The sequence below is a fragment of the Salvelinus fontinalis genome, chromosome 16 (assembly GCF_029448725.1).
Source record: "Salvelinus fontinalis isolate EN_2023a chromosome 16, ASM2944872v1, whole genome shotgun sequence".
Lineage (NCBI taxonomy): Eukaryota > Metazoa > Chordata > Actinopteri > Salmoniformes > Salmonidae > Salvelinus > Salvelinus fontinalis.
Window position 1 is genome coordinate 20,382,557 of NC_074680.1, and position 72,089 is coordinate 20,454,645.

The 72,089-nt window shown below is 42.0% G+C and overlaps 2 protein-coding genes and 1 long non-coding RNA gene across 3 annotated transcripts; 1 reads left to right on the forward strand and 2 right to left on the reverse strand.

Annotated features, from left to right (window-relative positions):
• Positions 1 to 4,455: 4,455 nt before the first annotated feature.
• LOC129812796 (somatostatin receptor type 1-like) lies at positions 4,456 to 6,819 on the reverse strand. The gene has a single exon (XM_055864672.1). It carries the CDS (start codon positions 6,730 to 6,732, stop codon positions 5,497 to 5,499), a length of 1,236 nt encoding a protein of 411 aa, XP_055720647.1. The 5' UTR covers positions 6,733 to 6,819; the 3' UTR covers positions 4,456 to 5,496.
• Positions 6,820 to 11,314: 4,495 nt separating this feature from the next.
• LOC129812797 (uncharacterized) lies at positions 11,315 to 13,392 on the reverse strand. Its single transcript, XR_008753076.1, has 3 exons — positions 13,045 to 13,392; positions 11,990 to 12,728; positions 11,315 to 11,457 (listed from the first exon to the last, which is right to left on the reverse strand). It is a non-coding gene; the product is annotated as an uncharacterized LOC129812797 (long non-coding RNA).
• An 11,075-nt stretch (positions 13,393 to 24,467) lies between these two features.
• Positions 24,468 to 27,574, forward strand: LOC129812798 (hepatocyte nuclear factor 3-alpha-like). Its single transcript, XM_055864674.1, has 2 exons — positions 24,468 to 24,818; positions 25,678 to 27,574. Exons 1-2 carry the CDS (start codon positions 24,747 to 24,749, stop codon positions 26,905 to 26,907), a joined length of 1,302 nt encoding a protein of 433 aa, XP_055720649.1. The 5' UTR covers positions 24,468 to 24,746; the 3' UTR covers positions 26,908 to 27,574.
• The last annotated feature ends 44,515 nt before the right edge of the window (positions 27,575 to 72,089 follow it).

Below are 72,089 nucleotides of genomic sequence, written 5' to 3' on the forward strand. Positions count from 1 at the left end.
AAATCTGGAATAAATTAATCATAGGCAGCAGGGTTCAACACTTTTTTTGTATGTGCTCACGCCAGAGGTGGGACCAAGTCACTATTATTCAAGTCACAAGCAAGTCTCAAGTCACAAGGTCCAAGTTTCAAATAGAATGGGTCAAGTCTTGAATCAAGTCCAAGTCATACATTTTAAGAGCAAGTCACAAGTTCAAGTCAAGTGGAAAAAATCGATACATGCAACTACAAATCGAGACCGTGGGACTAAACGTTCTATCTGATATTTTTGTCAAAAATGAGTTAGTCAGATATAATACATCTTTAAATGGTTCTTCATATGTCTGTGAAATTAGAAGTACATTTTAAGTGAAAGAAATGAAAAACTAGATAGTTCTATCGGCATTAACCCATTAGAACTTGACACTATAAAGTTATATCTGCAATACAATCACAAGCCTGAACAAATCTAGACGAACCAATCACAAGACGTCTTTGCCATCTCACTCTAAGTATGGTCTAGGCCAGTGGTTCCCAACCTTTTTCACTTACTGTACCGCCAACTAAATTTTGCTCTGCCGGAGTACCCCAGAAGTACCCCCTCATGTGTCTTTTACCAGTTGGCCTACTGTAGGGGTACTTGAGTCTTCTCAAGTACCCCCTGTGGATAGACCAAGTACATACAGAGGTCCTAGTACCCCTGGTTCGGAACCACTGGTCTAGGCTAATCTAGCCAGCAATAATGGCACACAAGGAACAAAAAAACACTGTCATAAATCTTAAAGTAATGATGTTGTCACCATCATCAACTAAGTAAAATACACATGCCTAAAGCCAACAAATAAAAACAGTTGAAAGTATCCTGATAAATGCCAGTTCGTTCAATCACATTAATCTCTCTTCTCCGCCTATCTGCCTGCCTTTCTATCTGTCTTGACTTGAGCTATTGCTAGTGAAGTTCAACATCTTATTAAATCTTCACAGGGTCTGCCCCAAAGCTGTCCCTAACGAACTTGTCACATTGTATCAACTAGCCCAGTGATTGCTTACCAGGGATATAGGAGAGACTAAACCCTCTTGCTTCGCCTCTTCCTCTCTGCTGAAACTACACTGCTCAAAAAAATAAAGGGAACACTTAAACAACACAATGTAACTCAAAGTCAATCACACTTCTGTGAAATCAAACTGTCCACTTAGGAAGCAACACTGATTGACAATAAATTTCACATGCTGTTGTGCAAATGGAATAGACAAAAGGTGGAAATTATAGGCAATTAGCAAGACACCCCCCAAAACAGGAGTGATTCTGCAGGTGGTGACCACAGACCACTTCTCAGTTCCTATGCTTCCTGGCTGATGTTTTGGTCACTTTTGAATGCTGGCGGTGCTCTCACTCTAGTGGTAGCATGAGACGGAGTCTACAACCCACACAAGTGGCTCAGGTAGTGCAGTTCATCCAGGATGGCACATCAATGCGAGCTGTAGCAAAAAGGTTTGCTGTGTCTGTCAGCGTAGTGTCCAGAGCATGCAGGCGCTACCAGGAGACAGGCCAGTACATCAGGAGACGTGGAGGAGGCCGTAGGAGGGCAACAACCCAGCAGCAGGACCGCTACCTCCGCCTTTGTGCAAGGAGGTGCACTGCCAGAGCCCTGCAAAATGACCTCCAGCAGGCCACAAATGTGCATGTGTCAGCATATGGTCTCACAAGGGGTCTGAGGATCTCATCTCGGTACCTAATGGCAGTCAGGCTACCTCTGGCGAGCACATGGAGGGCTGTGCGGCCCCACAAAGAAATGCCACCCCACACCATGACTGACCCATCGCCAAACCGGTCATGCTGGAGGATGTTGCAGGCAGCAGAACGTTCTCCACGGCGTCTCCAGACTCTGTCACGTCTGTCACGTGTTCATGTGCTCAGTGTGAACCTGCTTTCATCTGTGAAGAGCACAGGGCGCCAGTGGCGAATTTGCCAATCTTGGTGTTCTCTGGCAAATGCGAAACGTCCTGCACGGTGTTGGGCTGTAAGCACAACCCCCACCCGTGGACGTCGGGCCCTCATACCACCCTCATGGAGTCTGTTTCTGACCGTTTGAGCAGACACATGCACATTTGTGGCCTGCTGGAGGTCATTTTGCAGGGCTCTGGCAGTGCACCTCCTTGCACAAAGGCGGAGGTAGCGGTCCTGCTGCTGGGTTGTTGCCCTCTTATGGCCTCCTCCACGTCTCCTGATGTACTGGCCTGTCTCCTGGTAGCACCTCCATGCTCTGGACACTACGCTGACAGACACAGCAAACCTTTTTGCTACAGCTCGCATTGATGTGCCATCCTGGATGAACTGCACTACCTGAGCCACTTGTGTGGGTTGTAGACTCCGTCTCATGCTACCACTAGAGTGAGAGCACCGCCAGCATTCAAAAGTGACCAAAACATCAGCCAGGAAGCATAGGAACTGAGAAGTGGTCTGTGGTCACCACCTGCAGAATCACTCCTGTTTTGGGGGGTGTCTTGCTAATTGCCTATAATTTCCACCTTTTGTCTATTCCATTTGCACAACAGCATGTGAAATTTATTGTCAATCAGTGTTGCTTCCTAAGTGGACAGTTTGATTTCACAGAAGTGTGATTGACTTGGAGTTACATTGTGTTGTTTAAGTGTTCCCTTTATTTTTTTGAGCAGTGTATATCACTGGAGAAAGCATTCGAGCGAACGAAACAGAGCCCCTCTATGCTTGCCCATGTAACTGATGCTGCCAGTACAGAAATAGTATGACATGCTATCAGTGGCGATTTTAGCATGTAAATGTTGGTGGGGCAAACAAAAATATTTTTTTTAGATGCATGCCAGCAAAGCCACTACACAATACTAAACAATATTTCCACTATAATGGTTACAAATGGTGCCTACAAACTAATAGGGCTTACATAAAGCTGTCCTTACCACTGCTACACCTGGCTATCAGTGGAGCCTTGTCTGGCAGCGAAACAGTTCATTCAGCCTCATTTACTGCCTTTAAAAAAAACATAGCTGATATGCCTGACTTGCTAAACAAATATGGTTTCTACTGACAGCTGAGATGTACAAACTATGGCATAAGGGGAAGAGGAGCGGATAAGAGGCAATCCGTATTTTTGATTAAGACATTAATGAGCGACCTAGGATGGACGTAGTCAATATAACTATTTGTTCAGCACTTTTGAAATGTATGGTGATAGAATTCAGAACATGGGCCGTTCTTACAGTATTCTCCCTGTACACCAAGTCAGAACTGTTACAATATTTGACGATGACATTTCTCTACAACTGGCTATTGGCTACATGTGCCCCACCAAGTTAGAACAGTAGGCGAATTATGAGGAGAAAAGGGACCAAATTATTTAGGTAAGGCACATGGTCTACTAACAGCTTACTACACAACATTCTGTAGCTAAGAAGGTAATACTATCTCCCTAGCATATTACATAATTTATGCAGCAGCATACAAAACATTTTTGGACTTGTCGTGCTGTGCTCACTTGAACAAGAAGGTGGCCCTCTTGTGGGCTCTAGAAAGTTGGATAACAGTTCAAAATTATTTTCCGTATTTTCACAATTGGAGTTTGTTTTTTCAGAGTTTCCAGTTGTCTTGAACTCACTGAAGTCTGAGATTTCCCAGGTCCGAATTTCCAGTTTTGAACTCGGCAGAAGTCATGCCGGATTAATAGCATGGCCAATGTATTCAAACTTTTCTGGCCCATGGTGTTACACACCGAAGTCGACCGACTGCCCCACCACAAGGAGTCGCTAGACCATGATGAGACAAGGACATCCCAGCCGGCCAAACCCTCCCCTAACCCGGATGACGCTGGGACAATTGTGCACCGTGCCATGGGTCTCCCGGGCGCAGCCGGTTATGACGCAGCCTGGGATCGAACCCGGGGCTGCAGTGGCGCCTTAGCACTCATTGTTGAATTTGCGATTTCCAACTTGTTGTGTAATGTTTATGTCAAATGGCTGATGAGCACCGTTACGTTTTATCTATAATTTCTATTCATATGACAAGGATTGAAAGGATTTGCCAGTAGATTGTTGACTTGATGCATGATGATGATTGCTTGTCTAGCCTGCTAGCTAAGATGTTGAAAGTATGACGTTGACATGATAAATCCAATCAAAGCTAAGGTAGATATGACATGATTTGACGTCATTTTATCTGTGGCCAATGACCTTGAGCCATCTTGGATGGGCACTTCTAATGTAAGTCTATGGCAGCACCTAGGGGGCTTGAATTTTCGAGCTCCAGCCGTAGATTTTGTGGTGAGGTAGTGTCCCCATGAATGACAGAATACTGAGCCAATCATGGCACAACTAGAGAACATTACCAACCCCTACTCTCCATATTTTCCGCTGGCTGACCCACTACCACAAAAAGCACTGAGCTAGGCTGAAACACATGCATTTTGGAGCTGCCTTACTCAAGAAAGCAAAAAAAGAGACCATGTTTGTATGCAGCTTTATTAACGCAACATTTTTTTTTACATTGTTTGCAAACGGATATGTCACACCTATTGATGCCAAAATAACATGCAAAATTGAAAATATATATTTTTTCTAAACAGGTGGGGCTCAAAACAGATGGAGCTCTGCCCCACCTGCCATGAATGACGCATCTCCACTGCATAATATTAACTTAGGCAGGCTACTCTATTTTTGCCTAGCAAAACCGGAGAGAATTAAACAAGCGATTTCTGGTCACTAATCTGGATGTGTGAGCCCATCTTTGCGCGCCAATGGTAATGACTGGTCAACAGTCAAGATGCACAACTTTTTGGTTCTGAAGCATAGTTTAGAATGTTTTAGAAACAACCATTTGTTGCAATGCTGTAGGCCTATCATGTTAGTGACCAGATCAAATAAGCAAAGGTATTGTTATAAAATTATAATGGCAGGCTACATGTAGCCTATTAAAACATGTATTAAAAAAATATACATATTTTCCCATTCAGCTTTCGCACTAGCGACCCCCGAAAATATTCTCACTGCGCTAGCTCATCCGACCTGTGTTGATTGACAGTTGGTCCAATCAGAGAGAGTGCCGAGTGTGCGTTTCGAGTCAAGTCTCAAGTTATTTTATTTTCTATCAAGTCGAGTCTCAGGTGATCAAATGTGTGACTCACGTCAGACTTGAGTCCAAGTCTTGTGACTCGAGTCCACACTCTGGCTCACACAGTGGAAATAGTATAACTACACTGCACACCGGCAGCCTCTAGTAGTGCCAGTCTGTTTCTGCTCTGTAGGCTACTTGTCATAATTGGAGGACTTTTACGCACAGTGCCACCTGGATCCATATTGCAATGATTCAAACAATAATAAGACATTCTGATTAGTCAACTTTTTAATTCAGTTCATATAAATAGTTGCAAGTAAACCAAACTAATAAATACCGAAGTAACAGCCTAGTAGGCCTAATGAACAAAACACTCAGTGGTCAAATTTATGATTTTGTTCATATCGTTTCATCACTTTATGTCCATATGCTAGGTTACAGTGTCGTTGTCCTCGAAGTGCAGATTCCATTTCTATAAGTGCTGTCACATTCCATGTTGTCTGGTTGAAATTCATCTGCACTGTAACCACGACTTTTCAGAGCCGTGGCATAGTAATCTATTGGTTCCTCCGTTGCATTGTCCATCCACCGCAGGCACCAAATTCTTTGGAACGAACGTTTGAAATTGTCTGATAAAAATCCATACAGTATAGGGTTAGCGCAGCTGTTTGCGTACCCCAAAATCACTGCGAGTTGCATGAATGTCGCGTTATGGTGCTTCACAAAGACATTAACGAGCTGTACAATGTGAAAGGGCATCCAACAGATGACAAACACGGTCACCACCATCAACACCATCAGAGTGATCTTTCTCTCCGATTTCTTACGCTGCTGCCAGCCTGCCTTCATTGCCACCACTCTCATCTTGGCGATGATGAGGATGTAACACATACAGATAGCAATGACTGGGAACAGAAAGCCCATGAGAAAGGCATAAATCACAAACACAGCCATCCACTGGTTCACTGGCTCTGGCATCTGAATGTTGCAAGCGAGCGAACCGTCCAAGTTTGGAACGGTCGTGGAAAATATAATAATGGGTAAAATTACCAGGATAGAAAACATCCAAACCCCAAAGTTGACTATTTTAGCTATTGTGGGCCTCCGGTACCGGGAGGCTTTGATGGGGTGTACAACCGCAATATATCGGTCTATGCTAAGTACAGTTAGGCAGTAAATACTCGTAAACATATTAATAGCATCAACACTCAGAACAAGTCGGCAGAGAAGGGAGCCGAAAGGCCAGTGATGAAGGAGTGAAGATGTCACCAAGAAGGGGACACTCAGCATAAGTAACTCGTCCGCGATGGCCAAATTCAGAATGTAAATATTTGTTGCCGTTTTCATTTTGGCATATCTAAAAATGACATAGATAACCATAGAGTTCCCGCACAGTCCGACCAAACAGACAACCGAGTAAATGAAGGAGATGAGGATAGCGCTGCCGTGAGACTCGTTGTACGTTCCGTTCCCAGACGAGTTGTTAATGAGGGAAAAAACGTCCTCCAGTGTTAGATTCCTGATAGAGCTGTTGATGAGCATTTTGGCAGTTTTTTCTCCAAAAAAAGTATGTCTTAAATAACCCTTCTCAAACAGTACTGTCCAGAGAACCCATCTCCTCACGGCAGTTGATCGATGGTACAGCGCGCAGACGTTGCGTTTCAGGACCATGGATAGCTACGAATGTTGTAGTCATTTGAGAGACGCAGCTTCAGACGTTGTAAAATGACGTTGCGGTGGGGCCTAGGCTAGGTCCTAATCGATATACACCACTGTAATCTGAAATAGAAATGTCGTTGAACGTCAAAACACACATTCAATTTCAACTGATTGATTGGTAAATTGCTGCAGAGCCGACGCACAATAGTTTTCGTCGTATCAGCAATTTTACAATTTCATTAAAACACACAGTCAACACAATTGGACATTTATGAGACTAATACAACTGCATAAATTGTGTTTTGTCATATTGTGATATTTATCATCTTTAATTTAATAATCTTTCTTGGATTTTCATCTTAAAATGACAATCAAAAAGCATACCTGGCATGTGTAGGCAACAGAGCACAAAGATCGTCTTTATTTTGAAATAAGTGAGCTGTCATACCAACTATAATTATTACAGACGACACAATCACAAATAATATCCACATCAGGTGGGAATGTCACTGAGAATTTCAAATAAGTCCCAGTGTTATTTTTTTATTTATGTTTAATTAGTAAAGTCAATCGTCATATTCAAATCACAGTATGGTACCAAAACATATTAGAGATTCACTCTAGAGCCGGGGTAGGAAACCCTGATCCTGTAGTGCCGCATGCGCTTCATGTTTTTGATTAAAACCGACCTGGAAGACCAGGTGTGTTGAAATTAGTCAATCACTGAGCTGATTAATTATCTCAGTGGGTCGGGTATGGTGCAAAATCGTGCAGTACTTGCGACACTCCCTGCTCTAGAGACTGAAAATCTAAGTAAGTAAATACAGTTTCATGAGGAAAGCCAAATGCAATATCTGTGTTGACAAAGTTGGATAGGCGAGCAGTTTCTGGGTCTTATGTGACAACTTTTAATCTATCAGAACTGGCCAAATGACATTAGATTCTACCCACTGGGCACAAACTGGTATGCTTTTTTTCACCAAACTTTTAATCTAAATCCAATGACATGGTTCAATTGTTGTTGATTTCACGTTGAGTTCAAGTTTAACTCAATCAGAAGTAAATCAAAACGAGGAACTGAGGTCTGTGCCCAGTGGGCAGTAAACAGACTAAATTAAACATAAGTAGTGTTTGGTGAGTAATAACTAAACTAAAACATTTTAGAATTCCTCAGCTCAAGAGAGAAAGGCCTTTGACTTAATTGCATAATTCTAAGGGCTCATGAAGTTGAAGTTGATTGAAGTAAAATAAACATGTTCCATTAGAATGCAACAAACAATGTTGGATTGGAAAACAGAAGAATCGCCTCAATAAGAAACACTGCATTCAGCTGGGTCAGCCATATCATTTTTGCTAGAATTGTTTTGAGAGAATGATTGTCCTTGAAATGCAACAAGCCACACACACACACACACACACACAGTCTCAGTATGTGAGTGGAACAGATGGTTGTGTTCACACTCCTATCTCCCTCCTGGATGCACGCCGGTTCATTTGGCAGGTGTTTTTCATACTCCATAGGTCTCCCACTCATCTCTCTAGCTCCTGTTTTATAAAGACTGACTCAACTGATTTGGATAGGCAAGAAATAAACCAGTTATTTCACTGGGAAGAGCTCCAAAGCCAGAGAAATACAATCTTTGTTTGTTGGGAACTGCAAACTGTTTTCAATGACTCAATGGGGATTCATGAAGGTAGATCTTGAACTTGGCACAAAAATATTTTTTTCAAAACAACCACAGTAAATGCACCAGCATTTAAGATATGATTGCACATCACATGACTCTTGAAACACTCAAATGCAATGTCATGAAAGTTACATTAAACACATGACAAAAAAAAAAGATTCCTATGTATCAATTTTGATTGATAGTATCTTTACTGTCAACCATTATGTCAGGTTCAGACATACTGGTTGAGTGATTTAACAGGCCTAAACACATCAAGTACTTAATACAAACACTTTGATTTGAGTAGCATCATATGAAGACAGACTGTACAGTACCACTACTATGGGGATGGCTCATCTCAGCCCTCAGGTGCCTCTCTGAGTTCAACTTCTGTTCTGTAGTCCTCCACCGCTTGTAGACCAGGGCATCGTTGGGCCGGAGGAGAAGCGACATACACACACAGAGTAAAACCAAGACCAGACAGTTTGAGGCTGTCTATTCATAGCTAACTATAGTTTTTAAAGTCATAACACTTGAATTCTCCACATACACCTTATGAATGGGCTTGGTCTATGCTAAAACAATCAAATTAAATATGATTCAGTTCCATGCAATCCCACTATCAACAATACAATCAAGTCTGAAGAAGCACCTAAACACATTCATTCATTAAATTAGTGGAACTGAATTACAATAAATGTACAAAATATTGGTATCAGACAGAGACTCAACAGCAGTGTATGAAACATAGCAGCCCTGCTGACAGAACAACAGGATGGCTGTCATAGCACCTGGCCTGCCGGGTCACAGATTCATCACCCATGTTTAATTAAAATCCTTGGCCACAATTGGTGAATCTAATCTGGCAGACCAATCACAAGTCATTAGGGAAATAAGGCTCATTGGCTGGAACATGGAGCCTGCAATGGCAGAGTTCTGGGTTTGGAGCATTGAGCCTGCAATGGCAGAGTTCTGGGTTTGGAGCATGGAGCCTGCAATGGCAGAGTTCTGGGTTTGGAGCACGGAGCCTGGAATGGCAGAGTTCTGGGTTTGAAGCACGGAGCCTGGAATGGCAGAGTTCTGGGTTTGAAGCACGGAGCCTGGAATGGCAGAGTTCTGGGTTTGATTCATTACCACATTGCCTACAATGCAACAATACAATGCACTGAACCACATATCCTTAAGACAGATTGATTTAACAGACCTAAACACAAACTACTTATTAAAAAAAGTTTACAATACAACCATCTTACCTTGTAACTTATGACAAATCTCTGTACAATACCTGGTGCACAGTGGACTGAGAAACTACTGAACAGTGAACACATTGAGTAGCAACTCGCAAGCCCCGCCCACCTGAGGAGCTCTCCTTTTCAGCCATTTATTTGGGTGCAAAATCCACTTGTCACTTAAATCTCGCTGGATTGATTGCTTTCATTTTACTCTTGACAGTGTCTCACACTCATGCATGTGCACTTTTTTTTTTTCCTCTAACGTAAACGTTTGTAGTGACACTCCTGCGAGGGGACTGTGGTTCGTGTGTTAGTCACATGTGATATCTCAAACAGTGCTGGCCAGATTGACAACTTCAGTGAATGATGCTTCTTGCCATAGTGATCTGACATTTACAAAATGACACTTATTGGCCCATGGCGGGAGCTAGAGTTAACTGAAATGTTTTAGTCAAACATGATGTCTCAATTGGCTCATAGGGGACGTGATATCTCAATTGGCTCAATGGGGGGCGCTGCATCATTCGTGGGGACAACATGTTTACTGTTGCCTTGTTCATGTATGCAGTAGCCTACACCCAGTGTATACAGGCTTTTTCCATGACAGACTGACCAGTTGAAAGCTATGATCGCTTTTTAAATCCATTTCAATCAGTGTAGATGAAGGTGAGGAGACATTAAAGAATGATTTTAACCTTAAGACATGGATTGTGTATGTGTGCCATTGAGGGTGAATGGGCAAGACAAAATATTTAAGTGCCTTTGAACGGGGTATGGTAATAGGTGCCAGGCAAACTGGGTTGTGTCAAGAACTGCAACGCTGCTGAGTTTTTCATGCTCAAAAGTTTCCTGTGTATATCAAGAATGGCCAACCACCTACTTCCGGTGATGATCAGCAGCTAACTAAAGAGTCTGTGTAGCTCCAACCCCATTTTAACTTATTATTCAACCCCTAGTAACACATTTGAACTAATTGTCCAAGATATCGGTTACATGGAAAATGACTTCCAAATGCACAAAAGCAGACACTTTTGACGAAAACACAAATGTCATCTCTACCTGCACCTGCTGCTAGCAAGGAAAATGGCAGAGAAGAACAGCCTGATGACCCAGTTCTAAAGGAGATTTGCAAAATGAACAAAAATCTTGAAGAGAAAATTGCCAAAGTGGGCGAAGATGTGGCTGAAATAAAACATACAGTGGGCGCACTGAAAACAAAAGTGGATACTCGACAACCAAGTAAACGCAGAAGAGAGGATATGATAGAAAAATCCATTTACATTTTGGTCTTTTAGCAGACGCTTTTATCCAGGCAACTTACAGTTAGTGCATTCATATTAATATAGCTAGGTGGGACAACCACATCTCAGTCATATAGTAAGTACATTTTTTCTTCAATAAAGTAGCTGTCGGCAAAGTCGCCGCTAGTAGAAAAAAAGTTAAGTGTGACTGTTAGATAATGGGGGCCTCCCTGGGTGCACCTTTTTGTTTTTGCCCTAGCACTACACAGCTGACTCAAATAACCAACTCATCATCAAGCTTTGATTATTTGAATCAGTTGTGTAGTGCTAGGGCCAAAACCAAAACGTGCACCCAGGCCCGAGTTTGGGAAACCCTGAGTTAATGGATGAAACATGTCAAGGTATGGTAACCCATAACATAGCAACAACATAGCAACAGCAACCTGCTTGCCTTCATCTGAGTCTTGCCCAGCAGAATGAAGATGGGATGTGAGGGTCGGTTGTTGGTGGCTGCCTCTAGACAGGCAATGGCTTTGGCATCATTCCCCAGGAAAGACTGGACTGCAGCCTGCTGGATAGGAAATGACCCCAGAGCTGGTGGTGGGGAAGGGCCAATATAAATATCACAGTCTGTTTGGTCCGTATAAGACAGTTGTTGAGTCCTAAACGGCCCCCTATTCACTATATACTGTAGTGCATTACTTTTGACTAGAGCCCTATGGGCTCTGATCATAAGTAGTGCACTATGTAGGGATTAGGATATCATTTTGGACACACACAGTGAGTTCTGCCATATAGCGTCTGTCTGAGAGATAGCAATGGCTTGTCAGTCAGGGAGCTCATATTGTGCTTCCTTTATGCATAGAATATTTGTACCTTCGTTCATCTTAGCAGTGTATTTGATACAAAATGTGGTCAGGTCAAACTGTTCCATGTCACACATATACTGTCCTCTGGAACAGAGAGAGCATGTACTCTAAAATAATGTTTGAAGTCACTTCTATAGACTTACAGTAAACTCAAGCCTGGTACAGTATCTTACTTGAGAAATATAACATTTATACAACAAAAAGACACCTGTAAGTCAAGGACAATCGTTTTTATGTATGTGACAAAGGTCCTTTACCTCATGATATAGAAGTGTTGTGCACCTGGTTTCATGTGAGTGACTTGTAAGATTTTCTCTCTTCAGATCATTGACCTGTTTAGATACAAATAAGATGCAGTACATGAACCACAAATGTAAAATAAGTTTATAAATCAAAAAACATGGTGACGTGATCGTGTTTACATTGTGATGGGCTTGGGTCCGGCAGATGTATTTCTTTTTTTAAATTGAACCTTTATTTAACTAGGCAAGCCAGTTAAGAACAAATTCTTATTTACAATGACGGCCTAGAAACAGTGGGTTAACTGCCTTGTTCAGGCGCAGAACGACAGATTTTTACCTTGTCAGCTCGGGGATTTGATCCACCAACCTTTCGTTACTGGCCCAACGCTCTAACCACTAGGCTACTTGTATCCTCTGATGTAGGTGGGGTCCACCCTTAAGGCATTGCTGAACATTCTGATGGCTACATAATTCTGACCCATCTTCAGCAGGGTGGGAAATGAACACAAGCCACTAGCCAAATGCTGGAAGATTTTGGCATTGGCTGGTACATGAATATTTATTTTAGTGTGTTTCAGCTCTAGAAGAAACAATCTGAACGCTACAGAGGTGAAAGCGGGACGGGGTACAGCATAGAAGAAAAAAATGGGCCTGGAAAAAAATTGGAGGGGCTGGTAAAATGTGGGTATCCACCAACCACTGCGGATATTTTCCCACCCTGATCTTCAGCAAGCCAGGTTCACGTGGGCCAGTGCTACAGACATGAGAGAAACAAGAAATCATCATAAAGAGAAAAACATTGAACAAAGTGTAATTTCTCAATCTCCATCTCCAAGGTATTCTACAACATTCTCATTACCAGTCATTACACTTCAAGCAAGATTCTAGTTCTAAACATGAAACATTCTTATACATCGTGGAACTCTTATTCGCTCCAACACCCCCCCCCCCCACCCCCCCTCTCTCTTTCTCTTCCTGTCTCTCTCCCCTCTCTCTTACTCAAAGCCCCGTTGCTCTTTTCAGAAGAAAGGATCCAGACTCTGTCACAGCGAGAGGCCCAGTAGTATTACCTGTCGAGTTTGATCCCGCTTCAAAGTCGGACATGGCTTGTTGCCACTGCTGTTTCTCAGTGTAGAGCAGGCCCCAGGAAGGCACTCAGGTTCCCATGGCTGTCATTGTTGAGCACTGGTGGCACACAATTAAATAGAACACTGTATCTCTGTAGTGCTCACAGTACTGTATAACATAACACTTCAGTTCAGCACACAAAGGAACATATAATAATAGCCTAAAAAGCTCAGATTGTGGGGGTTACTGTAAGATAATATCGCTACTACTTTAAGTCAGCATATATTTTAATTAAAGATATTTATAGTCTGAAATGGGGGGTGAGCGTTGGGAATTACATAACATTTACATTTGGGTAGGGTAGGGGGGGGGGGGGGGTACTGAACACCACATTGACCAATGAGTTGGTTGGCTCCATCTCTGTCAGGTCACAGGCTGATTCCTTCAGGTCCTGCAGATCACCATAGAGCTCCTCACTGGTCATTCCGGATTGCCTAAGTAACAAACACCATAGAAACACAGCAGTAGGATATATAGGGTGAGATCACATTGGTGAGGTATGGTTAACTGGTTAATCTCTTTGCAGTATAGTAAATGAAGGCGTGCCCTGTGTGGATGTGACTGAGTCTGATGTAAAGGACTGTGTGACCCCTCCCTAGGACTCAGCCAGCCTGGCTGACAGGCAAAGAGTCACTGGATATTACGTAGAGAAGCCCAGGGTGATCCTTCATGGACAGGCGGGGGAGGAGAATGTTAATGCAACTAAATTAATACAACTTTTTTCCCAAAACAATTATCCACTAGGTGGCACCAAACACATTTGCAACTCATTAGATTCAGCAGGTTGCTTGAAAGATGCTGCTCTAACGTAAGGCACAATTATACATTCACTGAACACTAACTACTCAACACTGTTGAATCTCTCAATACATTGTTTTGCTTGTTTTAAAGGAGTCGTTTAATTGGTTTAAATTAGTTCCCTCAACTTCCCTGTCCTAAAGTGTGTTTCTCATGTGTTCCAACGAGCTGAAGATATTCTGGCACCCAGTGCCTCCCAAATTCAGCTGCTTTCATGCCTTCATCAAACACAAACTCTTTCCAGGTAGTGTAGTACTGAGCCAAGTTCCAGGTAGTGTAGTACTGAGCCAAGTTCCAGGTAGTGTAGTCCTGAGCCAAGTTTCAGGTAGTGTAGTCCTGAGCCAAGTTCCAGGTAGTGTAGTCCTGAGCCAAGTACCAGGTAGTGTAGTCCTGAGCCAAGTACCAGGTAGTGTAGTCCTGAGCCAAGTACCAGGTAGTGTAGTCCTGAGCCTCTGATGTTTACAGATGGACAGTCTACTTCCCTGCCAGACACAGTCAGTCCACTGGAACAGTTACAGGCAGACTTAACTGCAGAAATCTCCATCTGTTCAGTGTTTTAGTTGAGACGTGATGGGGAACATTGGAGATGCTCTTTGATCATTACATTACATTATGCCTTACTACTCTGACAGTTAGATGACATTTACAAGGACAAATTGATCATGCCATTTTAACCTGGTGAAATAGAATATTTTTGAATATCAAATATCTTTGATATATCTGGAATAGAGCTTTGAGTCCTAAAAATGACAAATTACAATTTAAAGGTATATTTTTTTACATGTTGTAATGATATTCCTGACATGCAAAGTTTGTATATATGAAGTCAAGTGCAGAAGGTAGTGGGAGGGTAGTGGGAGAGAAAGTGGAGAGGATGACCAAATCTTTAAAAATATAAATATACACACACACACACAGTTGAAGTCGGAAGTTTACATACACCTTAACCAAATACATTTAAACTCAGTTTTTCCACAATTCCTGACATTTAATCCTATTAAAAATTCCCTGTCTTTGGTCAGTTAGGATCACCCCTTTCCTTTAAGAATGTGAAATGTCAGAATAATAGTAGAGAATGATTTATTTCAGCTTAAATTTCTTTCATCACATTCCCAGTGGGTCAGAAGTTTACATACACTCAATTAGTATTTGGTAGCATTGCCTTTAAATTGTTTAACTTGGGTCAAACGTTTCAGGTAGCCTTCCACAAGCTGCCCACAATAAGTTGGGTGAATTATGGCCCATTCCTCCTGACAGAGCTGGTGTAACTGAGTTAGGTTTGTAGGCCTCCATGCTCGCACAAGCTTTTTCAGTTCTGCCCACAAATTTCCTATAGGATTGAGGTCAGGGCTTTGTGATGGCCACTCTAATACCTTGACTTTGTCCTTAAGCCATTTTGCCACAACTTTGGAAGTATGCATGGGGTCATTGTCCATTTGGAAGACCCATTTGTGACCGAGCTTTAACTTCCTGACTGATGTCTTGAGATGTTGCTTCAAGATATCCACATAATTTTCCTTCGTCATGATGCCATCTATTTTGTGAAGTGCACCAGTCCCTCCTGCAGCAAAGCACCCCCACAACATGATGTTGCCACCCCTGTGCTTCACGATTGGTATGGTGTCCGGCTTGCAAGCCTCCCCCTTTTTCCTCCAAACATAACGATGGTCATTATGACCAACAGTTCTATTTTGATTCATCGGACCAGAAGACATTTCTCCAAAAAGTACAATCTTTGTCCCCATGTGCAGTTGCAAACCGTAGTCTGGCTTTTTTATGGCGGTTTTGGAGCAGTGGCTTCTTCCTTGCTGAGCGGCCTTTCAGGTTATGTCGATATAGAACTCGTTTTACTGTGGATATAGATACTTTTGTACCTGTTTCCTCCAGCATCTTCACAAGGTCCTTTACTGTTGTTCTGGGATTGATTTGCACTTTTCGCACCAAGGTATGTTCATCTCTAGGAGACAGAACGCGTCTCCTTCCTGACCGGTATGATGGCTGCGTGGTCCAATGGTGTTTATACTTGCGTACTATTGTTTGTACAGATGAACGTGGTAACTTCAGGCGTTTGGAAATTGCGCCCAAGGATGAACCAGACTTGTGGAGGTCGACAATTTTTGTGGAGGTCTTGGCTGATTTATTTTGATTTTCCCATGATGTCAAGCAAAGAGGCACTGAGTTTGAAGGTAGGCCTTGAAATACATCCACAGGTACACCAACTGACGTCAATTAGCCTATCAGAAGCTTCTAAAGTCATGCCATTTTCTGGAATGTTCCAAGCTGTTTAAAGGCACAGTCAACTTAGTGGATGTAAACTTCCGACTTCAACTATATATATATATATATATATCACTTAAATTCCACATTTAGCTATAACATCCAAGTTTTGGACAGAAAACATCCTATGAAGCAGAGCCTGGGAGAAATTTAATTGTACCTGTGTCTGTCAGGCTGGGTAGGAATGTGTTGTAGTGCTACCCTCTGTTGGTGAAACAGTGGTGGTGCAGTGAGTTGACTGGAGGTGTGACAGACCAGGGAAGTCAGCTCCAGAGGCAGGGCCTGGCTGACTGCGGTTGTACAAAGATGGTGAATGGTATTGTATTAATTTGCACTGTGGGAGAGCAATACAACAGTAATGAGTAAAATGTTGTGATATGCTTACTTAGCCAGTCTGTTCGTGTCATCATCCAACTTCTTGTCACTGGCTTGACAATGACAACAATTGAGTTGGCAATAGCATAAATACATCTAGGACCAAGCTAATGCTTACTTGCCTGTATATCTAAATTGAACATCATTTCTGACATCTGTACCTAGTCTGTAATGACACAGGTCATATAACACACCATTTTATCATGTAAGGTAAAGGGATTATGTAAATGTAGCTTTGAACCAAAACCCCACTGGTTTGTTACATTGAATAATGTCAATGATTCAACAACAATCCACATATTTGAAACCTCTACAATCCATACAGTGGTCTTGTGACTTATCCCAACAGATTTGCTCAGATCATCCCTGCCATAACTTCTCATCACTCTTTGAACTTGCGACTCTGTGTGGCCGTTTAGTGCTGGGAGGGAAAGGTCTGGCCTCCATCCACCACTTGACTAGGGCTTCTAACCTGACAGACACTGGACAATTTATTGGAGGATAGCATGTTCACTACGGCCTGCCACTCCTGAGATGAATCATCTCTCTGGAACTCTGGGGTAGGTAGGTATGCCTCAGCTCAGTGAGCGGAGCAAAAAACCTGTAAGGTCAACCAGAGTCATTCGCCTTGTTTTCAATGAAATGAGAATTCTATAACTGTGGATTGGAGCCAACCTGAGCGCTGCCTGTCTTTAGACTTGCTGTCGATCTAACTCTAATCCATCTACCATTGGCAGACAGGCAGGCTGGCAGACTGGCCCCCTTATAAAGCCTCCCATCCATATCCAGCAGAAACCTTTCAGTGAACCAAAGCTCTGAAACCCCTACCTAATTAAATGGCACTTGTTTTGGTTAAAAAAAAAATCATGAATGGGGAAAGGAGGGAGTGGAAAGGGAGTGAGTGGCACAATTCCAACTCTGCGCTTGCAATAGGAGGCAGTAAATCTGGTATCTTTGGGTGAGTAAGCAGTCAGTGATAAGGAAGTGTGTGGGTGCACTAGGCACCAGACAGACTGAGAGCAGTCGTAAGAGAGTGTTAGGCCGGGAGCATAATAATTAATCTCAATCTCAATGGGTCTCTGAGAATGGGGTGGAGGAGTTTTGATGATAGCCTAGTCACTTCGCTTATAGACTCCCTGGAACTGAGTTTACCTCCGTTCAAGACCATCCCCGCCCCAGCCATTAAAGTCAAGGTTGCAGATGGTTACCATGATAGTGAGTTGAAGAGGTCGTTGGGAAACGACTTCCTACAAAACAAGCAGCAGTCACGGCTACCTGTAACTAGCCTATGACAGGGTTACAAGCAACCTGATTTTATTTTTTTACTACAGTTCTGTGTTGGTGGAAGCTAACACAGGCTAGGTCTGTGTTGCATCATTTCATGTTGTATCCCATGTGTTACACACACTTGTAATAGTAGTAGTTTAACCTCAATGATCACACTCAAAATCTGTTTGTAACAACAACTCACAACTCTCATGATCAACCAGACAGACAGGGAATACAAGAGTATTATGGTGCTTTGGGGCCCATGCTGCTACAAGTGAAAGGCCTTGATTGGTTTTATTTTGTAAATACACCCTCGTTGGTCTCTGAGAAGGAGCTATGGCATCTCCTCGAGCTGTCATTACATCTGTATAAGTCACCTTTGACAGAAGAAAATACTAAACTGATAGTACAGTTGAAGTGTTGATCAGGGTAGAACACCTACTGAACTAAAAACAATGACAACCAAATAAATCCAAGTAGTACCTTCTGTGGGAGAGCAGAGGCCATAGAGCAGTTGTTGTCGGTCTGTCACTCTCAGACAGTGAGTCGGCCATCTTGTAGACCCCTGATTCTCTCAGTGAGTCGGCCATCTTGTAGACCCCTGATTCTCTCAGTGAGTCGGCCATCTTGTAGACCCCCGATTCTCTCAGACAGTGAGCCAGCCATCTTGTAGACCCGATGTGACTTTAGGGAACTCAACAGGTCTTGGAGGGGTTGGTGTCTCCCTCTTAACCCACAACATCCGCTGTGGAACCGGGGACATCTGAGGAGTACTCTGGAAAATCAGCATAAGATGTCTGTTAACTATCATACAAACATTATACAACCTTAATAACAGAAAGCTCAACACTTAAAATGTTCTCAAATGCTCTGAGAGGCAATTTTTCAATGTCACAAGCCAAGGCAAGTCAAATGCGATAAATCGAAATACACTGCCTGTAGTCTCTCCATGACCTGTTTGTACAGGGCTAATATTATCTTCTATCTCCTGTTCTGAATCTTCCGATTTTGATTGCGCTGTTTTCGCTTCCTTTAAAAAATTATTGAAAACAAAAACTGATCATTAAATAATAAAGTGCAATTGTTATGAGCATTTTAGACCTTTTTAAAATAACTAATACAATTATTATTATTATGTAACTATCACTGGGCTTATTTAATATCTCTACCAAAAGTATGAAGGTCACCTTTAGTTTTTGTGACAATTCAGCATATTTTCAATTGTTAACCTATTGTTATCCTATTGTCACCTAATTGTCTGCATTGTAGCTGTCTCCCACATAGAAATAGAATTAATTAATTCTATGGTCCCCCAGCACTCTCCCCTTCAGGCCCTTGATCATCTGGTCTGAGGCGGACGACATATCACTGCCTTCTCTCTGTAGGGAAGCAATAATCTCATCCACCATCCTCTCTCTGCCTCTGCCAAGCCCCATAGCCGTGGCCACTGACTCCTCTGGGTCTTCTGCTGGGAGTCTGTGTCCTCCTGGCTCTCTTCCTCAGCCCCTATGATCCCCCGGGCCTCATGAAGCTGCTCTGTTGTGAACTTGACAGTACAGATGCTGTTGTCAGTGGAAGTCCTTGGTGTAGGTGTAGACCTATCTTTCGGTTTCCTAATTTTCTTTTTTTTGATCTTCCGCAGAGGAGCTCCCGTGGGATTGGTCGGAACCCGAGTCCTCACTGTTCCTTCTCTCATCCGTGCTGTCCAAGCTCAGAGCCTGACATCTGCTGAGGAAGTTTGATCTCCGGACGAGCCTCTCAGCCGCATCCTTCTCCAAGATAGACACCTGCTCTGACTCCTTCTTGCTCTTGTATATACACATCCTGGTCCCTGTTGCTGGCCTCTGGTCCTGGGCTTTTAAGGAGACTGTGGCCTCATGGACATGGACACCACTTTGGTAGTGCCTGCTAGCTGAGGTATGGCCGGCTTCGAGGCAGGTTTGTGCTCTGGAGGACACAGTACCAAATGAACTAAATCAATAGCATTGCTGACATCTCTCTCTCCACTGATTCCTTACGTATGTGTTATCCCTTGACTCTTGCTCACCTCTGACTTCCTTTAAGGGATGTCTGGTAGTAGTGCGCTCTGTGGTAAGGTTGCAGGTGGGGATTGTAGCAGATCTGCATGGAACTCCAACGGGCTGTCTGACCCTGCAGACATTGTTGCGGTCTTGTTTTGGGGTGCGTCCGACGTCCCTCTAGCCTCTTCTATCAGTCCTCATAACTCCAGTGTGTGGGGAGAGTCTGCTGGCTGGGCTATTGTGCTGTCGTTGCGTGGGAGTTGAAAAACAGCTGATTCATTTTTAGGAAGTGACACTGGGACTCTTGTGTAGAGCCTCTAACTCTTCCTTCAGCTTCAGCTCCTCTGTGGCTCCGATCTTCTTATTTCTCAGTATGTTGCCCTGTGTCTATCAACATGACCAAGTGTTGGAAAGTGAAACATGTAAAAAAAAAAAAAAGTACAGTACTGAAGATGAAATATTTTTCAATGGGTGATAATGAAACATCAATTAAAATTAGTTTAAAAAAACAGCAATAATAAAATAATCTAAAATGATTGGTAAATCTCTGTCACTAATTATGCTTCTTCTCTATGGGATTACTCAATAATTGATGATCAAGCTGTTGATGTTAAGATTGTTGTTACTATGCTACAAAGTAGGAGCACTGTCAGCCTAACCAACAACAGCTTCATAGTGTATATTTAGTTGGTAATGAAGTTTGAAAGATGTCAAATGCCCAGTTAGCTATAATGTTGCCAGTGAACCACTTTAAAAAGGTAGGAAGCATACGTTTTTACTCACCAAAGTAACAACACAGTGTGGTCAAATACTTTAACTTAGTTGTAGTCACGATCTGGTTAACTATAATTACAAACAGTTATGTTTTAGCGTTTTTACATATTTATTAACTTATTTCCGTATGTCTTCGAGACTACCCACAATGCACTATTTCTCAGTCATATGGAGAACCGGTGTTAACTAGCTAGTTCCAGCTGGCTAACATTAACTACTAGCCATGCTAGCATGTAATTACTTTCTAAACCAAGTGTTGGTGCTGGTGAGCAACTATGTTGAAACCATATAAATGAATGTGAACTGCAACACCTCTTCTGCTGTGTGTTTGGTAGTCGAGCGAGCATTGTAGTAGTTTTACGTTGTTTGTAGCTAGGGCAGTAATACCCACAAGGAAAGGGTTACGACTCATTTGTGTCCCAAAAATGAGATACAAGCTTTGAAGTGGTAGCGGTGTGTCCGGTCGAAGCGAGTGGATTGGAGTATAGGAATCGTGCGCATGTCTACTGTATGCACTGCTCATTTCACCCCAGAGGACTTTGATGACTTAGTATAACCAGTGGAAGGCAGAATGAGACTGACTGAAACCGAGCTTGAATGTGAAGCCTTCAACCTCTATTTCCTACCGACCTACCGGTACAGTACATCACGAGTGTCAGCAGTGATGGAGATAAACTGAGTAAGTTCAATGTGGATTTACCTCACTATATCGCTATTAGATTAGCTACATAGCTGACTCTCCCTTGCCTAGGCCGGTGAAATGGCCTCTCCCTCTGAAGGCCTCTCCTTGGTTCTTCTTTGACTTTGGTAGCTAACTCAGCCGTCAATCAGTAAGTTTCCGCTCCCTCTGGCTTACTACTTAGCTATGTCGACAATGGTGGTTGGCTAGCTAGGCTAGTTTGCAGGCTAGGCTAGCTACAAGGCTAAAATAACTAACTTTAGCTGGCTGGCTTGCTGGCTAAGGTAATTGCATTTACCGGTAACATTTTTTGATGACTGATTAGATGGCGTTATGTTTACCAAAACGTTGGTTTACTTTAATGTAGCTGTAAGCTAGGTGTTGATAGCAACTAGCTGACTCACGCAGTGATGGTAGGGTAGTTGGCTAGCAACCTTGCAAGCTGATTTGTAACAATACATTCATAAAGTATTTGCTTGTAAATTGGCAGAAAATTCAATTGAAACCAGTAGTCATGAGTGCAAACGATTTGGTTTAATTTAAAGTTATACATTTGAAGTTCATTCTGTTGGTTTATACTATAGGGAATATGCTGGCATGCCTGGTCCTCCATATGTCACACCTTGCAAAAACATTTTCCAGTAGGACTCCAGTTCAGCATTCTTCAGAATTCTGATCAGTTTTAGTAATAACTTGAAAAATTTGGTGTAACTTTGCATTGGGATATTCTGATGCAAATCCATATGTTACATGTGGTTACGTTTATGCTACCTATCCTTTAAGCTTCTAGAATAAATTAGCTAGTTGCTATCTAGCTTTAACACATTAGAAAATTCCAACAGTTAACGTTACCTTTTTCTAAAATAGTGAAGTGATAAGTCACAGCTCTTTGCTGACATTTACGTCAAAGTATCGTCACTTTTGACACTAATTTTTAAAATGTACGTTATATCTGAACATCCACCAGCGTGTTCTCATAAACACGTTGGCAAAATAGAGAGCCAGTTAAAAGTTGACTATCTTTTTGTAATATTTCTTCCTGGTGGCTGGGAGGATCTCCTAGCAACCACCAGACAACTGGGCAGGACAAAACAGACTCCACGTGGGTGCAGAACCGGGACGAGCTTCGAGAACGGAACTAAATAGAAAGAGTTAACCTACATGACTATAATAATGCTCCATGCAAAGCACAGGTTGCTCTCAGCAACAGAAGTAGAATTTCAATTTTGCCATATTGTTTTTATTCTGTACTGAAGGCCTTCAGGAAATATTAACCTGTATTGTCATAAAATTCTGTATTAATTAGTAGCCTTTACTAGCCTATTCAACTGTGGAATATAATTCCTTCCTCATGTGGTGATGAGGGTAGCAATTGGCGTTTCTTTGGGGCAATTTATAGTCTTTAAAAAAATGTTTTTGCTGTGCCATAATAAACAGCAAGATGATCATAATAACTAGTGTCATAGAATGAAGCAATCGATGAGTCTAATTAGGCCCTATCTATAAAACAACCATGTTAATCAGTAGGCCTTTGATGGCCTGGCTATATCTCCCGTGACAGAATTCAAATCCAGCAGTAAGCATTATGGGAGGTTTTTAATCCGGCCTGAACTAATCGATTTTCTCTCCCTAACGGTATTAGTGATCACCCTGAGATAATCCAATGTAAGGGGATAAGTATCGCTGTTATTCGCCCATTAACGGGTTTAAAACCGAAGGACCTGGCTGTAACCCCTTGTACCGTACAGCAGAGCAGAGGGCTATGAAGGTCTTTTCACGCATATACAGTGGGGAGAACAAGTATTTGAAACACTGCCGATTTTGCAGGTTTTCCTACTTACAAAGCACGTAGAGGTCTGTAATTTTTATCATAGGTACACTTCGAATGTGAGAGACGGAATCTAAAACAAAAATCCAGAAAATCACATTGTATGATTTTTAAGTAACTCATTTGCATTTTATTGCATGACATAAGTATTTGATCACCTACCAACCAGTAAGAATTCCGGCTCTCACAGACATGTTAGTTTTTATTAAAGAAGCCCTCCTGTTCTCCACTCATTACCTGTATTAACTGCACCTGTTTGAACTCGTTACCTGTATAACTTTTATCCCTGATGTCCTTACACAGCTCTCTGGTCTTGGCCATTGTGGAGAGGTTGGAGTCTGTTTGATTGAGTGTGTGGACAGGTGTCTTTTATACAGGTAACAGTTCAAACAGGTGCAGTTAATACAGGTAATGAGTGGAGAACAGGAGGGCTTCTTAAAGAAAAACTAACAGGTCTGTGAGAGCCGGAACTCTTACTGGTTGGTAGGTGATCAAATACTTATGACATGCAATAAAATGCAAATGATTTTACTTAAAAATCATACAATGTGATTTTCTGGAGTGTTGTTTTAGATTCGGTCTCTCACAGTTGAAGTGTACCTATGATAAACATTTACAGACCTCTACATGCTTTGTAAGTAGGAAAACCTGCAAAATCGGCAGTGTTTCAAATACTTGTTCTCCCCACTGTATATGGATGTTGACAAGTTCCCTCTTCTCTCCATTGCCCAGCGACAATAACATTAATTTTAACATAGGCCTACGTGGGCTAAAATTAAATACTATATGGGCATAGATGAAAAATGAATTAAATAAATATGCATCGCATCATATGGCAAAACACTAAACTAAACCTGACAGAAGAATGCATATCAGTGAATTATTTGTATCGGAATATCCAATATCCTCAGTGCTCACGCCTTCTCATTTCTCGCAGAATTTAACAATTGGATTCCTATAGCCCACTGTCTGTGAGCCAGAGCAAATATTGTCATGACATTGTAGGGTGCGGGCGCCCATGTGTACATAATGGACATTTTGAAATTAGTCATAAACAGTGACGTTTTAGTTGTGTTTTTATTGCATTAAAATGTCCTTTATGGTGTATCATAATACAGGTCTAAGAGACTAGGTTTGTAATGCTAGTTTCCAGTCTATTTGATATATGCCTGCCGTTCTCCATGACGTATGAAATGTATTTTGGCTATTTGTGGAACATTTCAAGTGCGTAATTGTCAACAAGGAATGCCATGCTCGGCTTTCTTTCAAACCCTGCTTTCCAGCCGATCGAATGTTTACACACCTTATGAGGGTGAAAATAACTTTTTTGACTGGGCTGTTTGTCTCTGTAAAGACGCAGAAGAATTGTGGGCAGGGGATGTGTGACTACAGTGAGGGAAAATGAGCCAGGAAAATGAACACAAAAAAGTGGGTGTGTTATACCGTCTTCGTAATAGGGGAAGATCTACACTCAGTTCACACCGCATTCAACATCTCTTCACTTCTTTACTCTAGCCCTCTTGCAACATCCAGCCAATTACAGCACACCATTTCCTAGGATACATTTCCCCAAAACTTCAGTCTGAGGAACTGCATGCTTACGATTTGTGGATTTCTACCATAATGTTGGGAACAGTGAAAATGGAAGGTCACGAAACACCAGATTGGAGCAGCTATTACAATGACGCACAAGAGGTATGTGTCTAAGTTTTCGATTTAGGTTATAGAATAAAGTGTTAACTGATTCCCTATAGAATACAAGTGTTAACTGATTCCCAATTTTTCCGTTTTTGCAATGAATGTTTTCTGCATTGAGTTAGTTTCCCTCAAATTGTTCAATTAAAGTCACTGTGTTGTTGTTTATGGAGTATTGGGCTGTTTTTGGTATAGATGTCACTAAATGCAACCTGATGTATATAAAGAACGAGTGCATGTTAGTCAGAGGGCCAAATGCTGACTTGAGATATTTGCAATAAGTAAAAACCCATTACATCAGTTGGCTATGCCCTCCGATAATAAGTTAGGATTTGGAACTGAATATTTACCAGACATCATGGCATATGTTTTTCAAATTATGCTATTCGGAAAAAAAAGTTGCAGTCAGTGCATGGAATGTTAGAACTCCATTTTAATTAGTTTGTTTGACACCAATAATAAAACAGCGTAATACACTTTGCTTGAGCTCATTTTGTTTGTGCATAATAAGCTTACTTAACATGTCAATTGAAATGTCATTTTTATTTTATTATAATTGCTTGATATGGCCTAATACAGTGGAACAATATCGAGTTCGAGATTCATAATATGATGGACTGTTTTCATGCTGTTGTTTAGAGGTTCTCAAAAGGAATCCCATGTTTTCTTGTTAAATCCAATTATTAAATAAGTTTAGTTTCGAAATATTTTGTGTTAACCATTATTAATTATGATTGGATGTACATTAAACAGTCAATTTCAACAGAATATATATATATTTTTTAACTCAAGCACTTTGAGTGTGGGGAAGACTAAAGCATGCATTGTTGTGATCACATTTCATCTCATGTTATTCCAGGTATATTCACCCATGGCAAACAGCGGCATGAATGCAGGACTGAGTTCCATGAACAGTATGAACAGTTATATGAGTATGTCTACCAGTGGAAATATGACCTCCGGTTCTTTCAACATGTCTTACGCGAACCCTGGCCTGGGAGCCGGAATAAGCCCCGGTACAATGTCAGGGATGCCTCCGAGCACGTCCATGAATGGAATGTGCGGCGGGGTATCGTCAATGGGCACTGCCCTTAGCCCCTCGAACATGGGCGCAATGTCGGCTCAGCAGGCTTCCATGAACGCTCTGAATCCATACGCCAGCATGAGCCCTACAATGAGCCAAATGTCCTATAATCAGTCCAACCTGAACCGAGCAAGGGACAACAAGTCGTTCAGGAGAAGCTACCCGCACGCAAAGCCTCCCTATTCATACATATCCCTGATAACCATGGCCATTCAGCAAGCACCAAGCAAGATGCTCACGCTTAGCGAAATCTACCAATGGATAATGGACCTATTTCCATACTACAGACAGAACCAACAGAGGTGGCAGAACTCTATTCGCCATTCCTTGTCTTTTAATGATTGCTTCATCAAAGTGTCTAGGTCACCGGATAAGCCAGGCAAAGGCTCATACTGGGCCCTGCACCCAGATTCTGGAAATATGTTCGAGAACGGTTGTTATCTCCGCAGACAAAAGCGCTTTAAATGCGAAAATAGAAAGCTATCTTCAAGTAAAGGAGACGGAAGGAAAGACCAGTCTGGTTCTGGGTCACCTTCGAGCGACAACAGCAAGACTGGACATGTGGACCCCAACTCCCTCTCCACCTGCAACCAGTCCTCCAGCCCTCACATCATGGACCACAGGAGTAGTAGCAGCGCCTCTGAACTAAAGAGCAGCGGGCCACCTCTCCACCCTGTGGCCAGCTCCGTCACTTCCCTCTCCTCTCTCCCTTTACCTCCGCACTCGATGGCGCACGAGTCCCAGCTGCACCTAAAAGGGGATCCCCATTACTCATTCAACCACCCCTTTTCAATAAATAATTTAATGTCATCCTCAGAGCAACAGCACAAACTGGACTTGAAAGCCTACGAGCAAGCTTTGCAATACTCCTCCTACGGCTCAGGTATGTCCTCCAGTCTACCCCTCGGCAGCGCGTCCATGGTAGGCAGAGCCATGGACCCATCCGCAATAGAGGCGTCATACTATCAAGGTGTGTATTCCAGACCGGTCCTCAACACTTCTTAGTATCTTCTCATTTTTATAGTGCTCGACAAAAGGACAACAGAAAACATTTATCTTATTTTTGCATGCACCTGGTGCATAAGAACTGTTACTTCAATGTATAAGAATATGTATGAGTAAAATACAACAGTCCTGTAAAGTGTTTCCAATTGAATGATTGTATATCCAGCTGTAAATCATTGCTAGTGTATTTAAAACAATTTCGAGCTTGTAAAATAATGTTGTATTCCCAAAACTTGTAGTCCCCACAATTAATATGTCCATGTGTTACAATTTGCATGAATGAAGGTCAGTCAATAAGGTCTCGTGGAACGCGTGACGCAGGTGAAGTGCAAAACACCTGTCTGTTACAGATACAGCCTACTTTTTGAATGGATGTTGTCATTTTACGCATTGCTTTGGTTTCATTTGCTAAATATCTGACAAACATATTTTCTACGCAATCTTGTAATACAATCTTAAATTCCAATTGGAAATGAATTATAAATAAAATGTTATTCTTTATAGGCTACAGCAAAATTCCAGTCTTTTTTGTGGTATTTTTCAAACCAGAAAATGAGTGATTATGTGCAGCTTAATGTCAGCGTTTTGTCTTTCTCTGTTTTTTGGATGTCTCTGCATGTGCTTAACTTATTTCTTGTTAATTTCCAAATAAAACAAATACGATTTATTCACTGATTGTTGTAATTTATTATCTTAATTTGAAGAAGCTGTGTATGACGCGTAAAATGTAGCCTACCATTCAATTACGCAACTGTTCCAACTTTATGCATATCCAAATAATTTAGCAACATTATTACGTTTTTTGGCTTAATTTATGCCTTAATACATTCCCTTTACAATTTTTTATGTTTTTAATTATAGGGCCTAGATCTTCAGTCAGTGGCATATAGCCAGCGTTATTGTTCAATCTTGTAAACTAATGCGTCAAATCTTATATCATGAATGTAACTCCATATGAAATGCGGGTTATAACCATTGATCAAAACATCTAAAGTGCATAATATCCCCGTAAAGTTAAAAACGTTAACTGTACCCTATTGATGGTCGCGCTTCGGTTGACGCACCGCAGGTTGTTGATCAATGAGCAAGGCTAAAGCCAACTCTAACAGAAATACAGCCACAGAGCTTTACCTCATAAAGGATTCGGGCGTGTTGTAGATGGATTTTTAACAATCTCACGGAAAGGCCAAAGCATCTTTTTGTGAACCGTAACCCTACATGATGCGGCTCATGAACCTGAACAGATTTTACTTTGATCATGGTATTTTGTAGACACACATTTTGGCTGAGTAACCGTGAAACGTGTTTAATTATCATGTAATTGCCCTCCGATGCGCAAATAACATAGATAATTGAATTGAGTGTCGTGAAAATATCGAGGAGTTATATGGACTAGGCTTGTGCTCTGTGCTTTTACCAGATTATATTTCCAGTCGGACATATTCAAGTTTAGGTCTACTTATTTTAATATAAATATTAAAACATTTTAAGAAGCCATGTTTATTTAGACAATACATCTAAAACAAGTGTATTTGGAACTACTGAAACGCGTGTCTGCGCATGACTTGCTCATGCTCGAGTCGTTACATTTACTCCAGATGAACTCACATTCATATTAACAATATTAAGTCTAAAAACCTACATTTTTACAATACATTTTATTATTGTATTGTTCTTTTATATTTAAATGTTATTATATTCAAATCAATTGGACGATAATATCCTAAATGGTGACTAATAAAAATTGTATAGTTCTACAACGATTGGATATTTCTCCTGAATAATTTAGGCTTAGGTTAATATTGTATTTTTGTTATTTTCACCTCAAGATACATGATTTCGTCAATAAAATGATTGTGATATATGCAATTACAGTAATTTCTCCATAATGACAGTGCTCATTTAATCAACTACGAGCATATCAAAGAGGGTATGGACCACAACTTCAATGAATTTACTGGAGAAACAATCCTAGCTCCAGATATGATCTCAATTATTTGTGTTCATAATCAGATCAATATTTAATTGGAAGACGTTTGGATCAAGGTCCCCACCGGCATTACTTGATGGGACAGTTACAACCTTGTTCAGGCCTACTGCATTTGAAGGTGTATCATTTGAGGCAGTAGGCCTATCTTATTCAACAATCATATGGTACTGGTCAGTATTAGGGGCTGAATACAAATATCAACCCCAGCAGATAAGCCCAAAATGCACCAAGTAATTCATTTATTTCTCCTCCTCTGTTAATTAAACCTCTATTACAGAGTGTTCTTTGCAGATTACAATAACATAAACCCCAGTTTGTGGCAAAAATGACTACTCGTTTCCATAAGCAATCTTTGAACTTTGGACAGATCTTGTTCATTAGTTTACCCAGCTGTTGGAAAAAAAGCTTTGCAGTGTGTGATTCAGTATGGAAAAGTGAAAGAACAAATACAGAGCAAACTTTTGATTGATATTTGCTTATTAGATTTTAATCGTTATATTTAATGCTTTATATTGATGATTGAGTCATAACTCAACGGGCAAATAGAGATATTCAATTTATATATTTGCCTGTGAAAGAGGCAATGAAATGCTTTTTTGAAAGCTATGATACAACATGTATAATTTACAGTTCGAGCACATCACGTTGAGACCCATACATTAGTGTTCGCTTTAGTAGGATATTTGATAAAGCTAACCCAAGACATATGTTGTTGGCATAGCAACATCTTTATGTCCACAAGATAGCAAGGTGAATTAATCACTTTTGTGGGTCAATTTAGTAGACCTAATTATTAACGCAGATAAGGTTTATTATCCGAATTATAGCATACAAATAGATCGTTACAATATGGCAACACGTTTATCTATTATTACTATCATCATTATCATTATTAGGCCCCTAATAATAATATTACTATTATTAATAGTTTTAAATTGCCCTGGGCGTATGCTATATTTCTCCCATGCAGCACATTGGAAACTTTTAATGAAGTAATTCAATCTTAAGTACAGTGTGACATATGTTATCAGCAGGCAGTGTCCAGCATAAAGATTTAAACCAACACCTTGGTTTCCAATTTACGTGCTATTTCTCGTTACCGCATCAAAAATCCTGGAGCTTTTTTCAGCCTTATGGACAAAAATGTAGACAACAATGCGCAGACCCCTTTACTTCAAAAGCGACCATCAGCTAGCCTACCCATAGATCTTTCTTCTCAGTCTTTTCATTCTGAGTTTAGAAAGCCACTACAGGGCCAAAGCGCTTCTAATACCTTTTGATGGGGATTGAATTAATTATCTCCAATAACACAATTGTGCTTGGCCAACGAAAAGAGCAAAGCAATACCCCTTCAGATTCACAGACGAAAGAAAAGAACCTTTCAAAAGGCCGAGGGGGAAGAGGGAGAGAGCTCTATCCGAAATCAGCTTTAGAAGCAGCTGGTTTTCCATTAAAAATTATACGGAAGAAGTTTATTAGGGCTTTGTGTCCTCCTAATATGGACCGACTATGTCAGGTTGGTGGTCCCTCGGCCTGCCTCCCTGCCACCATGATGTTTTGTGTCTTCATTCATCCATTGGAGGCCACAATAAGGGACAACCCAATTGGGTTGTTTTGTTGGTTGCTGTTTTTGCAGGGTGACGGAAAAAGTTTTAACAAACAAATGCATTAGCCTACCAGGTTTTGCAGAGGACGAAGACAAATGGAAATGATTCAAAATGTATGCCAATACCAGATTTCAAAATATTAAATACTATGATACCAGTCTGTTAAATAAATATAATGTGGCCCTATAAACAAACAGTATTTGCTATATAACTGAAAACAAAGACTAAATGTTAAACCATTTGGCAATGTAATAGGGAACGCCCAAATAATCTATAGTCAAACAAGTGAAACACGCAAAGTCTAACCCGATCGAAAGGACAGCTAGGCACATAACGCAACACTGTAAACAACGATAGCCAGGATAGCCCACTTTTAATCATTGTGCAATTACCACATTTTACCCCAAATTGCATGCTTTAGACATAGTCCTAGGCTTTATAAAATGTGCTTAATTAACATTTGTATTGTCAATGAGCCTCAAGTTCCATACAGTGTTAGTAGAAAAGAGTGTCCACAACAAATACATGGATGGAATGCGTTAAAGTGAAAGGAAATACTGGAAATATTTGGTGTCGTTATAGCAACAGGATCAGTCACGCTTTTCTCTGAAGGCCATTCACCACTGGGCTGTCAGAACACGTTTTTAATTAAAGCGTATAAAAAGTTTTTGTAGTCATGTCATCGTGTGATTGGGGTAATCGGGAATGGGGATCCCCTTTCTTTTTGATGCGCCCGTGCGCAATCCTTTTCCACCAAGACCAAGAGAGAAAAATTACCAAAAGGAATCAAGCATCACACACTCCTAAATAACATAACAAAATAAATAAAAACTGCTTCTATAAGTCTAGTCAAGATAGATTGGGAACTGAACCATAATACAAATGTAGGGATCGAATCCCCGAGCTGACAAGGTCAAATATCTGTCGTTCTGCCCCTGAACAAGGCAGTTAACCCACTGTTCTTAGGCCATCATTGTAAAATAATATTTTTTTCTTAACTGACTTGCCTAGTTAAATAAAGTTGAAATATATATAAAAAATGTAGGCCATAGAGGCTACACGAGGCATTTTATTTCTGCGAGTGTATGATCAGAATGATGCGTTGCCGACTTGGGGATAACCAGGAATATCAAACGTTATCAGATTTCAACAAAGTGAAAGATTTAGCCTCCGTATTTACAACAAGGCTGATTATCTGACGAATAAACATACATTGGGAGGATCTTGTGGGATTAAGAGTGGGGACACCCAAGTTGTGCGATCTCCACGGTTACCAGAGGAGAAATCGAGAAGCTTGTCATAGTGTCGCTCGAGCATTATCTGAGCGGAGGGTTACAACACAGCAGCGCTCGCGTCCAAATAGACAGGCCCTCCCCTACCCCTCCTGTCTTATTTGGATTGCAACTTGAGGGCAACGGTGCATCTAACCATCGAGTACATAATCGATCATATATGGGTACACACGTCTCACCACTGCCCGAGCTGTTCTATCGGTGGACACCGGGAGGAAAGTAGAGCTCATGCGGGTCAACCCATCAATAAGAGAAAAAGGAAACGTACACGATGTGGATGTAATTGCTTGGTGTGTAGTCTGGAGTACAGGTCGCCGGATCTCTTTTGCCCTCTTATGTTGATAAACTATCAGTATAGAGAGAGCAAGAGAGCGAGAGAGATTTTTGGTGCAGGAAAATAAATACATGAGCAATACATCCATGGAAAGTGTCTGCTCTCTCGTTGCACCTCTCTCTGAACCACAACATATATTTATTTATAAGTCAATAATGTCTTTGCCAAAATCTGGCCAATTAGGATATTATGACAATAGCCAACATAATAGTGCCAAGGGATTAAATACCAATGTATTACAATTAAGACATTATATGATTGAAATCTATAAAGCTAGAAGTTCAAGTTCCATGAAATGGATATGCATGGACTATTGGAGTTACCTAAATATATCCCTCTCTCTATACTTTGACCTACTTTGAATACTTCTAACAAGTGAATATTGCTTCATGAAACCATTTAGTCAATAACAGAGAACAAATAAAAAAGTTGTGCAATTTAGAGAAATGTGTCATATTGATTTAACAAAGTTAATATCAGAGGTAGTGGGTTTATTTATTTTTTACTCTTTAAGACCTGTTCCACATTACCACACTCAGAGTCAGACCTTAGATAAACAGAAGTGTTAAAACAGAGTTTTATCTTCAATTAGAAGTCACTGTCATTCCATAGGGATATAATGGTTGTGAATGACTGAGTTGAATATGTACTGCACCTTTATAAACATTTAGAAAAAAATCGCTTATTAAAATAAAACTATATTTGGTCGACACGAATGTCACAGATTTAGCCTTTGAGAATAGTGAATACTGTTGAGCTATAGGTGATGTTCTTCATATAACAAATTCCATGAATGATTTAATATGAGAGCATGATGGAGTTGACCAAACAAATCACATGTTATCTGGCCCAAGGCAGTGTCAATGTCAAATCCAGGCAGCACCAACAACCTTTACAATACAGCACTTTTCAATGAAATACTGTACATGTCAGGACACTGTATTGATGTGGGATATCAAAGATAATATATCATTTATCAATAAAATAGTGCAGTAATACATACAGGCATTTCCCTTGTAACAGAGAGATACAGTGAGCTCTAAAAGTATTGGGACAGTGACACGTTTTGTGTTGTTTTGGCTCTGTACTCCAGCACTTTGGATTTGTAATGATACAATGACTATGGGGTTAAAGTGCAGACTGTCTGCTTTAACTATTTGAGGGTATTTTCATCCATATCGGATGAACCGTTTAGAAATTACAGCACTTTTTGTACATGGTCCCACCGTTTTAGGGGACCATCAGTATTAGGACAAATTCACTTATATGTCTATTAAAGTAGTCAAAAGTTTAGTATTTGGTCCCATGCTCGTAGCATGCAATGATTACATCAAGCTTGTAACTCTACAGATTTGTTGGATGCATATGCTGTTTGTCTTGGTTGTTTCAGATTATTTTGTGCCCAATAGAAATGAATGGTAAATAATATATTGTGTCATTTTGGAGTCACTTTTATTGTAAATAAGAATAGAATATGTTTCTAAGCACTTCAACATGAATGTGGATGCTACCAGGATTACGGGTAGTCCTGAATGAATCGTGAATAATGATAAGTGAGAAAGTTACAGATGCACAAATATCATAGCCCCAAGACATGCTAACCTCTCACCATCAAAATAACAGGAGGGTAGCATTTTTGTGGTGGTATGATGTGTGTCTAACTTTCTCACTCATCATTATTCATTCAGAACAATCCGTAATCATGGTAGCATCCACACTAATGTACAAGTGTGTGGCATTTGAAATCCAAGGTGCTGGAGTACAGAGCCAAAACAACACATTTGTCACTGTCACAATACTTCTGGAGCTCACTGTAGATAGGCAGCAACACAAACATCAATACCAAAATGTGTTGACAAAAAAATTTGAAACAAGATGGTCAGTAAAGTAAAATGTACAATTTAAGAAAGAAACAGAGAGAGAGAATGATAGAAGTGGGCAGCAACAAACCAACAACCCTAGTGGGTAAACATTTACTATTCAGTTTGAGCTTAGAATGGAATGAGGCTTTGGAGTGCAGCACTTCTAACAACTGTTTGCCCAGTTAAGGCTTGGTTGTGTTTACACAGCGTTAAACAGCAGCAGCCTGGGTCTGGGCAGGCAGGGAGGAAGCCTGGTGACCAGATGTGGCTGTTCCACTAGCCGGTGGGTCAGGTAGCTCCAGTTCGGACAGTGCAGCGATGTGCTGTGTCGCAACTGGCACCCTATTCCCTTTACAGTGCACTACTTTCAACTGGCACCTATAGGGATATAGGGCTATGCGCAAAAGTAGTGCACTATATAGGGAATAGGGTGCCATTTGGGACAAAACAAGAAACAGAGTGGACAGACTGCTGTTGACCTTTTGTGTCTGTCTCCGTCAGATGACCTTCCGGACGCTGCCTTTCCCCAGCTTGTTCCTCAGCACTTCCACCAGCCGCTCCAACCTGCATGCTGACATAGAGAATAATAACATGAGTTATGTGTTTTATAGAGCACTTTATAATGACCCAAAGACACGTACAGGGGGAAACAGGGTAAGGAAAGGGGGAGAGGGGAAGGGAGGAGGGGAGAGAGGGTGAGGGAGGGGGAGACAGAAGGAGGGAGAGGGGGAGAGGGTGAGGAAGAGATGGAGACGGGATGTGAGGAATGAATGCATCGTTCCTGGTGCGGTGGTGCACAGCACTCTAACACAAGGACACACTTGTTACAGGGTAATCTGGGGCAGGATGTAGACACTTCTTTAAGTGGGTAGCTAGTCAGACACCACCCAAACCAAACCCAATGTACAAATCCTTAAAATACACTGACTCTTTCCTCTCTGTCTCTCTCTCCATCTCTCGTTGACAGGATCTAGTATTTTTCCCTGGCTGAGGGGAAGGACAATCACAGTGCCCTTATGGGTGAAAATAAAAGCAAATGATTCTCAGATAGGATGAAAATCCCAGTGAATTGATGTGCGAGAGAGGAGAGGAATGCTTTTGGAGTGAGAAGCTGGGTTTGAGAGGGAGGAAACATAACATAGTTTTTTGGCTCTGTAGAAAGGAGACATGAGAGGCTGGCCAAAACATGCACAGTCGTCACATATCTAATTTGAACCTAAACAGACTATTATGGGTCTGTTACTAAATAGAGTCAATAATAATATTCCTAGCTATTCAGTTCAAAAGCATCCAACTGGAAATTATGTTAAGGTCAAACGTTAAGATGTCGGGAAATTGTCTTTTTGTGTGTCTTTTCAAATAGGAACACATTTCACAGGACTTGAGAGATTTTTATCTTGTTCAATTATAATATAATTCCATGGTACTAATATCACTGAAGGGAATCGAATAAAGCCCAATGAGCCCAGCATCGTCCGGGTTAGGGGAGGGTTTTGCTGGAGTAGGCAGTCATTGTAAAATAAGAATTTGTTCCTAACTGAGGCTGGGGCGGCAGGTAGGTAACCTAGTGGTTAAAGCGTTGGGCCAGTAACCGAAAGGTTGCTGGATCGAATCCCCGAGCTGAAGATGTAAAAATCTGTCGTTCTGCCCGTGAACAAGGCACCGTTCACCGTTCCCTGGTAGGCTGTCATTGTAAATAAGAATTTGTTCTTAACTGGCATGCCTAGTTAAATAAAGGTTAATAACAATAAAAAAAAAAAACTTGCCTAGTTAAATTAATGTTAATATAAATAAAAACTTGCCTAGTTAAATAAAGATTAATAAAAAGGTAATGGAAGATTTCTTGAAATGAAAACATTCTTCCTTAAAATTCAAAACTTTGGGAGCACTTATACAGGGAAAAGCTCCCACTGTGAATGAAATTAGAATAGAAAGCCGTGAGTGAACCCTGAAATACAGCAAGCTTTTTGTTATAGAGGGAGGATTTAAGCTCTTTCCACGAACATCTTATCCCGTCCTCACCGTGATATAGCTGATATGGAAATAAGACAATGTGACAAGTGGAAAGGCTTCACATAGGCAGGCAACACCATTCCTGTAGTTGTGCAACAGTTCTCCCGCAAAACATTTCACTTTGATTTTTCAGATAAACCATATCACAAGATACATCTTTAGTCTTGTTGTTAATAAACAACTAGCTAATCATATGCTGGCCATTATATCAAAGTTATCTTTTAATTGTAACGTTGACTCATAAGTGGGTAGTGGATGCTGATAAAGTTTTTTTGAATTCCTGATACTGTGCATGAGTTACACTACACACACACACAGACCAGAAATAACAAACACGTTTACACAGAAGACACATGTTGGATATTTTCAAAGTAGTGCGGTCTTCTCCCGTTTCAAACATGCTGCATTGATTATTTTCCTTAAGCAGTCCAGTTGTAATGATCTGAAGACAGCCAGACAGAGGCTGTGGCCCAAATTACACCCTATTCCCTAGTACACTACCTTACCCAGAGCCCTGTGGGCCATGGTAAAAAGCAGTGTACTACAAAGGGAGTGGGACTAGTGTGCAATTTGGGATACAGCCAGAGAATCACGCTGCCTGCCTGGGAGCGAAGCTGTCTAAGCTGTGTCTGTCTGTCTGTCTGTCTGCCTGCCCAGGGTTTGTACTGACTGACTGGTAATCAGGCAGCATCTGGGAGTGGTCTGAGCCAGGTACTGTCTGGAAGTTATTCTCCACCTGTTCCCCTCAACATGGTGATTCATCATCACTACGAACCTGGCTGTATTCATCAGCCCGTGACTGGATATACGGCATAGTGAACACGCGACACACACACACACACACACACACACACACACACACACACACACACACACACACACACACACACACACACACACACACGCACAAGCACACACGCACTATACAGGCCATGTCACAGACCAACACACAAACAAGGCTCACCTAACTAGTTCAAATGTAGACGAGTGCACAAGGCAAGGAATCTCTTCCCCCTCTCAAACTAATAACAAATACACTGTCCCCCCTTGTGTGTAAATGGGGCAATCCCTTGTTGTATTTTAAATCTAACATTAGCCTCTCTGTCACGTTTGCACAATAAGACAGTTCCAGGTAGTGCGCTGGTCTGTCCAAGGTGTACTGGTGTGGCGGTGGGGGATTGGGAACAACACTGTTTACAGAGGGTGGTCAGTAAACCCAAACACACACAGGAGAGGAGCCAGAGAAAATATAATGCCTGATTAAGAATTCACAGTGTCGCAAAACCAACAATTATAGCTGGAATAAGACCAAGTAAACACTCAGCTCCTCACATTCATTCTAAACAACCCAGAATCAGAATCTTTCTGCCTATGCTTTCTGCAGTAGAGCAGTGAAGTATATCTAGCAGTGTTTCAGTGGGCATTGTGCTGGATGGACAGCCTAGATGCACATGTTAGTGTTTAATGGCATTTATTTTTTTCCTTCTATTTCACTCAATTTTCGATCTTGTCTCATCGCTGCAACTCCCCAATGGGCTTGGGAGAGGCAAAGGTGGAATCATGCTTCCTCCGAAACATGACCCGCCCAAACATCGCTTCTTAACACCCACCAGCTTAACCCGGAAGCCAGCCACACCAATGTGTCAGCGGAAACACTGTTTAACTGGCGACCAGGGTCAGACTGCAGGCTACTGGCCTGCCACAAGGAATCGCTAGAGTGAAATGAGCCAAGTATAGCCCCACCAGCCAAACCCTCCCCTAACCCGGACGACGCTGGGCCAATTGTGCGCCGTCCTATGGGACTCCCTTCCACAGCCGGTTGTGGCACAGCCCGGGAATGAACCCGGGTCTCTAGTAATGCCTGTAGCACTGCGATGCAGTGCCTTAGACCGTTGCACCACTGGGTAGGCCCGTAATGGCATTTTTTAAAGAGGAGCTCAGAAAGTATTTAAAATATTGTAATATATAATTCATAATTTATACAGTTTCAAATTACACAGAAAATACCATTTCCAACATTTCCAACCATGAATCATATGAAAGTAACATAACACCAAATCATCATAATAAGCGTATGGAGGAAGAAGCTAGGTACTCTGCTGCTCTGTACTCAGGCCACAGGAGAGTATCAGGTCTGACAGATCATGATGATGAGACAGACAGACAGACAAGTCTGCTTCAGCAGGCAGCTCCAGGTAGGTCTTTGCACATTCTGCTCAGGCCACGTCAGTCCCCATCAGGCCCAGTCAGCCTGTCAGCCCCTTCAGGCTCAGTCATCCCCGTCAGGTCCCATCACCCCACAGTCAGGTCCCATCAACCCCGTCAGGTCCCATCAGACTCCACCCAGGTGCCAGATTCTGGGCCACCTCTGTTTCCTCTGGCAAGCAGTGTGCTCTGGGGGGTGATGGGGTGTAACTTGGCTCCCCCTGCATTCTTCTCACTTCTGTGCGATGGGGCCTGCGTCAGAGCTGCTTCACCCTGCCTCCCACACCACCACAACCAGCACTGGGTCCCAAATGCCACCCTAATCCCTATATAGTGCACTTATTTTGACATGAGCCCTAGTGCACAATAGGAAATAGGGTGCCATTTGGGATGCGTTCCAGCAGGGCCAGGGCCATCCATCCATCTAGAGGTCAGCTAACGGTGGGGTGTGACTGTCTTCAGATCCTACTACTGCTGCTATTTCTGCTCCTGGCCCTGGGCTGCAGTCTATCCCTTCCACACCTGGACACATCTAACCCCGCCCCTCCACACCTGGACACATCTAACCCCGCCCCTCCACACATCTAACCCCGCCCCTCCACACCTGGACACATCTAACCCCGCCCCTCCACACCTTGACACATCTAACCCCGCCCCTCCACACCTTGACACATCTAACCCCGCCCCTCCACACCATGACACATCTAACCCTGCCCCTCCACACCATGACACATCTAACCCCGCCTCTCCACACCTTGACAGATCTAACACCGCCCCTCCACATCTAACCCCGCCCCTCCACACCTTGACACATCTAACCACGACAGGCCTCTTTCTGGGAAAGGATCAGACTGAAGGATGTCCCAGACCATGCTGACTGACCAGGCTCTGAAACTGTCAACTCTGTCTTGTTGGCCTCCACTAGGAGCCAGGAGTCACTTGATAAAAGTGCAAATCATCAGCAACAGTACTATGGACTTCCTTGCATATATGCAATGCATGGGAAGCACTTGCAAGCTGCAGTATTACAAACGATTCCAAGAGTGAAAATGTCACGCTCATGGGGGAATTGGGTTGTGCGTTAGTTTTTACTGTTGGAACAAAGTGTGTGTCATTATCTCTATTTTATCTTTAACTCTGCATTGTTGGAAAAGGACCTGTAAGTAAGCATTTCACTGTAAGTCTACACCTGTTGTCTACGAAGCATATGACAAATAACATTGGATTTGGAGAAGAAGCTGTTATCTCCCAAGTAAAATGGAGGCCCTCCAGTGAGGATGGTTTAAACCAGGGGTGTCAAACTCATTTCGCATCGTGGGCCACATACGGCCTAGGGAGATGTCAAGTGGGCCGGACCATTACAATTATACCATACTCTGCTATAAATAACCAAAATATCATGTCTTTCCTTTGTTTTGGTGTAAAGAAGCACAAGAACATTAGGAAAATATTGAAATTTAATGAACTATCCTTTTACAAAACATTTCATGAAACACCTCATATTTCCTTAGACAAATGTGCAATTTACTTTTATCATTCACAAATATGCATTGCAACTGATCCCACTGATTGTACAAAGGCACAAAACTTTAATTGGTACTGAAAAATATAGTAATGCACTTTAAGATTAAATGAGACTTTTAAAGAAAGGAATTTTTAAACCACTTACACATACGCATATAAAATCTAAATGTAATCGCTGCGTACACCTTACAAACTAAGGCGAGTGATTTTAAATGTGTAATGAAGAAAGTGTTCGCCTGTCCTGTAAATCTGTAAACTTCATACATGAAACATACATACACATACAATACATACTGAAAATTTATGGAGTTGTATGAACAGTAGAATTCCATCACACAACTTTTGTTTTGAAGCTGCTGACTAACATTAAAGTGCACATTTTTTAAATCACCACAGTAAGGATTCATCTTCACAGAGCTGTATTCTTTCAATGCAAACAGTATCTAAGGCAGCATTTTAAAGGTGTTAGTCTAGTCTGGACTTGTATTTGTTCCTGAAACTTGGCATCTTTTGGCCTGTACAAGTGCATCAACACCAGGTGTCATGTCCTGACTAGCTGTCACTTTCAGAATGTCATTTAAGTGCTTGTTTGTGAGCCTTGAACGCATTTTTGTTTTATTGATATTCATCACTGAGAAAATTTGTTCACAAAGGTAGGTTGTCCCAAACATGCACAAAATTTTAGCAGCCAGGGCTGTTAATTTGGGGTACCCTGGTAGTAGATACTAATAAAATCTGTCCAGACCTACAGAGGCAAATTTGCCCTTCAAATCTGCATCACACTGCAAATCAATTATCTCTAGCTGAATTTCGACCGGCAGATCAGAAGCTTTAACTGTGAAAGGTGAGCGAAAAACTGAAAATTCTGTCTCAAGTTCACCAAATACCTGAAAACGTTTCTCAAACTCCCGCAGTAGTCCTGCAATTTTGTCTTTGTACCGTTTCATGTCCGCATCAGGTCTGGTCACACACACATCTCTCAGACAGGGGAAATGAGCAGGGTTGCCATTTGCCAGTTGCATCTCCCACAAAGTCAGCTTCAACTTAAATGCATGTATGTTGTCAGAAAACTGTGTGACAACTTTTTTGCGGCCTTGCAACATTTTGTTCAGATTGTTCAAGTGTTCAGTAATATCAACCAAGAATGCAAGGTCCCGTAGCCATTCCTGAGATTGTAATTCCAACACCGGTTTTCCTTTTTTCTCCATGAACTGTCCGATTTCCTCTCGTAGATCAAAGAAATGCCTCAGCACAGCGCCTCGGCTTAACCATCTCACTTCAGTGTGGTATGGCAGGCTGTGGGTAATGTTGCTGTCGCTGAGAAGTTTGTCAAACTGACGATGGTTCAGACCTCTGGACCGGATGAAATTTACAGTGCGAACAACCACCTCCATGACGTGGTCCATTTTCAGCGACTTGCAACACAATGCCTCCTGGTGCAAAATACAGTGAAATGTCCAGAAACGATCTCCTCCATTAAGGGCTTGTACTTTGTCTTTGAACTTTGTCGCGACACCTGCTTTCTTTCCGACCATGGATGGCACGCCGTCTGTAGCCAGGCTGACAGCGCGGGACCAGTCCACTCCAACTCTGTCCAATGCAGCAACGACAGAGCCGAAAATGTCCTCGGCTGTTGTGGTGTCCATCATTGGCACCAACTCAAGAAACTCTTCAGTAACAGTCAATGTCTCATCAACTCCTCGAATAAATATGGCCAGTTGGGCCACGTCTGTGATGTCAGTGCTCTCGTCAATTGCCACGGAAAATGCAATAAATGACTTGACTCTCTGTTTCAATTGACTGTCTAAATCTGCCGATAGTTCCGAAATCCTCTCTGCTATAGTATTCCTCGTCAGGCTAATATTGGCAAAAGCTTGTCGCTTCTCGGGACATACAAGTTCAGCCGCCTTCATCATGCATCGTTTAACAAAGTCACCGTCGGAATACGGCTTCGATGCTAATGCTATTTCGCTAGCAATTAGGTAGCTGGCTTTTACCGCTGCTTCACTGACTTCTCGGCTCTGGATGAAAGTTGACTGCTGTTTCCTCAGACCCGCCAGCAATTCGTTAATCTTATCTCTTCTCAGTTGTCCTTGCAAGCCGTCATATTTTTCGCTGTGATGAGTCTCGCAGTGGCGTCGAATATTATATTCCTTCAATACCGAAACTTGTTGCAAACACACCAAGCACGAAGGTTTTCCGTGCATCTCTGTAAATAAATAGGACGTGGTCCATTTTTCTTTGAAAATTCTACACTCCTTATCTACTTTTCTCCGTTTGGATAACGACATTTTGGCTAATGAGGGTGTAGCGGAGAGGTAGAGACCAAGGTATTAACAACGTCGTAACAAGCAGCAGATGGCGCATTGATACCGTCTGCTGTTTTCAGTCTGTCTCAGTGATGCGGCTTGTCTTCTACTCTGATGGAAAGAGTGCGCCCCTTAGCGGATAATCCATGAATTGCAGCGAATTAAAAATATTAATTCCATGTCTTTTATGCATTTTTTCCACTTTCAAATTATCCTGCGGGCCTGATCGAACCTCCTTGGGGGCCGGTTCCGGCCCGCGGGCCGTATGTTTGACACCCCTGGTTTAAACACAATACCAACTAGAATGCCCTCTTTTCTCCCTCTCAATCTGTGGGGGGTGGGGCCTTCCCAGCACTGAGAACTGTCACCCCCCCTAACCCCCCTGTTAATTCGCCAGGCAAATAGATGAGCGGGCAACTGTTTGTTTAGCGGGGAGCGGGTAGGTCCAATGTGACTGGGAGGGAGCAGGAGCAGCAAAAACCAGGCTGGGACTGGGGAGAGAAGGACTCACAGACAACCAGTAACCAGTCGTCTATCAGCATGGAGACCACCAGCACAGGCCAAGAGAATTTGTAAATTTTTATTAGGATCCCCATTAGCTAACGCTGTAAAGTTAGCTAATCTTACTGGGGTCCAACACCAATTAATAAGACATTACAAATTAAGACTACAAACATTTAACAAGTAGACAATACAGACAATTAAAATACATGACAGGAAACACATTTAACATTCAGTTGATGCTTTCTATTTCCTGTCCAGTCACATGGTCTATAGCATTAGATGTTCTTTCTATTTCCTGTCCAGTCATATGGTCTATAGCATTAGATGTTCTTTCTATTTCCTGTCCAGTCATATGGTCTATAGCATTAGATGTTCTTTCTATTTCCTGTCCAGTCATATGGTCTATAGCATTAGATGTTCTTTCTATTTCCTGTCCAGTCATATGGTCTATAGCATTAGATGTTCTTTCTATTTCCTGTCCAGTCATATGGTCTATAGCATTAGATGTTCTTTCTATTTCCTGTCCAGTCATATGGTCTATAGCATTAGATGTTCTTTCTATTTCCTGTCCAGTCATATGGTCTATAGCATTAGATGTTCTTTCTATTTCCTGTCCAGTCATGTGGTCTATAGCATTAGATATTCTTTCTATTTCCTGTCCAGTCATATGGTCTATACTATAGACCATATGACTGGACAGGAAATAGAAAGAACATCTAATGCTATAGACTCTATAGCATTAGATGTTCTTTCTATTTCCTGTCCAGTCATATGGTCTATAGCATTAGATGTTCTTTCTATTTCCTGTCCAGTCATATGGTCTATAGCATTAGATGTTCTTTCTATTTCCTGTCCAGTCATATGGTCTATAGCATTAGATGTTCTTTCTATTTCCTGTCCAGTCATATGGTCTATAGCATTAGATGTTATTTTATTTTTCTTGAAGGTGGATTTACTTTTTGCCGGAGAAATATGTATTGGTAAAGAGTTCCATTCAGCTATGGCTCTACATAAAAATGTAGATTTAAGGTGATTTGTCCTGTGCTTGGGTTGTCTTAGATGCCCTGAATTTACCTGTCTGGTTTGTTGGTTATGCGTTTTGCTAGTATGTACTAACTTGTCTGAAAAATACTGTGGGTTTTTGAAAAATATAACATTCCTAAAGAAAATCAGAAGACTGAATAGTAATTTGTTTTCAACGTGAAGCCATGTGATGCATTTGGATAATATTCATATAGATAGAGCAATGAAGAGCTAATCTGGCAGCCCTGTTCTGAGCCATTTGGAGCTTTTTTATATCTTTGCTGCTGATGACCATATGACTGGACAGTACTCTAAGTGTGATAGGACCAAGGATTGACCATATAACTGGACACTACTCTAAGTGTGATAGGACCAGGGATTGACCATGTAACTGGACAGTACTCTAAGTGTGATAGGACCAGGGATTGACCATGTAACTGGACAGTACTCTAAGTGTGATAGAACCAGGGATTGACCATATAACTGGACAGTACTCTAAGTGTGATAGGACCAGGGATTGCCCATGTAACTGGACAGTACTCTAAGTGTGATAGGACCAGGGATTGCCCATGTAACTGGACAGTACTCTAAGTGTGATAGAACCAGGGATTGACCATATAACTGGACACTACTCTAAGTGTGATAGGACCAGGGATTGACCATATAACTGGACACTACTCTAAGTGTGATAGGACCAGGGATTGACCATATAACCGGACAGTACTCTAAGTGTGATAGAACCAGGGATTGACCATATAACTAGACAGTACTCTAAGTGTGATAGGACCAGGGATTGACCATATAACTGGACAGTACTCTAAGTGTGATAGAACCAGGGATTGACCATATAGCTGGACAGTACTCTAAGTGTGATAGAACCAGGGATTGACCATATAACTGGACAGTACTCTAAGTGTGATAGGACCAGGGATTGAACATGTAACTGGACAGTACTCTAAGTGTGATAGGACCAGGGATTGACCATATAACTGGACAGTACTCTAAGTGTGATAGGACCAGGGATTGACCATATAACTGGACAGTACTCTAAGTGTGATAGAACCAGGGATTGCCCATGTAACTGGACAGTACTCTAAGTGTGATAGGACCAGGGATTGACCATATAACTGGACAGTACTCTAAGTGTGATAGGACCAGGGATTGACCATATAACTGGACAGTACTCTAAGTGGGATAGGACCAGGGATTGACCATATAACTGGACAGTACTCTAAGTGTGATAGAGTACTGTCCAGTTATATGGTCAATCCCTGGTCCTAAGTGTGATAAGACCAAGGACTGAATACCTGATTCAGAGTGCTAGATGTTACATACTCTGAACATTTTCTTGTAAGAGCAATTCCCTTACCCATCTTAATAACAATATTATCTATGTGTTCTGACCATGATAAAGCTGCGTCCAATATGACACCTAGTAGTTTTGTTTTTTTCACTTGCTCCACATGCGTTCTATTCATCGACAAATTCAATTGGAGATCATCAGCAAGCATGTATCGTGAACCAAATACAATACATTTAATTTTAGAAATGTTCAGCACCAATTTGCTCATATCAAGCCACTCAGATGCCATTCTTAGTTCACTACTCAGTACATCTGTTAGCTCATTACATTCTGATGCTGCGCTATACATTGTATAGTCATCAGCATACATTACCACTCTTGCATTGTTCAATACTGAAGGTAAATCATTAGTAAAGAAAGAGTAGAGAAGTGGGCCTAGGCACCTTCCTTGAGGAACACCACTTTGTTCTTTACTGTTTGAAAAGCTACCATTAAAGAACACTTTTTGCCTTCTCCTGGATAGATAGCTTTCCATCCACAATAGAGCTGCAGACTTAAAACCATAGCATTTGAGTTTACCTAGTAACAGTTCATGATCAATTACATCAAAAGCAGCAGTGAAATCTAGCAACACTGCACCAACTAACTTCCTGTCATCCATACTCTTTAACCAACAATCTGTTATTTGTGCTAAGGCCGTACTCATAGAATGCCCTTCTTTGTATGCATGCTGGAAACCCGTTATCAGACCATTACATGAGAAATAATCCTTGATTTGTACAGATATCATTCACGTAACACAGGCAGCAAGTTAATAGTAAAACCAAAACCAAATGCATGCTTTTCAACCGTTCGCTGCCTGCACCCGCACGCCCGACTAGCATCACCACCTGGACGGTTCCGACCTAGAATATGTGGACATCTATAAGTACCTAGGTGTCTGGCTAGACTGCAAACTCTCCTTCCAGACTCATATCAAACATCTCCAATCCAAAATCAAATCTAGAGTCGGCTTCCTATTCCGTAACAAAGCCTCCTTCACTCACGCCGCCAAACTTACCCTAGTAAAACGGACTATCCTACCGATCCTCGACTTCGGCGATGTCATCTACAAAATAGCTTCCAATACTCTACTCAGCAAACTGGATGCAGTTGATCACAGTGCCATCCGTTTTGTTACTAAAGCACCTTATACGACCCACCACTGCGACCTGTATGCCCTAGTCGGCTGGCCCTCGCTACATGTTCGTCGTCAGACCCACTGGCTCCAGGTCATCTACAAGGCTATGCTAGGTAAAGTGCCGCCTTATCTCAGTTCACTGGTCACGATGGCTACACCCACCCGTAGCACGCGCTCCAGCAGGTGTATCTCACTGATCATCCCTAAAGCCAAAACCTCATTTGGACGCCTTTCCTTCCAGTTGTCTGCTGCCTGCGACTGGAACGAATTGCAAAAATCTCTGAAGTTGGAGACTTTTATCTCCCTCAACAACTTTAAAAATCTGCTATCCGAGCAGCTAACCGATCGCTGCAGCTGTACATAGTCCATCTGTAAACTACCCACCCAATTTACCTACCTCACCCCCCATACTGCTTTTATTTATTTACTTTTCTGCTCTTTTGCACACCAGTATCTCTTCTTGCACATGATCATCTGATGATTTATCACTCCAGTGTTAATCTGCTAAATTGTAATTATTCGATTTATTGCCTACCTCATGCCTTTTGCACACATTGTATATAGATTCTCTTTTTTTTCTACCATGTTATTGACTTGTTTATTGTTTACTCCATGTGTAACTCTGTGTTGTTGTCTGTTCACACTGCTATGCTTTATCTTGGCCAGGTCGCAGTTGCAAATGAGAACTTGTTCTCAACTAGCCTACCTGGTTAAATAAAGGTGAAATAAAAATAAAAAAATAAAAAATTAGGACGACTATTAGGACCAGTGAATGCAGATTTATCTAAGGTAGGTAGTGGAATAACCTTTGACTCTTTCCAGACTTCTGGGCACACTCCATACAGTGGCTTGCGAAAGTATTCACCCACCTTGGCATTTTTCCTATTTTGTTGCCTTTTTCCTATTTTGTTGCCTTACAACCTGGAATTAAAATAGATTTTTGGGGGGTTTGTATCATTTGATTTACACAACATGCCTACCACTTTGAAGATGCAAAATATTTTTTTTGTGAAACAAACAAGAAATAAGACAAAACAACTCAAAACTTGAGCATGCATAACTATTCACCCCCCAAAGTCAATACTTTGTAGAGGCACCTTTTGCAGCAATTACAGTTATAGTCTGTTGAGGTATGTCTCTATAAGCTTGCCACATCTAGCCACTGGGATTTTTGCCCATTCTTCAAGGGAAAACTGCTCCAGCTCCTTCAAGTTGGATGGGTTCCACTGGTGTACAGCAATCTTTTGGTCGTACCACAGATTCTCAATTGGATTGAGGTCTGGGCTTTGACTAGGCCATTCCAATACATTTAAATGTTTCCCTTAAACCTTGAGTGCTGCTTTAGCAGTATGCTTAGGGTCATTGTCCTGCTGGAAGGTGAACCCCTGTCCCAGTCTCAAATCTCTGGAAGACAAACACGTTTCCCTCAAGAATTTCCCTGTATTCCTTCAATTCTGACCAATTTCCAAAGTCCCTGCCGATGAAAAACATCTACACAGCATGATGCTGCCACCACCATGCTTCACTGTGGGGATAGTGTTCTCGGGGTGATGAGGTGTTGGGTTTGCGCCAGACGTAGCGTTTTCCTTGATGGTCAAAAAGCTACATTTTAGTCTCATCTGACCAGAGTACCTTCTTCCATATGTTTGGGGAGTCTCCCTCATGCCTTTTGGTGAACACCAAACGTGTTTGCTTATTTTTTTCTTTAAGCAATGGCTTTTTTCTGGACACTCTTCCGTAAAGCCCAGCTCTGTGGAATGTACGGCTTAAAGTGGTCCTATGGACAGATACTCAAATCTCTGCTGTGGAGCTTTGCAGCTCCTTCAGAGTTATCTTTGGTCTCTTTGTTGCCTCTCTGATTAATGCCCTCTTTGCCTGGTCTGTGAGTTTTGGTTGGCGGCCCTCACTTAGCAGGTTTGTTGTGGTGCCATATTCTTTCCATTTCTTTCTCATGGATTTAATGGTGCTCCGTGGGATGTTCAAAGTTTCTGATAATTTTTTATAACCCAACCCTGATCTGTACTTCTCCACAACTTTGTCCCTGACCTGTTTGGAGAGCTCCTTGGTCTTCATGGTGCCACTTGCTTGGTGGTGCCCCTTGTTTAGTGGTGTTGCAGACTCTGGGGTCTTTCAGAACAGGTGTAAATATACTGATATCATGTGACACTTAGATTGCACACAGGTGGACTTGATTTAACTAATTATGTGACTTCTGAAGGTAATTGGTAGCACCAGATCTTATTTAGGGGCTTCATAGCAAAGGGGGTGAATACATAAGCACGCACCACTTTTCTGTGTTTTTTTTCATTTCACTTCACCAATTTGGACTATTTTGTGTGCCCATTACATGAAATTCAAATACAAATTAATTCAAATTACAGGTTGTAATGCAACAAAATAGGAAAAACGCCAAGGGGGATGAATAATGTTGCAAAGCACTGTACATCAAGCACTTATTACAATTATGAGAGATTGTGGTAGATATTTGGTTAGCTGTAACTCTAAGCAATTTGGTGTCCAGATGATCTGTACCAGGTGACGTGTCATAAGAAAGAGACAACAGCATCCTTTCTACCTCGTCCCTTTCTACTTGGTGAAATTTGAACCTGCATTGCCTCTCCTTCATGAGACAATCTTTTATAAGGGTGTATGACATGGAGCCATCAGTTGGAATCATAGCATTCCTCAACTTGTCCACTTTGCTGGTAAAATGTTCAGAGGGTGAGGCTGGGTTGCAGCAGGAGTTATTGGGGGGGGGGGGGGGGGGGGGGCATGCTGTAGGGAGAGATACGATGAGATTAAATGAGATTATACTTAATTGAATTTAGCCTTGCATCACAATACACCGGTACCTGAGGGAGTTGCAGGATGTGTCAGCTAACAACCGTGACTTTTAACAAGCCACTCTAAAACAGTTGTTTTCATTGTATTTGATTGGTCCTTTGGTTTTGATATGGTCCTTTGGTTTTGAATTTGGTGTGAGGAAAATATTTTGACATACTGGCCATCAGTACTGTCAAAGGTGGTTGACAGAACAGCAAAGAGGGATATCTCAATTTCTGAAAACAACAAGTTGTAGACAAAAGAAGGATGGGAAGCACTGCAAGGATACTATAGTAGGTCTTGTAGATGAAAGGTGCAGTACACGGATGATGCACTGAACAGGCTTCCAACCAACAGGTCTCCTCTACTCTCTGGTTTTTACTCTGCAGTGAAAGTGCCGCTGGCCACACTTCTATCACAAACCAACAGAAACTTGACCTTAAGCAATGAAAGCATGCCTGCAGTTTACCTGACAGTAGGGTACGTTATTCTGTATCAACACCCCGTGGCAAAGAGACAAGTTTAATATTCAAATGCTATGTCACTACAAGAGACAATATCTGGAGGCAATAATGCGGCAGAATGTCAGTGGAATATATTACCGTACATTACTGACGGGACTGACTGAATTACTGAGAACATCAAACTGACAGAGTGGAGCTCAAGGTAAAAGCAGACAGGTGTTTTCCAATGAGATGCGAGAGGGAGAGAGTGCTGCTCTCAAAAGAGAGAGATTGAGGTAAACAGTAGTGTGGTTATATTTTCAGCTTGGTAGGGTGGGGTATTCTTCGCTTGAGTATAGGGCTAACTAAACCCATTATCTATCGGGGAGGAGAGGAAACCAAAATATTGATGCTAACTCTGACTACAGAGTCTTACTTTTGACCAGTTTCTCACAGCAGGAAAATAATCCTGCAGCAACAGAAAAGGGGAACTATTGTGTGGATTATAATTAATGGACCTTTTTGTTGGGCTTTTTAAACCTTAAATACACAAGTTTGCATGTCCTGCAACAATAGCGTGATCAAATTAAGATCGTAAATCTGTTTGTATGCATTCCAAATGTCACCCTATTCCCTATATAGTGCACTGGGACACAACCTATTACAGCTTTGCTGTTCTATTTGCGACTCCATTACAGCATAGGAACTATGGAACAATAACCTTGCCTTTCCCCAGTTCAGTTGTTAACCCAAACCAATTCCAATGCATATTGTTTGACACAACAACCCAATTCAATGCTTTTATAAGTAAATTCAAGTAATATGATTATTGTGGCAGATGGTTGTGTAGATAGTACATTTTATATTTAGGATTTCAATTTATCACAAACGTTTTCTATTGATTTGGACACGTTAAAACTGTGACATTGGGGCTATCCCACCTAGCAAAATGTCATTGAAAATAAGATTATGCCCGACATACAATATAAGTTTGGTTTTGTCAGTGAAAGTGAAAGTTGAAAAGAAAACAATTTAATTTCAATATACTTGCAGCCTATACACATGGTTGTAACGGCTGTCCTCCTCCTCTTCGGACGAAGAGGAGGAGTAGGGATTGGACCAAAACGCAGCGTGATAATTTGACATACTGAAGTTTATTAAAGTAAAGACGAAAAACTGAAAACACTTCAACAAACTACAAAATAACAAACGAACGTAGACTGACCTAAAAACATGTGAACTTACATATAACGAAGAACGCACGAACAGGTACAGACCACAAACAAACGATACAGTCCCGTGTGGTAACATATACGGACACAGGAGACAACCACCCACAACAAACAATGTGAAACAACCTACCTATATTTGGTTCTCAATCAGAGGAAACGTAAACCACCTGCCTCTGATTGAGAGCCATACAAGGTCAATTAACACTGACACTTAACATAGATACACAAAACATAGAATGCCCACCCCAACTCACGTCCTGACCAACTAAACACATACAAAAATAACAGAAAACAGGCCAGGAACGTGACAATGGTCGCGTATAACAATGATTAAAAATGAGATTGGAAAATGAGTTTTTTACTCTCCCTCTCGCCACAGACCTTAATTTAGCCCCAACAAAAGTTGCATGCTGGGTTGCAAAATTCCGGGAACTTTTCATACATTTCCTGGTTGGAAGTTTCCGGGGATCAGGAGGGAATAAGCAAGGAATCCAGAATCCTCCAACAAGGATTTCTGGAAAACCAGGGAATTTATTGAAAGTTCACGGCATTTTGCAACCCTAGTTTCATGTCACTGTTATTGACCCACATAGATCAAATAGCAGTATTATTAATAACCAAGATCACTGAAGAATCGGGTGGAGGCCATTGGATGACAATCTTTGGCTTGCAATATAAGTATGCATGCAATAACCGTAGGGCATTCTACACTCACCGGCCAGTTAATTAGATACACAACCCCATTCACAAAAATGGTTTGCTTCTACAGACAGTGAGTCACGTGGTCGTGGCTTGCTATAAAAATCAGGCAGACATGCATCGAGGCATTCAGTAACTGTTCGATTGAACGTTAGAATGGGCAAAACGAGTCACCTAAGCGACTTTAAGTGCTTAGGTGACCATTCTCTGCTTTTCATGCACGACAGTGTTTAGGGTTTACCGAGAATGGTGCGACAAACCAATAACATCCAGTCAGCAGCAGTTCTGTGGGCAAAAACAGCTTGTTGATGAGAGAGGTTGATGGAGAATGGCAAGAATCGTGCAAGCTAACAGGAGGGCCACAAACAGACAAATAACAGCACAGTACAATAGTGGGCTATTGCAGCAGACGACCACACCGTGTTCCACTCCTATCAGCTAAAAACAAGAAGAAGCAGCTCCAGTAGGCACACAATCGCCAACACTGGACAATTGAGTGGAAACACATCGCCTGGATCATGACAGCGAGTTCAGTTTATTTGAGTGGCCTGCTCAGTCCCCAGACCTCAAACCAATAGAGTATCTTTGGGACGAGACGGGCGGGTCGCAGCATGAATGTACCAGTGTCCAATCTGCAGCAACTGCGTGATGCCATCGCATCAGTATGGACCAACATCCCTGTGGAACGTTTCCGACACCTTGTAGAATGCCCACAAATAATTCAGGCTGTTCTGGAGGAAAAGTGTGGTCCGACCTGGTACTGGATGGGTGTACCTAATTAACTGTCTGGTGAGTATTTCAATAACGGAAATATTTATATTGTAAATGTTCCATATTTTGCTTGATAAAAAAAAAAAACTTTACCTCAGCAGTGCTAAACATAAATTCAAAGCTAAACAACAGGGGGCTGGTAATGAACTAAATAACAAGGTATGATTAGATAACATCCCCCTTCTTTCCTCCATCAACTCTATGAGCAACATTATAGTCAGTTGCCCACCGACTACTGACAACCTAATCTATACTGAATAAAAATGTAAACGCAACATGTAAAGTGTTGGTCTCATGTTTCATCAGATGAAATAAAAGATTCCAGAAATGTTCCAGCTGCACAAAAAGCCACGACAGCCCAGGACCTCCGGCTTCGTCACCTGCGGGATCATCTGAGACCAGCCACCCGGACAGCTGATTAAATGAAGGAGTAATTATTTCTGTAATAAAGCCCTTTTGTGGGGAAAACCCTATTGTGATTGGCTGAGCCTGGCTCTCCAGTGGGTGGGCCGATGCCCTCCCAGGCTCACCCTAGGCTGTGCCCCTGCCCAGTCATGTGAAACCCATAGATTAGGGCCTAAGGAATTTATTTAAATTGATTGATTTCCTTATATGAACTGTAACACAGTAAAATCGTATCTATATGCATCTATATTTTTGTTCAGTATAGATTAATGACCTGAGGCCTCTGCCTCCATCCCAGCTAGGAGTGTACATACTGTAGCTTTAAAATCATATGGCTCATTCTGGCCTGTCGTCCCCTTAATGAGTTTCAGAGGGGGGAAGGAGAAGTTCCTGTTTTATGCTTCCTCTTCTGTTTCAGAGCTGAGGATAATCAATTCAGATGTGCTATTGACAGGTATGGGAGTGATGTAAAGTTTGTGTGCTTTGTTTAATTAAATGCAAACATACTGGGTCCGAAGGTCCGATGACTGTGACAAACAAGGGCAGAGCACAGGAAAGGAGGGGAGGGCAGAGGAGAGAGAACAGAGGAGGGGAGGGCAGAGAGAGAGAGAACAGAGGAGGGGAGGGCAGAGAGAGAGAACAGAGGAGGGGAGGGCAGAGAGAGAGAGAACAGAGGAGGGGAGCATTGCTTCACCATAGATTATTTTATCTGACCCTGCCTACATCACCTCGACCCCCCCCCCCCCCCCCCCCCCCCTCAACCCCCAGAGCTACACTACAACCTCCCTTTACAACACATATTCATGGTAACCAATCAAGAGGAGAGAAAAACACTGTCCTCAAACTATTCAAATTCATTTCCTGGGAGAGCGAGAGAGCGAAGGAAGGAAGCAGGGAGGGAGAGAAAGAGAGCTACCTATTGAGAGGGTGTGTTTCAACACAAACCAGGAAAGAGGTGATTTTAAGCTGTATTTTGATAGTGCTGACAACTTCCATGGGAAGTACTCCCTGGAACAACAAAAACAAAAGCACAAGGTCATGCATGTACTGTTGGAGCTGATCACGTACCATTCATGAGGACGAGTGTCTGCTCCTGTTGTACTGATCTGATCAAGTTTCATCCATCTGCGTTTCATCCATCTGCGTTTCATCCAAACACCTAACTGGAGTGAGGAACAGGCCTAGTAAGCTAAGCTGCCATGACCTGATTATCATAAAGTACGGTAATTACAACAAGTGATGCTCCGCTCCAGAATCCTCATTCTTATCTTCCCACCTGCTCTAGTGCGTCTGTGTGTCTATCTATAGAATGTTTATGACTGTGAATTCTGAGTTTCTGAACATGGTGGCTTACTGCTGTAGTTTCTGCCAGTGACCTCCAGAACAGAGAAGAGAAGGGCTTCAGTCTGCAATGCAGAACAGTTAATGATTAACTCCCCTAATCAGATAACCCAGCAGCACAGATGCTAGAGCTCAACGAACCTGCCCTCTAATTCTAGTGATGGGGTGTGTCTCAAATGGTAACCCTTTGGGCCTTGGTCAAAAGTAGTGCATTATAAAAGGGTGCCATTTTTTAAAACATTTTTTTTGTTTGTTTTTGAATTTGACCCCCTTTTTCTCCCCAATTTCGTGGTATCCAATTGTTAGTAGTTACTATCTTGTCTCATCGCTACAGCTCCCATACGGGCTCGGGAGAGACGAAGGTCGAAAGCCATGCGTCCTCCGAAACACAACCCAACCAAGCCGCACTGCTTCTTAACACAACGCGCATCCAACCCGGAACCCAGCCGCACCAATGTGTCGAAGGAAACACCGTGCACCTGGCAACCTTGGTTAGCGCGCACTGCGCTCAGCCCGCCACAGGAGTCGCTGGAGCGCGATGAGACAAGGATATCCCTACCGGCCAAGCCCTCCCTAACCCGGACGACGCTAGGCCAATTGTGCGTCGCCCCACGGACCTCCCGGTCGCGTCCGGCTGCAACAGAGCCTGGGCACGAACCCAGAGTCTCTGGTGGCACAGCTAGCGCTGCGATGCAGTGCCCTAGACCACTGATCCACCCGGGAGGCCTGGGGTGCCATTTGGGATGCATATTTGATTAATGCTTAGTGTGAAGGAGGATTGTTATCAGGGGCAGGGTATGTAAAATACCCTTTAATAGAGACTTATCTCTCTGGGCTTCAAACAAATAAACAAGGACTCCAGGCCTGAGACAACAAGGTCACAGAGCTCACCTGTTACCAGACAGACTGGTACACCAAGCTACAGCCAGGTCACAGAGCTCACCTGTTACCAGACAGACTGGTACACCAAGCTACAGCCAGGTCACAGAGCTCACCTGTTACCAGACAGACTGGTACACCAAGCTACAGCCAGGTCACAGAGCTCACATGTTACCAGCCAGACTGGTACACCAAGCTACAGCCAGGTCCCAGAGCTCACCTGTTACCAGACAGACGGGTACACCAAGCTACAGCCAGGTCACAGAGCTCACCTGTTACCAGACAGACGGGTACACCAAGCTACAGCCAGATCCCAGAGCTCACCTGTTACCAGACAGACTGGTACACCAAGCAACAGCCAGGTCCCAGAGCTCACCTGTTACCAGACAGACTGGTACACCAAGCAACAGCCAGATCCCAGAGCTCACCTGTTACCAGACAGACTGGTACACCAAGCAACAGCCAGGTCCCAGAGCTCACCTGTTACCAGACAGACTGGTACACCAAGCAACAGCCAGGTCCCAGAGCTCACCTGTTACCAGACAGACGGGTACACCAAGCTACAGCCAGGTCCCAGAGCTCACCTGTTACCAGACAGACTGGTACACCAAGCAACAGCCAGGTCCCAGAGCTCACCTGTTACCAGACAGACTGGTACACCAAGCAACAGCCAGGTCCCAGAGCTCACCTGTTACCAGACAGACTGGTACACCAAGCAACAGCCAGGTCCCAGAGCTCACCTGTTACCAGACAGACTGGTACACCAAGCAACAGCCAGGTCCCAGAGCTCACCTGTTACCAGACAGACTGGTACACCAAGCTACAGCCAGGTCCCAGAGCTCACCTGTTACCAGACAGACTGGTACACCAAGCTACAGCCAGGTCCCAGAGCTCACCTGTTACCAGACAGACTGGTACACCAAGCAACAGCCAGGTCCCAGAGCTCACCTGTTACCAGACAGACTGGTACACCAAGCAAAAGCCAGGTCCCAGAGCTCACCTGTTACCAGACAGACTGGTACACCAAGCAACAGCCAGGTCCCAGAGCTCACCTGTTACCAGACAGACTGGTACACCAAGCTACATACAGGACAGGATGACCATTTGTCGCTTTCCTACCATGGCACCTCTGAGAAGCAGCCAGGTCACCTCACCTTTTATCACACAGGTATCCCAAGCCAAGCCACAACTACTGGGGAGAATATCCACCTACAGTATTTTGGCTCTAGCCTGGTCCCAGATTTGTTTCTGCTGAATAGCCAACTCCTATGATGGCATCGGAGTTTGGCATGACAATAAATGAAAGACGATAGGATTTGGCAAGACAGCACAAATTGATCTGGGTTCAGGCTACCTTAGTTCCTACTACCTTATAAAAAAAATGTAATTAACAGTGAGTGACTTGTTGCTTAATCACATATTTTTATCACCTGTCTCTGTGATGTACGAATGATGTACAAACCAATTTGGGCTTGGGGTTCAGTGGTTTGCAGGGGTGCTGCTGAGCATTTTGAATAACTTCCTCCATCTCTATTCCGGCGGAGTCTAGCCTGCTGAGAGGGCTCCTAGACAATCCACCAAATGTATTGGGGAGCACAGATTGAAAAGTAAGGGCTAACCCTGAGTTTGAGGCACTGGTTCACTTTTCCTTGTTCTTTCTCAGTCAGGGTTGATGGTGACGTAAAGCGCCTTCAGAAAGTATTCACACCCATTGCATTTTTCCACATTCTGTTGTGTTGCAGCCTACATTTAAAATTGATTAAATTTAGATTATTTTAGTCACCAACCTACACAGAATACCCCATAATGACTAAGTGGAATTATGTTTTTTGAAATTTTTACCAATGAATAAAAAATGAAAAGCTGAAATGTCTTGAGTCAATAAGTATTCAACCCCTTTGCTATGGCAAACCTAAATATGTTCAGGAGTAAAAACTTGTTTAACAAGTCACATAAGTTGCATGACCTCACTCTGTGTGCAATAGTGTTTAACATGATTTATAATGACTACCTCAGCTCTGTACCCCACACATACAATTATCTGTAAGGTCCCTCAGTCGAGCAGTGAATTTCAAATTTCCAATGCCTCGAGGAGCACAATTGGCCCAGCGTTGTCCGGGTTTGGCCGGCGTTGACCGTCATTGTAAATAAGAATATGTTCTTAATTGAATTGCCTAGTTAAATAAAGGTTAAATAAAACAAAAAACGTAAATATTAACAACCTAAAATGTCCTCCTAGATATTCAAAATCCACAAGTCTTTTCAAACAAGTCCCATGAAAGTGAAGAGGAAATTCAGCAACTCTTGGGGGACAGTGGACGTTGATAAATGCTTCTTTATTGTTAAAACCAACATGGAATCAGGGTTCTGTGTAGATCACTATGTAGATAGGAACATAAGGTACTAAAAATAATTACTGAGAGAAACCCCAGGCAGCCAGCCTGTCTTGTTTCCCTCTGCTAGCCTAGCTAATCACTATTGAGTTTGTAGGCGTTAAAGTTCGACCCACTCAACCTCCGTGATGATCAGCCTTCCCCAGGGAGTTTCATGTCCATCCGGAGTGTTAATACATGCCCTGCTTGGCCTGACTGACTCCGTCCAGCCTCCTTGTGTTGAGTCCCAAATGGCACCCTCTTCCCACTACTTTTGACTAGGGCCCATATGGCTCCAACCTATTCATATTAAGAGCTAAAACTAGTCCTCATATGCATCGTTTGACTATAATTTGAGATATCTAAAGTACTTACACCCCAATTATAATATTAATCCATGGGAATTCATTATTAGAGGTTTTGGAAAATACTGAAAAAGGTGCTTTTTATTTGTCTTTAGCTTTAACCATCCGCCAAATACATTTTTTTTGTCATTAATCATTCAATGGAAGAAATTGTGTAACAACACCTTAAAAATAGAATAGATAACCGTACAGCAGTGTAGCTAGCATGTCTGTGATTGGTTGTGTGTATTATCCAGGAGACACAATGGAGAGAGCCAGTGAATCCTCAAACAGACACACAGAGCAGAGCCAGCTTCTCTTCTCCGCTTTGTTGGGGCTGGAAGGACGGTTCGCCACATAAAGGTCTACAGGACCACTGATAAGACGTAGTACTAGGCCACCTCCCTCTATCTATCTTTCTTTCTTTCTCCCTATCAATTGGCAAACATATGTTTACATTGCCAAAGCAAGTGAAATAGACTCTCTCTCTTTCTCTCTCTCTCTTGCTCCCACTCTCACACAATGCAAATTGTCTTAGAAGAGGAGAATACAATGCTATCCTTAGACTCCTCAGAGCAAAGCCAGGGTGGGGTGGGCCACTCCATAAAAACCTATTAGCGTTCTCAGGGATCCCTGTCACTCTGTGGTGACCAATGCCAGACTAACACTCCACAACGTGACAGATGAGATGCAGAGAAAACTAACTATCAGGATATGACACACATTAAGAACAGGATGCAGGTTACCAAACTAGATGGGCTACTTTCTGAGCCAACAGAAAATAGATGCTAGGACATGCTAGCTACACTGCTGTACGGGTTTCTCTTCTATTTTTAAGGTGTTGTCACACAATTTATTCCATTGAATGACTAATTACAACAACAAAAAATGTCATTGGCGGACAATTACATTTAAAGACAAATAAAAAGCACCCTTTTTCTGTATTTTCCAAAACCTCTAATAGTTAATTCCCATTTATTAATATTATAATTAGGGTGTAATTACTTTAGATATCTCAAATTAGAGCAAAACGATGCATATGAGGATTAGTTTTAGTTCTTAATATGAGTAGGTTGGAGGGAGAGCTGGCGAAAACATGTTTCTCAGACATTTTTAATAAGCGGGAGAGCAATGAGCTGTCTTGCTGTGCAGCCATTTTTTATTAAGAAGTTAGAATGGGGTGCGATCATAGCTACCCGACCCTTTCAACCAAATGAAATGGAAATGATCTGTGGTCCTATGAATGTGTAGTTCTTGCTCTGTGGCTAGTAGTATTTGTGCAGAATGGGATCAGAAAGTATCCAGGAATAACATACTTTATTACTAGGTTCAGTATTTTACAATTATTACAATAATGATGACGGGATACTTTTTTGTTTAACTAAATTGTGTCCCCTAAACCAATGGTATAACAATGTACTATTGGAAAAATGCATGAGTGAGTGAGCAGGTTTATTTGATTACATAAATTACTTTCCACTAAGATTCTAAGTCACATCAAAGTCTAATATGAGTCTTATCATATTTCACTATTGTGCCTTTAAATCTCCGCTATTTGGAGCTGTATAACCCTAGCAGAAATGATCCCAATGTACCAAGCAACACTAAACCATATATTCCTGTTATCGGAGAACCTTCACTATGCAGATACAGACATCTTAAAGAGGAAGTGTATGTGTGTGTGTCACCTGTGGTACGTGCATAGTGTTTGTATTTCCTCCTCCAGCTGTTGGCTGTGCTCCAGGGCCCTGTCTCTCTCTCTCTCTGGACCACCTCCACGTCCTCCTGGTAACAACACAAAACAACAGACAGAAAGACAGACGGTTCAGAACGATGCAGATAGAAATGTAATGAATAGATTGAACACGTTTCACAATTCATATCTGTTCTATACAATATATTTCTATCTCCAGCTCCTCCTGTGAACACAACAGATAGTCAGATCACATCACAGTTCGAAAAGCACAGCTAGTAGCTACTGTTACAGGACATGGAGCTGAATGACATTGTGCTTGGGTGGCTTAATTAATATTATTTATCCGTGTGTTTCCATGTGAGAATAAATTGTATTGTGACCATTTCAATTGCCGTGATACTTCAGATTTATCAATAGTTTTACACTTTTGATGTGACCTATTATGCATTCCATTTTGAACACTGGATTATTATTTTTTTACTCAAAATCAAGTAATGGTACTTGTAATAAATCAGTTCACAAACACGTTAAAACGCAGCTGAAGTTTCACATCTTTTCCGCTTCTCACAGTGGTTTTCCTACTGAGGCGGAGGAGGCGTAATGTCATTGATTCCTCTCACACCACAGAGAACTATCCATGTCTGCAGCGTATGTCTTTTAACAGCATTTTAATTCAGCTCATGTAGAGCACCAGCAGTCCCAGAAGCACACAGGGAGACTCTAACACAATGAGGCTGCTCTGAGGGGATCCCATTCACGCTATTGTCTCCCCACTCAGCACCTACTCAGAAGGACTACCGTTCAAAGGGACAAGGGAAGGGAGGCCGGCTGGCCTGATCACGGCGGTGGGTGGGAGCAGGGGATGCTGGGTAAACAGTGTGTGTGAGTGTGTGGTTGTGTGTGGTTTTGTGTGAGAGTGCTGGGCAACCCTGTGGTTAAACCTGGCCCACAATAAATGCCCTGCTAATTAGCAGCCGTTGAAACAGATGTATTGATGGTCTCAACAGCTAAGAGAGGAGGGAACAATGGAGGAGGTCTAAATAAACAAGGGGAGCAGGGCCATACTGTACATGGCCGCAATCTATAGCCTCTGTGATGAGAAGGGAAGAAGGGGGAGAGAGAGAGAGAACCTAGGAGGGCTTTTGTCTTAACAGTGACAGGAGAGAGGATTGGATTAGCAGAGTCGTGTTCAGTAGGGCACGGGAAAAAGGAAAATATGTGTTCTTATTGGACAAATTCATGTAGTACCTCACTCCTTTTCAAAACGTTTTCTCACTGCTGAACACGACCCAAGCTCTATTTAGAAATTAGCGTTTTTTTTGTTTAACTGCAGAATGGAAAGCACCACTTTTTTTGGGGACTTCTATGACTTGGTTGGATAGTGGCTGAAATAGGGTGACCAATTGCCCCGGGTTTTACGGGACATTCATGCATTTTGGCTCCTTGTCCCCCTTCCCATAAACAAACAATCATGTTCCGCATTTTATCAACAAATTAAAACACGAATTTACTTCTTTTTTTTTGTCCCATGTTTCAGTCAGACTTCTCATTGATTTGATGAGAATTAACATTCCAACCTGTCTCTTTTGCAGTCACGTTACGCTTATGACAAGACATATATCATAAGTCTATAGTAGGCTACTGGTGATGTAAACACCTCTCCAATCGTTGTGAGATCTGATGTTCTGCGCAGGGTAAGACGAGACGTGGGCCAATGTCGTATCGTCAACCAATCACATTTGTCAAAGCATTTCGGGCTAAATTCCAGCTGTTTCTAACGAAGAGCTACAAAAGTTAACCAAATTGACAGATTAGACTGGAGGATGAGGTCATTTCAAACTTGTGAGGCTCTCCATGATCATTAGTTGTTCATTCAACATATTTTCTGCTACTTCACTCAATCTCGTTTTAAAAGTCTCACTTCCTTACAGTTTTACATTCCCTGAGACCAACCAGATATGTTTCCACAAACAAATTTTCATAAAACAGCCATGCATGTGATCTCACTTTTCTGCATCACCAAATGTTGTGGCTAAGTCAAAAGAATAGGCTTGGTGTGCTTCAATTAGCTCGCTCAGTGCATCGGGAAGGGGATTTGCGTGTGTGTATGTGAGGGTGATTGCTGGCCAATTTTTTTTTTCATGTACACTGTCCCGCGAATGTCCAGCAAAATCATCCTGTTGTCCCATATTTGGGTATTTTAAATTTGGTCACCATCTGAGATGAAACAATATGAGCACTGGGCTGGGGTCTGATCTGCTGCTATCAACACCTTTGGCCTAAATAAGTACATGCAGCTTCCCCTCTGTTCTCCAGAACTATACTTATAATTACTGGCACCAAGGTCTCCCAAGTCAAAGAGAACATCAAAAAGAGGCCAACCTCTAAAGTCAATATGTACTTTTCTCCAACAGAGAGGAGAGCTCGACTTCAAAGCCTGTTTATTTTAATCATATGCATTATATCAGCATTCATTAGAATAATATCCAAATGAGTTTGACAGAGTAGCGGGTTAACCTGTTGTGATGATGAAGGCAGTACTGTGAAGGAGAATAACTAGCGTGACCTTTTAAAGGTATAGTACAGGAGGTTGCAGGGCAGACATCCAGTGGTCGGCTGGTGGGGCCAAAGTGCAACAGATTGGCAGCAGGGACTGGCTGGCATTTCTCACTCTGTGGGAACTGGGAATATCAATCTATGAAAAGATGCATCTGTTATGACACACAAACTATTGACTGATGTTGAATTTTGTTGATCAATGTAAATAAATATCTAATAATATCTTATTTATCTGTAGTGACCATTTCATTAGAATAATTTTATTTAAACTTTCCTTTAAACTAGGGTCAAATTGCACCGCCTTTCCTTCTTGTGTCCTCAAGTCTGAATCTCCTGTTAATGTTTTTTTTAACCCTTATTTTACCAGGTAAATTGACTGAGAACACATTCTCATTTACAGCAACAACCTGGGGAATAGTTACAGGGGAGAGGAAGGGGGATAAACGAGCCCATTGGAAACTGGGGATGATTAGATGGCCATGAAAGTATGAGGGCCATATTGGGAATCTAAGGATGGATATCAATCAAAGATATCAGCTGTTCATGTTAATGGATATCAATCAAAGACATCACCTGTTAATGATAATAGTCATCAAAGAGATCATCTGTTAATATTAAATGTACATTAATCAAAGAGATCACCTGTTAATGATAATGGACATCCATTCAAGAGAGTAACAGTCAAAGACCACACCTGGCAACTAAGCCCTTGACACACTAGACCGAAGCGACAAGTAACACACCTGTATGCACATTAAACTGAGGCATAGTTAATGAGCAAGTCTATGATGACTGTGCCTTCATGATAATGTTTTCACCAAATAGTAGTATCAAGCTGTGGGAATCAGATCCCATTTGAAGCGTTTAACACACAGTTTTATGGCCTTTTATCTGTGAATGCCTGTGAGAGAACCAGTTCTGCAGTCTTCTCAAAGAGGCTCTATAAGTGGGTCCTAAAGCTCTGTCCGTGTGTGTGTGTGTGTGTGTGTGTGTGTGTGTGTGTGTGTGTGTGTGTGTGTGTGTGTGTGTGTGTGTGTGTGTGTGTGTGTCTCTGTGTGGGTGTGCGTGGCTTGAGCGGAGTAGCTGTCTGTGACTTTAGTGTCCTCTGAAATGGCAGGGGTGGAGAGGAGAGGGCCAGGGGTTGAGGGATTCTCATTGCTCAGGTCATCTCAAGTGATCTGTTGTAGTGGCTGCCCTAGCCCTGAACCACCTGTGTTTGCACACCAGCTTTTCCTTCAAGCACTGACAGCCCAGAGTGATGGCACTGCAATGCTCTTCTCCTTGGCTCGCTAACGCAGTTAATCATTACGACTGCTCCCTCCTCTGGCCCTAGCAGCTCAGATTCAGCCTGCTCTTCCATAATACTTCTACTTGACATGATGGTAAAGGATTTTGCATGTCTAATTTGGAAGGACACAAAGTATTAATCAGTTAAAAGGTGCATGATCAAATGCAAATCTAGGGATCTTTAAATGTAAACAAATTGGGAATGTTGGGTTGGCCATGATTTTATAATTCTTTACTAAATAAACCAGTAACGTTATGACTATTCAAAGCGTAATTGTGTGCAGTCATAGAAAAATGTAATTATTTAAAATCAGTACATTCTCTTCACGTCAAGATGAACTTCAGCAGGGGAGGACTGTCTGACACCGACCTTTCTATGTTTAAATAATCCCAGTCATCTTCTCTTAGCTGGTTTCTTGAAAGTAAAATGTCAATTGATGAATCAAAGACCTGTGAGGTTTTCAATTGTTTTTTGGATCTGTTCCCGGCACTGCTGACTAATTTTACGACAGCTGTTCCCATTTCATTTTAAATTAAAAACCCCGCTCTGTAATCCCAGGAGCCAATCTATAATTAAGGGGATTTATAGAAAAACCAAGTGCTACATTAATAACAAAATGTAATATATTTCTTAATAAGCCACCAGTGGAGATTGAAGAAACCTTCTAAGAAATAAAGTAGAAGAGTACAAATACTTTCAGACAGCAGCCTTTAGAAAGAGCAGAAGAAGACTGGACGGAGGTTCTCTTAGTTCAGTTGAAACAGAACAAATCATTCTAATCCTCTAAACTAGTCATCCTCATAAACCACCAACTAGTCACAAACTTGTTAACTGATTTCATCAACAAACATTCTGATGTGTCTGTTTCACCGTTACAGCCTAAAAAAGTTGCCGAAAAATTCATGATCATGGATTCTATTAATGAAATATAGGATTCAAACTGTTGCAATCTCAATCAGAGAGAGTAGTAATCTGAAAATAAAAATGCAAATGTTTGTCTGACAGAAAAATGCATGGAGAAAATGACAACAATAAAAGAGCTGTACAGGTCTCTCTCCCTCTCTCTCCCTCTCTGCCATAAATGGAGAAAAACAAATAGGCTCGTGTTTACCCTGTACCTCACTGGAGGGTGACATTGTTGATTATGTCAGTGACACTGTGACATTGTGATGATGTCATTCTAAATCCCATCAAATACGTGGCCGGGACACACAATGCACTCAAGTCTCAATGTCTTTTGATGTATTATGATGTGTCGTGTATTTATTGTATGTTACTATACACTATACTACCGTACTACTATACTACTATACTGCCATACTACTAGACCACAGTACTACTATACTACTGATGTGTATTTAGTTAGCTATGTTTAGTTAGGGACTGCGGATTATGAAAATGAGCTGTTTAGCTAACTCTGGTGCAAACATCATATTTCACTCTCTGAATGTTTTTTAAATTGCACATGGTCCCTTTAAATAAACTACCACCACCAACCACTACTACTACCATCACTGCCACCACTACTACTACCACCACCACCAACTACCACCACTACTACTACCATCACCATCAGTACTCCCACCACTACTACCACCACCAACTACTACTACTACCACCACCATCAGTGCTACAACCACCAACTACTACTACTACCATCAGAACTACCACCACCAACTACTACTACTACCACCACCATCAGTGCTACAACCACCAACTACTACTACTACCACCACCATCAGAACTACCACCACCAACTACTACTACTACCACCACCACCATCAGAACTACCACCACCAACTACTACTACTACTACCACCATCAGTACTACCACAACTACTACCACCAACCACTAATACTACCACCACTACTACCACCACCAGAACTACCACCACCAACTACTACTACTACCACCACCATCAGTGCTACAACCACCAACTACTACTACTACTACCACCATCAGTACTACCACAACTACTACCACCAACCACTAATACCACCACCACTACTACCACCACCACCACTACTACCACCACCAACTACTACTACTACTACTACTACCACCACCACCACCACCACCACCAGTACTACCATCACTACTACCACCACCATCAGTACTACCATTACTACCATTACCACCACCACCACCACTACTACCACCACCACCACTACCACCACCAACTACTACTACTACTACCACCACCAGTACTACCACCACTACTACCACCACCATCAGTACTACCATTACTACCATTACTACCACCACCATCATTACCACCACCACCACCACTACTACCACCACCACCACTACCACCAACTACTACTACCACCACCAGAACTACCACCACCAACTACTACTACTACCACCACCACCAGAACTACCACCACCAACTACTACTACTACCACCACCACCAGAACTACCACCACCAACTACTACTACCACCACCACCACCAGAACTACCACCACCAACTACTACTACTACCACCACCATCAGTACTACCACAACTACTACCACCAACCACTAATACTACCATCACTACCACCACTACTACCAACACCACCAGTACTACCACCACCAACCACTACTACCACTACCACCACCAGTACTACCATCACTACCACCACTACTACCACCACCACCACCATCAGTACTACCATCACTACCACCACTACTACCACCACCACCACCATCAGTACTACCATCACTACCACCACCAACTGCTACTACTACCACCACCAGTACTACCACCACTACTACCACCACCATCAGTACTACCATCACTACCACCACTACTACCACCACCACCAGTACTACCATCATTACCACCACCACCACTACTACCACCAACTACTACTACCACCATCAGTACTACCACCACTACCACCACTACTACCACCACCAGTACTACCACCACTACCACCACTACTACCACCACCAGTACTACCATCACTACCACCACCATCAGTAATACCATCACTACCACCACCACTACTACCCCCACCATCAATCCTACCATCACTACCACCACCAACAGCTACTATTACTACTACCACCACTACCACTACTACCCCCACCATCAATCCTACCATCACCTGTTATGAGAGTTTTGTTATCAATGTTCAGAAACTTCAATGAATCTACTCAGTCTGCAACTCAGAGTTTGTAAGGTTCTGGTTTAAATGAAACAGACAAGTGTCCCAGCTTACAATAGTCAAAATGTTTATTCACGAGAGTACTCTGAAGTCCATTATACAAACCCAGTCTTTTATAACACACAAACAAGTTCAAATCTTAAGATACACCTTGCTCAGACAGTCTGTGTTTTTCCACTACACAGATACATTGTTTAATCTGCAACATGTTTCATAATCTTCTTTAAGCCTAACAGTTTCTCCCCTCCACGGGTGGCGACAGAATGTCCTGTAAGGAACACAGTAGTACAACTCGTCTGTCGATAGCTCCTCTTATCATTTGTTTCCCACTTGCACCCTGCTTACATACTAACAAGGAACAAAAGGTCCTTGTTCTAATTCTGACTAAAACTACACACATCATCAGATTATAGTTTTAGGATTCTAATACATTTCGTACAATTATATGGTTTCAGAGTGGAATTATTTAATCATTATCTTTAAACATATAAATTATTTTATCAATCCACCCCTAATGACTAAATAAGACACACTGATATATCAAACACTATATGGAAACATAAATGCTATACAATAATAAACCAGACCAATACCTGTATTTACATTCGATACTCCTCAATGACTGTTCTAGGCCTATATCCAATTATACCTCTTCCTGTTAGGATTTTCATCATAATCTTCCTTAAAAAACAGTCTCCACATTAAAAATGGTCTCTTCCATCATGGGCTCCTCGTAAGTGAAGGAACCAGAATCATCTACTAGGTTTGGAGGCATGTATTCATCATCCCACTGGCCAGAGCTCGAAATCGGTCCGTATCTCACCATCTGTTGCGTAATCGACCTCTCCAGAGTCCTGGAAATGAGACCTCACATACACGGAATCAAACAGCCACATAATACCAACACAGTCATACAGGTGAAGGTTGCCCATAACACAGTGATTATGAAATTTTTCCATTTCCCAAACCAATTTGTTAGAGAATTATCCACCCCAGAGTTTTCTGCTAATTCGTGAGCTAATGTGGTCAAACCTGCCAGGGCCTTGGTCACTTATCCATCTGGAACTGTGTTATTAAAAAATAAACGTACAGCAATGAACCCCAATCATTCTACCTACCCCACCCTTTTCTGCCAATAACATAGCGAGAGCCAGTCTATTTACTATAGGTCATGAGGGAGGTGGCGGATAATTGGTCAGAGAACCCCTTTACTACCTCCTCAGTATCATTCACGAATCTCTGTTGATTATAATAGATGTCATTAATCCAATCCACATTTTTATTTATTGTCAACCACCAAAATAATGTAGTGGTAAAGCCTTCACCTATTTGATTCATAGCTTTGTATTCATCTGGAACTTCCCTGAGGATGCCAATAGCATCCATCTAGACAAAGCTACTCCCATCCTGGTCAAAACTCCTCCTGTGCTTACTTTAGCCTCCTATAACTGGTCTCTGATGACTAACTCGAACTGGTTGGACCAATAACACCGTGGAGCAAGTTCCTAACCACCCTTTTTGGTAGTTTCTGTTGTATGCGTCCTTTGCTGGTACGAGCCCACCTTACATCAGTTATAGGTGCTGTGAAGTTAAGAATTTTCTCCTGTACTTCCAAACCTAAGTCAGTCACATTAAAACCTTTTCTCAATAGGGGGGCGCCATTTCGAATTTGTAAAAATTCGTTCCCAAATTAAACTGCCTCGTACTCAATTCTTGCTCGTACAATAGGCATATTATTATTACTATTGGATAGAAAACACTCTCTAGTTTCTAAAACCATTTGAATTATATCTGTGAGTAAAACAGAACTCATTTTGCAGCAAACTTCCTGTCAGGAACTGAACAATCTCAAATCGGGGGCTCTGTTCCAGGGTCAGTTTATAAATTTGCATGTAATCTATGGGTCGACATGCACTGCATACGCCTTCCTCTAGATGTCAGTAAGCAGTGAGAATTGGAATGGGGTCTCTGGGTAGTTCTGAGGCCGTATAAAAGCTCTTGGAACCGGGTGTGCAGTCTTTTCAACGTTCGCCATGACGCATGACAGACCTCAGGATTGCATTCTGAAAAGCTCTCGTTATAGGCTTTAGATATATCCGGCTCTGATTTTTTACGATATAGGTGTTAAAAACATCATAATGTAGTTATTTTAAACCGAGTTATATCAGTTTATATCAGTATATTGAGATTTTCGGTATTTCATTTGTGCTGCGTTATAGTGAGTTGGACACGTCTTCGTCACATGGCTAATGTTTGCTGCTATTTCCAAAGTTGAAGACGACAATCTACAACCGAGCAACGATTCTTCTGGACAAAGGACAACTTGCACAAGATTCTGATGGAAGCTCATCAAATAGTAAGAACTATTTATGATGTTAATTCGTTGTTCTGTTGAAAAATGTTAAACTACTATTCGGCCATTAATTTCGGTGCGGTCTCGCTTTAAAGCACGCTGTATGTCGTAGTAACGTTAATTTTAAAAATCTAACACAGCGGTTGCATTAAACCTGTTGAGGACAGAGGGCGCTGTTTTCACTTTGGGGGAAAAACGTGCCCAATTTAAACGGCCTCGTACTCAATTCTTGCTCTTACAATATGCATATTATTATTACTATTGGATAGAAAACACTCTCTAGTTTCTAAAACCGTTTGAATTATATCTGTGAGTGAAACAGAACTCATTCTGCAGCACTTTTCCTGACCCGGAAGTTCAAAGTCTGAAATCAAGGCTCTCTTCCTCTTCATGCCTATACATGGGCAATGAACGTAAGAGTCTACGTACACTTCATACACCTTCCTCTGGGTCTCAAGAAGGCTGTGAGAGAAGAAAAGAGTTGATTATCTCGATCTGGGATGGAATAAACCCTCTTGGAATGACGTGTACCCAACTTCCGGTATTCTGAAGAACGCAATTTGGACGGTGGGGTTGCCTTTTGTTTTGCTGACGTTATATGCGAATATTATTTCCGGCTTTGATTTTATTTGATACATGTCACCATATCATCGTAATGTATGTTTTTTCAATATAGTTTCATCAGATTATTGAGATTTTTTCGGGAGTTTTACCGTGTTCCGTTCTCTTCCGTTTGTTTACATGGAGAGATCCGTGCAACCCGGCTAGCACGCTTGCTAAATGGAGAGAGAAAGTTGCCATTCTGAATCCAAACAACGACTAATCTGGACAAAGGACACCTTGTTCAACATTCTGATGAAAGATCAGCAAAAGTAAGACCCAATTTATGATGTTATTTCATATATCTGTCGTAGTCGCCGGCGCCCAAGTGTTTCTATTGTGCTAAGCTAAGCTAATATAACGCAACATTTTGTTTTCGCTGTAAAACACTTAATAAATCGGAAATATTGTCGGCATCACAAGATGCCTGTCTTTCATTTACTGTACACTATGTATTTTTCAGAAATGTTTTATGATGAGTAATTAGGTATTTGACGTTGGTGTCTGTAAATATTATGGCTGCTTTCGGTACAATTTCTGATTGTAGCTGAAATGTAAACTATGATTTATACCTGAAATATGCAACTTTTTCGAAAAAAACATATGCTATACAATAAATATGTTATCAGACTGTCATCTGATGAGGTTGTTTCTTGGTTAGTGGCTATTTTTATCTTTATTTGGCCGAATTTGTGATAGCTACTGATGGAGTCAAAAACTGATGGAGTAAGAATATTGGTGTCTTTTGCTAACGTGGTTAGCTAATAGATTTACATATTGTGTCTTCCCTGTAAAACATTTTAAAAATCGGACATGTTGGCTTGATTCACAAGATGTGCACCTTTCATCTGGTGTCTTGGACTTTTAATGTGTGAAAGTTAAATATTTAAAAAAAATATCTTTTGAATTTTGCGCCCTGCACTTGAAGTGGCTGTTGTCATAAGTGTACCGACGTCGGGATGCAGCCATAAGAAGTTAATGTTTACCTTAAATCCTACATCTTGATCTTCTTTGACTCCTTATTCTGTAAGTCACTCATCAGTGTATTATATCGTTTATCTTTTACTTCTTATCAATGACAATGGCGTCATATAATTAGTACCGGAAGGTGGTGGATCTGAAAGGTTAACAAGATTATGATGCAGCTCAGAGTCCCTACTCTTCCCAAAAACTGCCAACCCTCTCCTGCCCTTAGTTGGTCTGCTAGGTACCACCCCATACTCACACCTCTAGGAGCACCCACAGTAATGAACGGTCGGGATAGGGAATCCTTGTTAAGGAGGTGACCCCCGGACGGTGTTGGTACTCGGTTCTTCTCCTAACTCTGTGTGTGAGCAGCAGTGCTTTGTATGTGTACATACCCTTTTGCAGTGGGTAACACGGACCCAAGTGACCCTCTCAGCTATTCTAATGGCAAAGGCGGTGGTTTAACAGAACCTGGTATGGGCCTTCCCAACGGCGCTGCTTCCCGTCTATTCTCCTCAGGGACTGGATTCACACCCAGTCTCCTGGTTGGATTGAGTGAATCACCTTCTCCTGTAATTCACCTGTTGGACACAAAATCTTGGACATACGGGGTTTGGTTAACAAACAGTCTTCTCGTGTTCTGCTAGTATAGCTTCAACTTCTATATCTACCTGTTCTGGTCCCTAACTCTGGCATTCTATTTGTTCTACCTGATTAGTTCAAATGTAATCCATTGTTTAAAGAAATAGATCCTAGTAAACCAACTCTAGGGATAATATCTGGACCTAATATTTTAGCTACCATAATCGTGTCTGCCAAGGATGTTGGGAATGCTTTTACCCAATTAATATACTTCTCTATTATTGTTAAACACCCTTTCTTTCCCTCACTTCGGAATAGTTCAATGAAGTCCATTTCCAAATGTTGGAGTGGATATTCTACCAAAAATTATTATTATTATAAAAAATAAAAAAAATGTTTTAAGTAGTTATCCTCTAGGCCACTAAGTCTTTCCTAACCTGCAGTGTTTCCTAACCTGCTCTACCACCTGGTGTTTCCTAACCTGCTCTATCACCTGGTGTTTCCTAACCTGCTCTACCACCTGGTGTTTCCTAACCTGCTCTACCACCTGGTGTTTCCTAACCTGCTCTACCACCTGGTGTTTCCTAACCTGCTCTACCACCTGGTGTTTCCTAACCTGCTCTACCACCTGGTGTTTCCTAACCTGCTCTACCACCTGGGGTTTCCTAACCTGCTCTACCACCTGGTGTTTCCTAACCTGCTCTACCACCTGGTGTTTCCTAACCTGCTCTACCACCTGGTGTTTCCTAACCTGCTCTACCACCTGGGGTTTCCTAACCTGCTCTACCACCTGGTGTTTCCTAACCTGCTCTACCACCTGGTGTTTCCTAACCTGCAGTGTTTCCTAACCTGCTCTACCACCTGGGGTTTCCTAACCTGCTCTACCACCTGGTGTTTCCTAACCTGCTCTACCCCCTGGGGTTTCCTAACCTGCTCTACCACCTGGTGTTTCCTAACCTGCTCTACCACCTGGTGTTTCCTAATCTGCTCTACCACCTGGTGTTTCCTAACCTGCTCTACCACCTGGTGTTTCCTAACCTGCTCTACCACCTTCCTCCCTGTTGGCACATGGCTCTGCCCATGTGTCAATTTTGCTGCATATCTAAACAATGACTTAAGATTAGTAAAGCTTAATAAGATTAGTAAATTCTCCTTGTATGACATTATCTTGTAGGATCGCCCATTTCATTTTCAACATGTCCAATTTTCCCTGGGGCGTTCGTTCTTGGCTATTCTGTAACAATTCTCTGTCAAGTGTCTTATCTACTTTTAAGATTTATCTGTGCTGCTTTGTATGGTTTTAAATGTATATATGTGCTGTCTACAAAAATAGTAACCTTTCTCTCCTTTCTTATTTCGCAGGCTCTAGTCAATGCTACTATTTCGGCCTGCTGTGCAGAATAATTTCTGGGCAATGTTTCAGTGTCTAACACCTCAGTTCCTGAAACCAACTAAGCTTTCATTCCCCTTTTAGTTAGGGTAACAACTACTTTCAACAAAATCATCATATCTCTTCCTAGTGAATTTA

Coding starts and splice junctions, on each gene's coding strand:
- LOC129812796 (XM_055864672.1), bottom strand. CDS start 6,732: ATGGTCCTGAAACGCAACGTCTGCGCGCTGTACCATCGATCAACTGCC.
- LOC129812798 (XM_055864674.1), top strand. CDS start 24,747: ATGTTGGGAACAGTGAAAATGGAAGGTCACGAAACACCAGATTGGAGC. Junction 24,819..25,677: donor ATTACAATGACGCACAAGAG/GTATGTGTCTAA, acceptor ATGTTATTCCAG/GTATATTCACCCATGGCAAA.